The following is a 72,089-nucleotide window of genomic DNA, read 5'->3' on the forward strand; positions in this document are numbered from 1 at the left end:
TACACAGAGGAACTTATCCGGGACACTTTTGTAGCGGGCCACAGGTCCAATTACACCCGACAGCGACTGTTGGAGCAGAGTGACCTCGATCTCAACAAGGCCTCTGAACTCGCACTATCATTGGACGCAGCCTACCGGGGCATGGACGCCTACTCCTCTGCACCGTGGACGCCGCGGGGAATGTACATGCCTGTACATGCCTCGGCTGACTCCTCCCACGAGTCCAGGTATAAAGGTGACTGCTCCACAGTCCCTCTGTATTCTGGACCGGTCGACCACTCGAGGCACACCTTCATTCTCTTGTTAATAAAAGCCTGTTAATTATTCGCTTAATCTCAGTCTTTTGATGTAAGAAGTCACACAACACCAGGTTATAGTCCAACAGCTTTATTTGAAATCACAAGCTTTCGGAGTGCTGCTCCTTCTTCAGGTGAAGTGGAGAAATGCATAGAGACACAGCTTATATAGTCAGAGAATCATGTCAGATGTTTACAGGTAACCTTTCCAACTGCCATTTATCGCACCTCGGCAGAGAGATAATCACAGCAGTCAAAGGTGTGAATGGTGTCCAAACAGGTCAGTCAGGGAAACATTACATCAAAGAACAATGAGGTGGGGTCACAAGGGGTCAAATATTGCAGGTCTGTATGAAAAACAAAAAAACAGACAAAAAACATTTTTTTTGGCTGGAAATCACAGCAGGTCCGGCCGCATCTGTGTAGAGAGAACAAGCCAATGTCGACTGCTGTGATTATCTCTCTGCCGAGGTGCGATAAATGGCAGTTGGAAAGGTTACCTGTAAACATCTGACATGATTCTCTGACTATATAAGCTGTGTCTTTATGCATTTCTCCACTTCACCTGAAGAAGGAGCAGCGCTCCGAAAGCTTGTGATTTCAAATAAAGCTGTTGGACTATAACCTGGTGTTGTGTGACTTCTTACATTTGTCCACCCCAGTCCAACTCCGGCATCTCCACACTCAGTCTTTTGAGTTATTGATAGCGCATCAGACAGCTCTAGTATAAAAGCTGCAGCCACTTGGCCTGTTCATTCTGATCGTTGCTGGAGAGAGTTGCTGACCTTCTGTTGCACAGTAATTTTCTGATTTAGCCTTCGGAGACTTGGGACCTGCAGCTCTGTCCGGAGCAGCTGGAGCGCTAGACTTAACTATGTCTTGCCCGTCTGGCATAGCAATGGGAGCTGCTTTGGAGGGGAACGTCCTCATGGCCGGACATTTGGCAGGGGCACAGAGACGGCGGGAGAGAGGGCCGGGATTGGCCAGAAGGAGGAGGGGCAATGGAGGTCGCCCAATCCAACGATACGCTGAGAGGGTTTTCAGGCAGCAGGGCCTAGAAATTCAGTATAGCCACTTTTGGGGTGGTAAAGTCGGGCGGCCGCTAAAGTTTGCACCCGCCGGAAAGTGGAGGGCAGTTCGCCAAAATTCAGTAGCTTTGGCCAAGGAGTTTGCTCGAGCGCTAAAACTGGCGCTGCACGGCTATCCTTAGGCGCTAAGCCGGCGGTGCAGACTGATACCGCCGAGGCCGGGCGCAGCGCAGGTGCGGTCATGTTTTGATTGACAGCAGACACCCTGGCGCCGGCCAGCTCTTAAAGGGGGAAGGGTCGACTTGGTCTGCTGCCACGCCCTGGATACTGCAGCCCTCCAGCTAGGCCTAAACACTGCTGCTGGAGAGAAATAGCACCAGGAAGGATGCAGAGGGCCCGTGAGCGAGCGCAGCGCTTCTCTGGCCATGATTTAAAGGTGCTGGTTAGGGCTTTGGAGAAGTGAAGCCATATCTTGTTCCCGGACAGTGGCAAGAAGCCTCCCAACAGGGTGTACAGGAGAGCCTGGAGGGATATCGCCCAGAGGGTCACAGCCACCTGCGATGTCCCCCGGACTGTTGTCCAATGCCGGAAAAAGTTTAACGACCTCACTCGGATTGTTAGGGTGAGTACCCTTTCCAGTGTCCTCCTCATCCTTGCATGTGCACCTCACATTATGGGCAAAGGGACCTCAAAGGCCTAATGGCCAGCCCTCATCCAGCAGCTATGGCACTGGCATGAACATCAATTGCACTTTCTGCACTTTACACACTGGCCAAGCTATTCGACCATGGGAGGCAGTGCACACAGCAACAGGGCACCACACTGGCCAAGCTATTCGACCATGGGAGGCAGTGCACACAACAACAGGGCACCACACTGTACTTAGAGGCCGTCCTTTCTCTTGCAGGCCAAGCTGGCCCAGAATCTGAAGAGCCGGACTGTCACCGGGGGAGGCCGTCCCCAGTTCCAGCAGCTCAGTGACCTGGAGGAGCGCGTGGGTCGACTCATGGGTGCCCGGGTGATTGGCCCCGTTGCAATTGGAGATGCCGACCCTGTGCTGGGCCCCAATGGTAAGGACATGACCTTTTGGACCTCTCTCGTTCCCCTTGCGCTTCAGATCTACATCCTTTGCCACTGTCCGACCAATGCGCAGAATGCCACCACTCATGCCTCCCTCGCTGATGCCCTGTCCTCACTCTAAAGCTACTCTTGTGCCTTCCGCTGGTGAGGAGGAGGTCCCTGAAGCTGCGAGTGTCAGTCCCTCGGAAGAGGAGGAGCAAGAGGAAGGCGGCCCATCGGGGGAACCCTCATCCGCGCCAGGGGATGGCAATGGAGGGGACACGTCTTCCCTGGAGGAGAGCCAGGGGAAGTGTTGCAGGGGGGTGTAGCTCCTGTGCCCAGTGGCGTCCAGCCACGCGGGAAGGGTCGGGCAGCACGGCTGCCTTCTCCCCAGAGGGGGGAAGTGTTGCAGGGGAGTGTAGCTCCTGTGCCCAGTGGCGTCCAGCCACGTGGGAAGGGTCGGGCAGCTCGGCTGCCTTCTCCCCAGAGGGGGGAAGTGTTGCAGGGGAGTGTAGTTGCTGGGCCCAGTGGCGTGCAGCCACGCAGGAAGGGTCGGGCAGCTCGGCTGCCATCTCCCCAGAGGGAGAGTCCGGCCTCCAGTCCGGAGACGGTCCTCGCCCAGGAGGTGCACCTCCTTGATCAAATGTCCGCGGACTCGGATCGTCGGCACACCGAGTTCATGGGGGTTGTGGCACGGTTGCCTGAGGCCATTGAGTCCCTGGCTCATAGTGTGTCCGATTTCGGGGCATCACAGGCCAGGGGTTTCGAACAACTCGCGGCAGCACAGGCCAGGGGTCTCGAACAATTCGGGGCATCACAGGACGCGAGTCGGGCCGAATTGAGGGCAGCACAGGACGCGAGTCGGGCCGAATTCAGGGCAGCACAGGACGCGAGTCGGGACGAATTCAGGGCAGCACAGGCAGCAAGTGGACAGTTGATCAGTGGTGCCGTGCAGTCACTGGCTGGTCTGATGCAGGCACAGACCAGGGCAGTACGGGCACTCACTGCTGCCACACTCGCTGTGTCAGGCAGGCATCGCCAGGGCACCCGCCGCGCTGCAGCAGCACAGCGGTCTGGCCTTCACCAGATTGCTGCGCTTGCTGCAGTGCCAGCCCGGCCGAGTGCCAGTGTCTCAGGCGAGCAGCGAGCGCCTGGCATCAGCCAGCTTGCCCCCATTGCTGCAGCCGCCACTGCCACTCCCCCAGCGAAGCTGCGACGAGCTGCTGGAGGGACTGATGCTGCCCAGCCACAGCTGCAGCAGTCAGCAGCCGGCCCCTCGAGGGCCAGAGCTCGTCTAGGCCGACCCCCAAGGGCATCTGCCATCACGCAATGTGCCCCTCAGGAGCCTTCCCCCAGCCTTGCAGCACCCACAGGGCCCAGGTTGAGGCGGAGCAGCAGGTCGGCCAGGGGCCGGAAAAGCCTGGACAAGGACTCGCCCTCTCGGCACACAAAGTAGAGTGTGTTGGCAAATGTTTTTTTATATGGGGGTGGTTGTGTTGTCTATGGGGGGGGTTCTTTTGGTAAGGCCGAGGATGAAGGCCATTTGGATGGACAAGTTTTGTTATTCCTCCCCAGGTTGTGGGAGTGAGATATGTTTTTGACTGTTTTTTGGGGGTGTTGTCTGTTTTTGGGTTTCATGTGGGAAGGGCCCTGAGTTTGTTCAATAAAGCTTTTTCTTTATTCAGCTTGTCCATGTGTGATGTTTCAAGTGGTTGTTGCGTTAACCGGCTGAGGGCTTGCGGAGCGGCTGCATTCATGTGCCTTCATTGCCACAAGCCATTCCCTGACAGGGGGCCTAGAAGTGTCGTTCAATAAGCCGCCGACGGACGGCCCTTGGACCTTGTGGCTCCCTCCTGGGCTGGTACTCCTCCTCCTCCTCCTCCTCCTCCTCATGGTCCTCCTGCTCGTCCTCCTGAGGTGGTGGTCCAACGTGAGGTGGCAGTGCCTGAGTCCTGCGGATAGCCAGGTTGTGCAGCATGCAGCAAACGACAACGAACTGGGAGACTCTATCCGGCGAATACTGCAGAGATCCGCCGGAGCAATCCAGGCAGTGGAACCGTTGCTTGAGGACGCCAATCGTTTGCTCTATGATGTTCCTTGTGGCTTGATGGCTTTCGTTGTATGCCTCCTCAGCAGGGGTCCTGGGCGCGCGGAGCGGGGTCATGAGCCATGTACACAAAGGATAGCCTTTGTCCCCGATGAGCCATCCTCTTGGGGGAGGCTGTGCCTGGAACATGTCAGCCACAGTAGTCTGGCGCAGGATAAATGCATCATGGCTGCTGCCTGGAAAGCGGGCATTGACAGCTAGGATGCGCTGCCTGTGGTCACACACCAGCTGTACATTGAGGGAATGGTAGCCCTTCCGGTTGCGGTAATCCTCGGCATTGTCGATAGGTGCCCGCAAAGCCACATGCGTGCAGTCAATGGTGCCCTGCACCATGGGGAAGTCGGCGATCCTCGCAAATCCGACTGCACGCTGCTCCTGCCTCTCTAGGGTCATGGGGAAGGAGATGAATTGGTGTCTCCTTGTGAAAAGGGCATCGGTGACCTGCCGGATGCAGCGATGCACGGCGAACTGGGAGATGTTAGCTATGTCCCCAGCAGCGGCTTGGAAGGAGCCGCTTGCATAAAAGTTCAGAGCCACCGTGACCTTCACTTCCACCGACAGAGACGTCCTGCACATCAGCTGTGGACGCAGATCTCTGTGAAGCAGCTGGCAGATCTCTGCAACCACCTCCCTTCTGAAGCGCAGCCTCTTAACACACTGCGCGGCAGTCATGGTGAGATAGGACACCTGCTGGCGGTATTCCCTGAGTGGGTAAGGCCTACGTTGCCGACGCCTGATGCCCCCTCTGTGTCTAGGCATGGCTGCCCCTCTCACACAGCGTCTGCGAGCCCTTCGCACATAATGCTGGAACTGAGGGTTGGAACCCCATGCAGCCCCCATAATATACTTGCAAACAATGAAATCACAATGAGGCAAATTTCCAAGCTCTGGCCAGAAGCCAAAAATACCTCTCCTATGTTGGGCCAAATCAGTAAGGTCTCTTCCTTGGTCTCTGTCCAGAAATCCGTTGCAGAAAAGTCATTGCAGCAAAATGGCTGACCTTTATAGTTCAGTGTAAGTGCCCTTTAATTAGCGCTCCCCGAGGCCCGCAGGGCCTCTGCTGCGTTCCACTTCACAGTTCTTAACACCGCCATGCCCACATTGGGCGGGCGCGACTGAAGTTCCGGTTTGGGGCGCACAAAGGGCGTTGCACGACGAAATGACGTCATAAGTTGCGCGCGCAGCTGAGCGCGTGCAAACACTTTGCGCCGGCGCTAAATGTCTACTGAAGTTGGGCGTAGGCGCAGATCATCCTGCGCCCGGGCGCTAAGTGCCTAGCGCTCGAGATCTACCCCTCCTAAGGCACTAACGGCTGGCGAACGCAACTGAATTTCTAGGCCCAGGTGTCATACGTTACCATGTCGGAGGAGCAGTGTCTGCGAAGGCTCAGATTCGGTAAGGAGGTTGTGACTGAGCTGTGCCACCTGCTTGCTGAAGATCTGCAGCCGCGTCTACGGTGCAGGACCTCTCTGTCGGTGGCCGTCAAAGTGACTGTTGCCCTCAACTTTTACGCCAGCGGATCCTTTCAGTCAGCCACTGGGGACATCGCGCATATATCACAATTTGCAGTGCATTGTTGCATCCGGCAAGTGACAGCTGCCCTCTATAGAAGGAGGCGTGAATTCAGCACCTTCCCTGTGACCCTGGAGAAGCAGGGGGAGCGCGCGCAGGGCTTCGCTGCTACTGCGGACTTCCCCACGGTGCAGGGGGCCATTGATTGCACACACATGGCTTTGCGGGCGCCATTACAGAATCCTGAGGAGTTCCGCAACCGCAAGGGGTTCCACTCCCTCAATGTCCAGCTGGTCTGTGACCACCGGCAGATGATCATGGCAGTCAACGCACAATTCCCTGGGAGCAGCCACGATGCGTTCATCCTGCGGCAGACCTCAGTTTCTGACCTTTTTGCGGGCCTGGCTCACCCACGAGGCTGGCTTCTTGGCGACAAGGGCTATCCTCTCTGCCCATGGCTCATGACCCCACTCCGTTTGCCCGCCACCCCGGCAGAAGAGCTTTACAACAGCAGCCATCAGGCGACCAGGAACATTGTGGAGCACACTATTGGTGTGCTCAAACAGTGTTTCCGCTGTCTAGACCATTCAGGGGGAGCCCTGCAGTACTTGCTGGAGCAAGTGGGTCGCATCATCGTCGTCTGCTGCATGCTCCACAACTTGGCCATTCGACGAACCCAGCCAATGCCAGCCGACCCTCAAGGTCCAGCAGAGCAGGCGGACGAGGAGGAGGAGGAAGAGCAGGCGGACGAGGAGGAGGAGGAGGAGCATGCGGACGAGGAGGAGGAGGAGGAAGATGGGAGGGCTCCTGAAACTGGAAGGGCCGTCCGTCAGAGGCTCATAAGGACTCGGTTCTAGGCCCCTCTGACGGAATGATGGGTGTCATTCGTACCGCGCACTTCGGCTCGCACAAAGCCTATGAAGGCCACCATGATTGTAAATAGTTCGGAGACCATTGTAAATAAAAAAAATTCTTTATTGTCAAAAAAGTGCTTTCTTCCAGGATTACAATGTCATGTCAACAGAAACCATAACTAACAAAATAACAGATAACTCTCTGGCAAAGCCGCGAAACTAAACAAGCCATCACAAACAATCACAACAGGTGAGGGCGTCCTTGAATTCAGAGAAAGATATGTCTCAGCACCTCCCTCTACTGCTGGCCCCTTGATGGAGACCGACTTCTCTTTCGTGGTCAGCCCCTTCCCTCCCTGCAGCTCCTACGTAATTGAACCCCAGTGGCAGCGTCAAGGCTGGGGGACGCCCGCTGAGTGTCTGGAAGCGCAGAAGCCCCTGAGGGACGGCCTGGACGACCTCTGGGCTTGGAGGGCGCGGAAGCTGGCTGCTTCAAATGGGCATGGCTGGAAGCAGTGTGCACTGCAGGTGGTGGCAGCTGCACTGCAGACGTTCCAGCGGTGGCATGAGCAATGCTCACCTGCCGATAGAGGACACCTGCACCATAGTCGGACGACACACTGGCTCTCTGAGGGGACCGGTTCGAATCATCCGCCACAATCGACTGCTCCACTGATTCATGGCCTCCTGTGGTACTGGAAGGGCCCGGGGTGATCCTGACTGATGCAGATAAGGTGGCAGCAGTGAGAGTTCACGTTGCCTCAATCTGGGTGTGGACGAGGCCAGCAAGTGACTGCGTGGCAGCAGTGAGGACCTGTGTGGCAGGTGCCAGTGCTTCGGAGAAGCCCTGGACAGTTCTTTCCATTGCTTCGGACAAGGCTGGAGCAGTCCGTTCCACTGCCTCGGACAAGCCCTGGACAGCCCTTTCCAGGGATTGTCCGAAGCTCTGAACAGTCCTTTCCATAGCGGCCTCGAAGCCCTGGACAGTCCTCTCCATTGCTGCCCTGAAGCCCTAGACAGTCCTCTCCATTGCTGCCCCAAAGTCCAGCACACTCTTTGCCAGTGTGTCAATCGACTGAGGCATCCTCCCCACTGCAGCCATAAGCTCAGTGTGCCTGAGCCGGGCCTGGGTGCTCATTTCGGCAAGGCTACGCACCTCCTCTGCACTCTGTGCAGCAGTCATCGTGCCCTGCCTTGCCCTCCAGTGAGCCGGTCCCCGAACTTGCCTACCCCCCTCGCGTTGCTGCAGGCTGCTTGTTCCGGCAACTGGCTCCTCATCAGAGCCCCCCCCCCACTCCCCTCCAGGGAACTACTATCCCCAGTCTGCAGATGTGTAGGCTCCCCTGAGGCTGGAACGGATGGTCCGGCTTCCTCCTGATCCTCGCCTCCGGAGGCACTGGCACTGGCAGCTTCAGGGCCCGGCTCCCGAGCTGGCGATGCAGCATCTGAAAGCAGGGAGGTGGAAGAGTGGCTTTAGCAAAAGGACAGCTTGGCAGCAATGGATGCCAGATTGCGGCAAGGCTATGACATGGCTCCACAGTGAGAAAGCATGCTCGCGGGGGGAACAAGTGGAAGGAGACAGTTGTAAAAGGTGAGAACCTTACCATCGCTGTCGACAATGGGGTCGGCAGCTGCAGTGGTAACAGGACCACGCAGACATCCTCCAAGAATCTGGTGCACTCTCTCCTCGAGATCCGTGAGAGTGACCACTTGTGGAGGTCCTCCACCAGTTCGAAGCTGGTCTTTGCGAATCTTCGCCAGCTTGGACTGCAGGGGAAAGGAGGGGAAGTTATGTTACATGATGCTCTGACTGATCATCTCATGCCCCCCATATTGCAAGAGCCCTTACATGATGCCCTGAGTGAGCATCTCATGCCCCCCATGGTGCAAGAGCCCTTACATGATGCCCTGAGTCAAATGTGGATGTGTGTGCCCAGAAAGGGCCATCGGTGCTTGCTGGCAGATGGGCAATGGGGCACAGCCTACCCTGTAGCCATCAAGACAGGTGCAAATGAAGGGATGCAGAAGTTTGCAGAAACAACACTCACCCTGACGACCCGAGTGAGGTCGTTGAATTTATTTCTGCATTGGACAGGGCTCCTGGTCACCATATTGCTGGAGTTGACCCTCTGGCATACATCCCTCCAAGCTCATCGGTAGTCCTTATGATTCGGCCTCCTGCCATTGTCTGGGTATAGAACATCTCGACGGCGCTCCACTGCAGCCACCAATTGCTCCAGAGCCTCATTGCTGAAGCGCTCTGCTTTCTGTCTCACCTTCTCCATTTGGTCCAAGTTTTTAGCGCCAGAGAAGGGCCTGCGCCGATTCTGAGGCCTGCAAGACGCTGAGTGTGGAAGCTGAGGCTGACTGACCCACCCCTTTAAGAGCCGGCCGGCGCCTGGAAGTCTCGTGGTTATCGGTAATTGAGAGCACCTGCGCTGTGCCCGTCCATGCCGATATTGGGTTGCGCCGGAGGTTTAGCGCCTTAGGAGTCCCGTGCTGTTGTGTCTGTGTGTTGATAGAGACACTGAAGACAGGAGTTGGTTTCATAGGTGTTTACTAAACAAAGTCTGGAGGGGAACAAACTGATACAACACAATACACAGGCTTATATAGCCCGAGTGGCCATTACCGGCATTACAGTACACATGGAGCTCTTAAAGGCACATACACTACAATTCCTCCCCTTTTAGCCAACCAGTACATAATATTTTAAGTAATTATTAATTACATGTTACAAGAAAAATAATCTACACATTGCTGCAGTTAATTAATTATAAGCCAGTCTCTCTGGAGGCTTCCTGACTCGGTCCGGATAACGCCTCGGTGGTGTAGTAGTTTCTGGTGGTGTAGTAGGTTCTTTTGGCAAGGCTGATTCGGCTTGAATGCCAGTGTCGGGTTCATCGGGTTCCAGTATCACCGGATCGGAGGTAGATATGGGTATCTCTACTTCATCATTAGGCGTATAGAGTTGTGGTGTAGATTGTCCCTTTTCGGATGACTCTATGATTTGGTCAGCATGGCGCCTTATTATGCTTTCTCCGATGTCCACGGTATACATCAGCGGTCCTAGTCGTGTGCAGATAGTTCCAGGCTGCCATTTCTCGGTACGGTAGTCCCGGGCCAAAACTTGTTGATCTATCTGGAAGGTTCTAGTTGGCCTTTCATTCATGCCTTGAAATTGCCGGTTCTCCACGTCCCTTCTGATGTTGGGCGTGATCAAATCCAGCCGGCATCTTAGGCTTCTATTGAAGAACATCATGGCGGGAGTTTGGTTTGTAACCATATGTGTTGCATTCCTGTATGCGAACAAGAAGTTATCCACGTTGTGCTGAAGTTTTATGTCTTCATTACCCATGGCCTTTATGGCCTTCTTGAAGGTCTGGACAAACCTTTCAGCCAATCCATTGGTGGCGGGATGGTATGGGGCGGACGTGTAGTGCTTAACCCCATTGTTTTTTAAGAACTTCCTGAATTCTTCGGACACAAATTGTGGTCCATTATCAGAACATATCTGTTCCGGCAGCCCATTCCTGGCAAATATGGTCCTTAATACTGTGATGGCTTTTTCCGTGGTGGTGGAGGACATCTTTATTACCTCTGGCCACTTGGAGTGTGCATCAACCGCGATTAAGAACATTGAGTCCATAAATGGACCAGCAAAGTCGATGTGTACCCTTTGCCAGGGAGATGAGGGCCACTCCCATGGATGTAGAGGGGCTTGGGGTGGAGCGTTTTGGACCTTCTGGCATCCTAGGCAGCTCTTGGTCATTTCTTCGATGTCTCCATCGATACCTGGCCACCATACAAATGCCCTGGCTAGGTTCTTCATTTTCACTCCACCCAGATGCCCCTCGTGAAGCTCCTTTAGAACTTTATCCTGGAGTTTGGGTGGAATCACCACTCTGGATCCACACATCAAGGTTCCTCGGCACACTGACAGCTGTTCTCTTCTTTGCGAGAATGCTGGCAACAGTGGTTCGCCATGTGCTGGCCATCCCTTCATTGTTAAATCGTAGACTCGTGAGAGAGTCGGGTCATTTCTAGTTTCCCTTTCAATGGCAGAATTTGTTACTGGTAGACATTCGGCTATGGTAGAGTGGAAAATCTCCACTGGGTCTACAGTAGGTGCTTCTTCTACCGTTGGCAACGGTAGGCGCGATAACCCGTCAGCATTCCCATGCTGTTTTGATCCTTTGTATTCTATGTTGTATTGGTGTGCCCCTAGAAAAAGGGATCACCTCTGTAGCCTTTGCGCTGTCATAATGGGAACACCCTTTTTAGGGTTGAATATGGAGATGAGGGGTTGATGGTCAGTCAACAAGGTAAATTTTTGTCCGTGTAGGTAATGGTTGAAATTCTTCACTCCCCATACCAGGCTGAGTGCTTCCCTGTCGATTTGGGCATAGTTACGCTCAGCTGAGTTCAATGAGCGTGACGCAAAAGCTATCGGCCGTTCCGAGCCATCAGGGAATTTATGCGATAATACTGCTCCTACGCCGTAAGGGGATGCATCGCACGCCAGTCTGATTGGCAGTGATGAGTTGTAATGAGCCAAAACTTCTTTGGACGTGATTAAGTCTTTGCATTTATGGAAGGCACGTTTACAGTCTTCGCTCCATTTCCAAATTACTCCTGTTTGTAACAGTTCATTAAGAGGGTGTAGAAGAGTTGATAAGTTCGGTAAAAATTTATGATAGTAATTTATTAATCCCAGGAACGACCTTAATTGTGAAACATTTTCAGGTGCTGGGGCTTTTATGACCGCTTCAATTTTTTCAGGTGACTTATGCAACCCTTCCTTATTAATTATGTGGCCACAGTATGATATTTGATTTTGGAAAAATTCGCACTTGGGGCGATTTCCTCGTTGGCCCCGTTCTCTCAGCCTAGTGAGCACCTGCTCCAAATTGGCAAGGTGCTCGTTGTCGTTTTCTCCTGTTACAAGGATGTCCTCTAGGTAGCATTGAGTCCCCGGAATCCCTTGGAGGACTTGCTCCATAGCTCTTTGCCAGATAGCTGGAGTGGATGCTACTCCGAAAACCAGTCGATTGTACTGGTACAGACCTTTGTGTGTATTTATCGTGAGATATTTTTTAGAGGCCTCTTCAACCTCCATCTGTAGATATGCCTGTGCCAAGTCAATTTTGGTGAAACCTTTCCCTCCGGATAGTGAGGCGAAAATATCTTCTATCCTCGGAAGAGGATACTGTACCGTGTGAAGGACCGGGTTTACAGTCACCTTGAAGTCTCCACAGATGCGAATTTTTCTCTGTTCTTCAGATTTATCATTATTCAATGCTTTCTTCATGACTGGAACGATGGGTGTTGCCCACTCGCTCCAATCTATTTTGGATAATACGCCTGCCTTTTCCAAATTCTCCAGCTCTGCCTCGACTGCTGGACGAATTGCGTATGGCACCGGCCTTGCCTTAAAAAACTTGGGAATTGCTGCATCTTCCACTTTTATTGAGGCGGTGATGCCTTTCAAGGTTCCTAGTTTCTCTTGAAACACTTCTTTGGCGTTGGCCAAGATGTCTTTTAATCGTTCAGGTATGACGTCATCATCGTTTTTTTTCTTACTGGTCACCGTCAGTGCCTGAATGAAGTGCCAGTCTAAACGTATTTTCCTGATCCATTCACGTCCCAACAGCGGTGGACCACCACCTTGTAGAATGTATAAATACAACTTTTGTATTTCCTTGCCGTTGTATACAACAGGCACCCTTATTTTTCCTTTGGGGTATACTTTCTGCCCCGTATATGTTTTCAAGATAATGGATGTGTCTTTTAAAGGTATATGCGGAAATAGCCGCTCGTAATCCCGTCGATTTATGACGGTCAGAGCTGATCCTGTATCTAGCTCCATTTTAGCTGGGGACCCTGCTATCGTGAGGGTAACCCAAATGGTCTGGTAATCATCTTTGGCAATTACATTATGTAATTTGAGACAGCTTAGTCTCTTGTTTTTGGAGTCGCTATCGCTCTTCTGGTCTTCGGAGCTACTGTCCATCATCATTTGTACCTTTCTGTACTTTTCTTTATTGATTTTGTTTTTCCTGTCTGTGGATTTTTTTGTCCAGATCGGCATACCCGTGCAATGTGTCCAATCTTTCCGCATTGCCTGCACGCTTTGTCCTTGAACCAGCAGTCCCTCTGGTCATGGGTGGATCTGCCACAGCGATAACATCTCTCGAAACCCTGTGTCATTTCATGGGTGCCAAAGTCCTGTGTCTTTTGTTGTATTTCTGCAGCTCCTCTTGCGGCTGCTTCGTATGATACAGCCATACTGAAAGTCTTGTCCAGTGTTAAATCTTTTTCAGAAAGCAGCCTTTTCTGTGTTCCTTCACTTAAGAGACCGCAGACGAATTTGTCTCGAAGATAATCTGCTAGTCCTGCCCCGAATTGGCAGTGTTTTGATAGCTTTCTTAATTCGGTGAGGTAATCAGCGTTACTTTCATTCTTGTGTTGATTTCTCTTGAAGAATTTGAATCGTTCCGCTATCAGCAGCGGTGTTGGGTTTAAGTGCTCCTGTAGGGTATCAACAATTTCTTTAAAATTCTTGTCCTTTGGTTTGGCTGGAGTGATTACATTTCGTAACAGCCCGTATGTCTTTGCGCCAATTAGATTTAGTAGTACTGAAGCTTTTTTTTCATCTTCTATTCCATTTGCGGTGCAATATACCTCCACTCTTTCCATATATGTGGTCCAATCCTCTATCTCATTATCAAAAGCATCAATATTGCCAGACTTAGGCATCCTAGAAAAAAAATGGCGCTTCCCGCGCTTTTCTTTCTTTTTTGCAGAATAGATATGGTGATTCCTGCGCTTCCCCGCCGCTGCTGCCGATGACAACGCTGTTCTCCGCGGGTTTCCCTTCTCTTTATTTATTTATTTACAGGTGGAGACTCATTCCCGCTGGACTCTCTCTCTAGGTCTGAACGCCGACCTGCTCGCAGCGCCAGCTGTCTCCCGAGTGCTCCCTCCCCGTCTCTTACTGCTTGCCTCCGCTTTCGCTGCTTGGCCCAGCTGTAGAGCCAGCCGCTGGAGCCCCAGCCCGACGCCCAGGAAGGATTATTGCAGTACCTGCCACCAGCTTGGCTAGCTGGTGAAACTACAGCTTTTTCTTTTTCTTGATTTTTCTTCAACTTTGGACGCCAGGGGAATCGATGTCCTTGAGGTGCTGCCGAATTGCAGGTAAGGCCGTTTCCAATTCGTCGCCACTGTTGTGTCTGTGTGTTGATAGAGACACTGAAGACAGGAGTTGGTTTCATAGGTGTTTACTAAACAAAGTCTGGAGGGGAACTAACTGATACAACACAATACACAGGCTTATATAGCCCGAGTGGCCATTACCGGCATTACAGTACACATGGGGCTCTTAAAGGCACATACACTACACGTGCAACGCCTGAATTCGCACCTCAATCACCTTTGGGGGCAATGCAACCCAATATCGCGCCAGGCGGCGATAAGTTGCGTCTGGCTATAAACTTTGCGCAGCACCAGTTCTAATGCCTCAAGCGGGGCTATACCCAATTTCTAGGCCACGGTATTATAAACTGCAGCAACCATAAGGGTCAGTTGCAACAGAATAGAATACTAAAATGGAAGATGGCTGCCTATACGTGTCCTTCCAATGGGTGAAACCCCTTCCCAGGAGCACACATTTGGAGAACCGGCCCTAATGCACCATTTTGAGCCACTCGTAAGCACTCTTGGAATCCAATGGCAGTGGTAGTGAGATGGTTAAAACAAGACTGAATCTCATTCAAAAGCAGAAGCTACTGCTTGTGCTGTACCGGAATGTCGGTCACTTAGGTTCCAACCATATTGAAAGTGCAAAAGTTCAAAGCTTTTTGATTTGATAGTTGTACTGCCACCAACACTGAAAACGAGACAGCCTTCAGGAGGCTTGCAAGCCAGTTTTATTTTTTAACTAACAATGGTCAACATTGATCAGTAAATCACATTGAAGGCAGCAATAGAATAAAACATTAATTTGAGTCTTGAAGACTTTTCTTCCTTTTTAACAATAAAATCCTCATGGAACTGAACTGAATTTAAAGAGACTTTTTAAGTAGTCAGTCTGGCTTTCTAAGTATAGCACAACCTCTACATTAGATCATCTGTGGGAGACGTGCAAAAAACATATTGTAGTAAAAAGGTGGGTTGCAGTGAATTTTTTCTATAGCTTTTCTGTTACAGGGAGTGTCACAATCAGAAGATTTAAATTAGAGGTCACAATCTATCAGAACACATGTTTAGTGAGGGGTGTGTTATTCAGAGGGTATCTTATACAGTTTCTCTGCTGATCAGAAAACACTCCTTAAACTTGCAACATCTCAAGAGAACTGCTCTGCTTCCAGGAACACATGGCTTTATAACTTTCATTTCAAGCCCTCGACTGTCTTTGAAGAGGTCACACTGCCCGTTTGGTGGATTGGAGGAGGGTGACGCCAAAGGTCTCCCTCAAGCACAGGTCTAGCGCCATCCTGCTTTAGTTACATCTTTTTCACTCCCTCACGCACTTAGTCATGCATTCACTCACTCACAGGCATGCATTCACCACAAAAGCACCGCAAGCAATATATTGCAAGTCTAGTATACTTAGTAAGCACTGTTTGAAAGTGTGTTTTGCAGACAGCATTACAACATTGTTCTCTCTCCTGTTTTCATAGGCCTGGCAGAACAGCTTCCAGCAATGCGAGTGGCCCCGGTAAGCCATTACCTCATAGCTTGCTTCTTTCTTCAGTTGCAGTGCCTAGGGATTCAGACCTCACAGAGTCTGCGTATAAATGAAGATTGTTATCTGAGCAGCATTGTGCATGGGAGTCACTTGAGTTTATCCAAAATGCTCTACAAGGTCTGGATATAGCTACGGAGGAGTCCATGAGCCATGCTGTGCGGGAAGGCTTTTCAGTACTGCAATCTACCATGGAGTATTTAGCAACTCCAGGGTCACCTGCAGTGGAATAGCCATTGACAGCCCTAAGCCCTATTGGGATATCTCTCATTAATGTTCTAACTGCTGTTGTAGCGGCCATGAGCCCAAAATACAAGGGTCTCCCTTGTCCAGGTTGAATATGTTGGGGATCAGATGGAAAGATCCCCGAGGCAGCACCTCACAGTTTTCACAGTCGCCCTCAGGTGTGCTGTTGCAATCTGTGGTCATATTCAAAGAGTGCTCAGTAGCAGGGACACGGCTAGAGACAGCATGCGTGAGGCAGCTATTTCTGCCGGCAGTGCCACATCTGGCCCCTCCGGTCCCCCTGCCCAAGTGACAGCTTATGTTCCAGAAGGCAGGAAGGACTGGTGAGCCACAGCAGTGGCAGATATGGCTGGACCAGTTGCGGACCAGCCACCACACTTAATTCTTCCACTGGGGAATTACTTCAAAAAAGTCACATGTTAAGAAATCGACATCACACACAATGCAACAGCACGAAGGGAAGCACCATAAGAAAAATACATGGAACGGTAGTCTCACACGATACATGGTAAGAACATAAGAAATAGGAGCAGGAGTAGGCCATACGCCGTCTTGAGCCTGCTCCTCCATTCAATAAGATCATGGCTGATCATCGACCTCAACTCCACTTTCCCACCCGATCCCTTATCCCTTGATTCCTTTAGTTTCCAAAAATCTTTTGATATCATTCTAGAATATACTCATCGACTGAGCATCCACAGCTCTCTAGGGTAGGCAATTCCAAAGATTCAGAACCCTCTGAGAGGATATTTCTCCTCATATCAGACCTAATTGGCCGACCCCTTATCCCAAAACTATGCCCCCTAGTTCTAGACTCTCCAGCCAGGGGAAATAACCTTTCAGCATCTACCCTATCAAGCCCTCTAAGAATTTTATACGTTTCAATGAGATCACCTCTCATTCTTCTACACTCCAGAGAATATAGGCCCATGCTACTCAATCTCTCCTTATACAACAATCCCCTCATCCCAGGAATCAATCGAGTAAACCTTCATTGCACTGCCTCCAAGGCAAGTATATCCTTCCTTAGGTAAGACACAGTAAATACATTGATTTAACTTTGTTCAGACTTTCTTTCTGATTGTGTCGAGGAAGGTACTAGTACAGCAAAGGACAGGTATTGCTGTTAGTTAAGGAATTACAAAGAACAATTGAAGAAAATTCTTGGAAGCACTCTCTGAGTGCAGTGTGGACAGCAGGATTCCTTAAAAGATTAGCTGAGATGCTAAGCTTGGTATTTCTTGGATGAGTGCCCACCACACCTATCTGCAGCAACATCACCTTTTGGTTAGTGTCTGCTTCCTGCTTTGGCCTCTTCTGTGGGTGGGCCTCCTCTTCTCCATGCTCAGATGCCTGTATTCTGTGGGTGGGCCTCCTCTTCTCCATGCTCAGATGCCTGTATTCTGTGGGTGGGCCTCCTCTTCTCCATGCTCAGATGCCTGTACTCTGTGGGTGGGCCTCCTCTTCTCCGTGCTCAGATGCCTGTATTGCAAAGTGGTGGAACATACAGCAGAAGGTAATATTTTTTTCTTGCTGTGTTGGGGCTATACTGTAGGCCACAAACTGTCTGAAGCATTGCTTCAATATGCCAATGGTGTGTTCTCTAATGACCCCGATAGCTGCATGGGCCGTGTTGTGTATGTAACCTGTTCCACCTTAAGAGAGCTTAAGCCTGTTCCACCTTAAGAGATGTACTACTTTCTCAGGCTGCTGTAGACGTAATACCGGGGGTGAACACACCGGTATATAAGCACTGTGCAGTAATCTTGTATTCAGTGTAGTCCCTACCTCCAACCAGTAAAGACCTGTTTTTATTGTTACTCATTAGTCTGTTTTAATTAACTAAATAATTCACAGACTTAACACTGGCGACGAGTCAGGTTCTTACCCTGCGGCAGTTATTCCACGGCGGTTGAAGAGAGGTTTCAAACCTCACCACTCACCACCCCACTGGAAGTGACAGGCATTAGGACCCTGAAGCCTCCATCAGCTTGTGAACCGGAGTAGAAGACAGGACTGGGGAAGAGAGAGGTATAGGGCGATAGCGATCGGCAGATAAGGGCCGGGCCGCTTTCAAGTGCGAGGCGCAGCCGGGCCATCGATCGCATCCGCTGATAAGGGCCGCACTCGGGGGCTGAAGGGAGACGGCGTCGGGGGACGGGTGAAGACCGCCAAGCGCGGGAAAACCACCATTTTGTGGGCGGAGGACGACGGCAAGAGCGGGAAGCCGCCATCTTTGATAACAAGTAAAGAAAATAAAATGTGAGAAATTGCAAATCTACAATGCCTAAACACGGGAATATTAGCACCTTTGATAGTGACCTCGAAGATTGGGCCATATATGTTGAAAGAGTAAAAAATTATTGTAAGGCCAATAAAATTCGTGACCAAGATAAAGCTCTAACATTATTAAATTTAATGGGTGCGAAGACATACGGGCAATTGAAACACCTGTTATCACCAGATGAACTGGCGGATAAGACGTTCGATGAGATTGTTACTGTCCTGAAAGATCATCTAAACCCCACGCCGCTGATGCTAGCGGAACGATTTAAATTTTATGAAAGAAGGCAGCTACAGCATGAAAGCAATGCTGAATATTTGCTGGAATTGCGTAAATTAGCGAAATATTGCCAGTTTGGAACGGGACTGACAGAGGCACTTCGAGACAAATTTGTGTGTGGTTTATTTAAACAAGATACACAAAAGCGACTGCTCGAGGAGAATGAGCTGACGCTTGAGAAGGCGGTCACTATGGCAGCAGCACACGAAGCCGCAGCGAGAGGCACGGCAGTAATGCAGCTACGGTCACCGGAGCTCAGTGCACACAAATTGGGTGTGAGTTCTGGCAAATGTTATCGTTGTGAAAAGACAACGCATGATCAGAACCAGTGTTGGTTTAAAAACCAAGAATGTAGAACTTGTGGTAGGCTTGGACATATAGCTAGAGTATGCAGGTCAGCGAAGAAGACCAGCAACAAGAAGTCACCGCAAGGAAAATACGCAAAGGTACACAAGGTGACCGAACAGGAGTCCGATTCAGACGCTAGCAGTAATGAACTGGCTAGCTTAAGAGTACTCAACGCTGGTAAGGGTGCAGACCTCCAGACAATTTGGGTCACTCTTCAGATAGAAGGAGTCCAAGTAAAACTGGAATTGGACACTGGATCGGCATTGACGGTCATAAATAAGAAAGATTACGGAAAGTTATTCCAACATATTCCCCTACAGGATACGGGGATTATATTGGAAACATACACGGGGCAAAGAGTGTACCCCATCGGGAAAATAGAGGTTGCAGTGGTCCACAAGGGCGAAGACAGTCAAATAATGGACTTATATGTGATATCTGAAGGAGGTCCTCCACTACTAGGACGGGAGTGGATTAGGAAAATGAATATGGACTGGCATTTCCTACAAACAATAACGAGTGAGAACTCGGTGAAGATAGTCGGCCCAGACTCTGGAACGGATGATGGTAAGCCCAACTCAGGTGCAAAAGACAAAGTTTCAGCACAGAATTCCACTGAGCAACAACAACATAGTTTAACTGTGGATTCTGAGTCTGGCAAGTCTACTGATGTGCCCATTTCTGAGGGACACCGGGCTCGAACTCAACTCCATTTCAAACTACAACAGCAATTAGAACAAATGCTTCGCCGTTTTGAGCAAGAGTTGAATGCAACGAAAGGGTTCTTTGATATAGAGTTGGAGAATCTGGAAAGACAACAGAAGCAGCTGATGGAGAAAATGGAGCAGGAACACACAAAACGTCTGATGTCAGAGGAGTTAACGGTCAGCCAACTCCTGCATATGCTGAAGGACAGGACTCTGAAATGGGAAAAACTTGAACATGAACTTCAATATTCAAACGAAAGGGGTTCGGAGCTCTCAAAGGTTATTGGAAGAGCTGAGGTGGCAACACAGACTGAGATGACTGCAACAGAGCAGCCCTTGGATGCCAAAAGTACGCTGACTCACGTCAATGTAGAACAACAGACCGCTGAAACAACTGCTCCGGTAGAGGGATTGCATAGTCCGATCAATCAATCTCCAAAGGAAGTTGAAGTATTAAAATCACAAATGAGGTCACTAGTAAACGACTTGCTGAAAGCCCAGAAAAAGCTGGATGCAGAGGTACACATGAAGAAGTCTCTTCAGGAAAGATGTCTGGATTTGGAACAAGAGCTGGCTAACGTCCAGCTGGGTATGGAGGAAATAGACGACCCTCTCACTGGTCTAGCTCAGGACGACACCGAATATTACTATGACCTGGTGGACGACACCGAATATTACGATGTCCTGTCCTGCCCAGCTTGTAACTTCGACTCCCAAAGTGCAGAAATCATGGAGGAGCACCAAAAGTCTACGGAACATCGGGAGAAGCTGGCTCTACGACGGAAACAGGAGGAAGAGAAGGAGGAACTGCGCATGCAGCTGGCAGCTGTGGCAGCTGACAATGGAGCCCAGAGAGTCTCCAAGAAGCAGAAAAGGAAAAGTAAAAACAGAAGATGACCCATCTGAACCATTATCACCTCTACCAGATCACACACGTGGTCCCTCCGAACGGAGCCAAATCAGTTCGGAAGTTCAAGCTGTTAAATCCATGAAAGGACTATTGAATGAGTAACGTGAACCGACTACACCACAGAGATTGAATCTGTGAACTGTTTTCCGCAGAGACTGAATCTGTGATATGTTACGTTAAACATGAAGTTATATATGTATATATGTTATTACGTTATGTTAAATGGGGGGATGACTATAAAGCTAAGAAGGGAGGAGTGTTGTGTATGTAACCTGTTCCACCTTAAGAGAGCTTAAGCCTGTTCCACCTTAAGAGATGTACTACTTTCTCAGGCTGCTGTAGACGTAATACCGGGGGTGAACACACCGGTATATAAGCACTGTGCAGTAATCTTGTATTCAGTGTAGTCCCTACCTCCAACCAGTAAAGACCTGTTTTTATTGTTACTCATTAGTCTGTTTTAATTAACTAAATAATTCACAGACTTAACAGGCCGCGTTGTATTTGCCCTCAGCTTCTGTCCATGGCTGTTATAAGGACGTTATTAACTGAAGCTGAAGAAGGTAGCTTTGGACTCCAGCTTTCTAGTGCGACTTCACTTTCATATAGGTCAGTCACAGCATTGCGACTGCTGCCTGGGAAGCAGGCAATGACTTGCGTGATACTGTGTTAGTGTGGTTACTGACCAGCTGCACATTGTTGGATATGGCTGATCCTGCTGGTGTCCTCTGCACTTGCCTGAAAAGAGCTGGAGCCATTAAAGTTAAGGGCCACACTCACCTTGACTATCACCAGCAGAGGTGCCTCGATGGTACAGGTTGGCACAACTCTGTAATTACCTCCCTTCACAACTGGAAGCCGTGTTGCAGTGTCATTGCCAGCTAGTTTTACTGTCAGTACGGTTGATGATAGAAGGCCAGTGCGTCAGTCTGCTTCTGGTGCCATCTGATATCCTTGGCATACCTTCATAGTTCATCCTCTTTCATTAAATCCAGTGAGTGGAGAGGACTGAAAACAAGCGCTATAGTTTGCAATTGAATGGCAACTAAAATAAAGGATCAGTGTGGTTTTGAGGGATCTCCTCCCAATAGGAGGGAACCTGGTTGGTCTTTAATGCCCATGCTAAATGGACACACTGCTTACATGGTTCAAGGGAACAGGAATCTCACCAGCTCCTCTATTAACAGCTGATTGGCATTGCATTCCGTGTGAGAAGGTGCACACCGGGAAACAATTGGGTAAGGAAACTAAGGCGATTCCAGCGCCCTCTCGCACACCTTTGCCCACAGCAATCTCCAGGCTCATTTAGTCCAACTCTACTTCAATTGATTGCAACACAAAACGATGGAAGATTGAAGAAAAGGGCTAATAGAAAGCATTCACACAAACGACATGAGGTGAGGTGAGAGTGACTGCCCTTGACATCAAGGCAGCATTTGACCGAGTGTGGCATCAAGGAGCCCGAGTAAAACTGAAGTCAATGGGAATCAGGGGGAAAACGCTCCACTGGCTGGAGTCATACCTAGCACAAAGGAAGGTGGTTGGAGGTCAATCATCACAGCCCCAGGATATCACTGCAGGAGTTTCTCAGGGCAGTGTCCTCGGCCCAACCATCTTCAGCTGCTTCACAAATGACATTCCCTACAACATAAGGTCAGAAATAGGGATGTTTGCTGAAGACTGCACAGTGTTCAATGCTAGTCACCACTCCTCAGATAATGAAGCAGCCCATGCTCACATGCAACACGACTTGGATGACGTTCAGGCTTGGGCTGATAAGTGGCAGGTAACAATCGCGCCACAGAAGTGCCAGGCAATGACTATCACCAACAAGCGATAGTCCAACCATCTCCCCATGACATTCAACGGCATTACCATCACCGAATCCCCCACCATCAACATCCTGGGGGTTACCATTGACCAGAAACTTAACTGGACCAGCCACATAAATACTGTGGCTACAAGAGCAGGCCAGAGGCTGGGTATTCTGCAGCGAGTGTCTCACAACCTGACTCCCCAAAGCCTTTCCACCATCTATAAAGCCCAAGTCAGGAGTGTGATGGAATACTCTCCACTTACCTGGATGAGTGCAGCTCCAACAACACTCAAGAAGCTCGACATCATCCAGGACAAAGCAGACCGTTTGATTGGCACCCCATCCACCACCTTAAACATTCACTCCCTCCACCACTGGCGCACCGTGGCTGCAGTGTGTACCATCTACAAGATGCAATGCAGCAACTCGCCAAGGCTTCTTCGACAGCACCTCCCAAACCCGCGACCTCTTCCACCTAGTAGGACAAGGGCAGCAGGCGCATTGGAACACCACCTCCTCCAAGTTCCCCTCCAAGTCACACACCATCCTGACTTGGAAGTATATCGCCGTTCCTTCATCGTCGCTGGGTCAAAATCCTGGAACTCCCTCCCTAACAGCACTGTGGGAGTACCTTCACCACACGGACTGCAGCGGTTCAAGAAGGCGGCTCACCACCACCTTCTCAAGGGCAATTAGGGATGGGCAATGAACGCTGGCCTTGCCGGGATGGGCAATGAATGCTGGCCTTGCCAGGATGGGCAATAAATGCTGGCCTTGTCGGGATGGGCAATAAATGCTGGCCTTGCCGGGATGGGCAATAAATGCTGGCCTTGTCGGGATGGGCAATGAATGCTGGCCTTGCCGGGATGGGCAATAAATGCTGGCCTTGTCGGGATGGGCAATAAATGCTGGCCTTGCCGGGATGGGTAATAAATGCTGGCCTTGTCGGGATGGGCAATAAATGCTGGCCTTGCCGGGATGGGCAATAAATGCTGGCCTTGCCGGGATGGGCAATAAATGCTGGCCTTGTCGGGATGGGCAATAAATGCTGGCCTTGTCGGGATGGGCAATAAATGCTGGCCTTGTCGGGATGGGCAATAAATGCTGGCCTTGCCGGGATGGGCAATAAATGCTGGCCTTGCCGGTGACGCCCACATCCCATGAACGAATTTTTTAAAATGACAAACGTGTATGTTCCAATGTATGAAGTACTCACAGTTGCTCTCTTCATTGTAACGTCTTACTGTCAGAGTATCACAGGGATCGCTGATGTGTTTTTTTCCCCCTTTACACTAATTGTTCATAAGTCAGAAGATGCCACTTTTATTAGCCCTACACTGCTGGGTCAGTTCACCTCAGAGAGTATTTACGAAGCATTTAGCATCTGCGGTCTCACCAGTGGCACGCGAGTAGATGGCTTTTTTTGTAGGTTAGCTGTTCAGGAAGGTTATGAATGATCAATAACTCCTATGTTTAATGCAGTATCACTATCTGGTCTCATCTAACTTACTCTGAATGTAGAATCGCACACTGGATAGCTCCACAGTCACATTTTAACCCAATGCTTATCAATGGAATATAGGTCCAATTTTAATAATTGCACCTTTTTGGAACTTTGGAGGCATCTCTTAACCTCAGAGAAATAGAAAGAAGAATTAATTGGCTGCAAACATAACAGGAAATGTGAAAACTGAAGAGTGAGATCATTAGCTCTATTTACCTAGCCGCTCAGTGGTGTTAATTCTAGTGGGATGGATAGAATTTCACTGAGTTTTTGCTTTTCGCTGCGTATAATGAAATCACCGTGAAGTGCTTTCACCCCTCTTCTGCACTTTTGTCCTTTGTGCTGGTTTCAGTATCAAGCCCATCTTTCTACTTCAGTTCCCGTTTTAAGAATACGCAACCATGAAACCGCCACTTTTTAAAAAAAAATTGAGTTTTATTTTAATGTTCTCTGGCCTGTGATGAGATGACTTTCTGTTTCTGCAACATTTGCATTCTGTTTGCAGAGAGAGAAACAAAAAATCATTATTCATTTTCTCTTGATTTGCATCAGCCCGAGATAGGCAAGTACAAACGACTGAAACAAATGCAAATGTTTTATCAGTAATGCAAAAAATATATCGACGTCAACCAGCTCTCCTAGCTTATGTTATTTTTTAATACATTTTTTAAGGGAATTTTCCTTGTAGAATTGCACAGTATGTTTGTCACCAATTTTCTCACAACTTGGATCATATAAAATGGTTTTCCATTTATTTATTTTTTCATGTCGTTATGCAAATGGTAGAAAAGGCTATTATTTGTACTGGTACTGGTACAAATAATATACCGGCTGCCATATCTTCAGCCAATGCCACTTTTCATTTGCTTACCGGGAGATGTGTGAGAGCGAGACAGGGAGCTCCCCCTCTTTGGGTTCGCCCAGATTTCTAGTGGGTATCCAGTCCCCATTTCACTACAGCTATCGTGTTGCAATTGTTGACATCGGAACTTCCCATACAACAACAGCTTGCATTTACAGGAAACTTTTTTTTATCCGGCACGGACGGGGCCGACATGGTGCCGGCTCATCAAAAATTCCAGATAACTGAAAGCTATAGTAAAATATACGGAGCTGAGAGCGCCGTATAAAGCAACAGACCCTGTTGCTTAGCTTGAGAACAATGGCCACAAGTTGCAAGCGTCTTTGTAGCTTAGCAACAGCTGCAGCCACACCCTTGCACAGCAACAAATGGAGGAAGGCAAGTAATAAAAGTTACCTGAACCTACTCCTGAATTTTGCCGGTTAACCGAGATTTCCGGTAATTTAGGTTCCGGTAAATCGAAAGTTTCCTGTATATTGCATTTAAAAAAATTCATTTCTGGGATGTGGGCATCGCTGGCAAGGCCAGCATTTATTGCCCATCCCTAATTGCCCTCGAGAAGGTGGTGGTGAGCCATCTTCTTGAACCGCTGCAGTCCGTGTGGTGAAGGTACTCCCACAGTGCTGTAAGGGAGGGAGTTCCAGGATATTGACCCAGCGATACATTTCCAAGTGTGACTTGGAGAGGAACTTGCAGGTGGTGGTGTTCCCATGCACCAGCTGCCCTTGTCCTTCTAAGTGGTAGAGGTCGCAGGTTTGTGAGGTGCTGTCGAAGAAGCCTTGGCGATTTGCTGCAGTGCATCTTTAACATAGTAAAACATCCCAAGGTGCTTCACAGGAGCGATTATCAAACAAAATTTGACACCGAGCCACATAAGGAGATATTAGGACAGATGACCAAAAGCTCAGTCAAAGAGGTAGGTTTTAAGGAGTGTTTTAAAAGGAGGAGATAGAGGTGGAGAGGTTTAGGGAGGGAATTTCAGAGCTTAGGGCCTAGACAGCTGAAGGCATGGCCACCAGTGGTGGAGAGATTAAAATCGGAGATGCGCAAGAGGCCAGAATTGGAAGAGTGCAGCGATATAGTGAATCAGGGCCACACATCTTAGCACTCTGTACCACAGTTCATTGGCACACCAAATTACTAAACCACTGAAGTCTGATAATTAAGATCAGTTACAATCACTTTATACTGTGGTATGGTTCAGTAGATGCTGGCAACCATTCCACTACCTTGTCCAAATGGTAATTCTTCATGTGTGACACTTGACGTTGAATGCAATGAGGGACATCGCAGTCAAACCTGAGCTTGCCTTCACTTGACACTCACAAACATGTACTTTCCAGCATGATTTATTGAATAGTAATGGTTGACTTTGTGGCTTCTAAGTCCAAGGCATGAAGATCAATTGTTAGTTCCCGATTGCTGCCCGGCTGAGTGCGGCTAATTCATTGCAGTCCGGGAATCAAACCCTGGAGCCTCCTGGTCTGCATGGCTCATTACCAAACAGGGAAACTCACTGACTGATCTAGACATTGTGAAACCTTTATTGGAGTTTTATTTAGCTAATGTTTGGAATTGTCAAAATTGAGCACATCGTAGAGGTTAGATTTTTGGTCACATCTCCAACTTGAGGCATCACCTTGTGCCAAAAGCATAAACAAGTAATAACTTGTGCTCATAAATAGGTGGCAGGGGATGGTCTCTGATTTAATCGGAGCTTGGAGCCCTGATACAACTGACGCAACAATTTCCTTCAATTGGCGGTAGGAGTGGCCAAGTTACGTCTCCTGGTAACTAAAGGAACAAATGTCTTCATCTGTCAGGAATCACCTGGAAAGGTGATCGCACGAAGGAAAGGACCATTGATGGGAGTCAAAAAGCAGCTGCCGCAAAGGCCAGTGGCCTGTTTAACCATCATATGTTGTCAGCTGTTTTCAATCATTATATTGTGTTAGCTGTGGGAGTGGTGCACTGTCGGAGGTGCTGTTTTATGGACTAGATTTTAAACCGAGGTCCGATTGACTTAAAAGATCCCACTATTTTGAAGAAGAACAGGGGAGTTCACCCTGTGTCCTTGCCAATATTTCTTCTTCTCTTCTTGGGCAGTCCCTCAGAACCGAGGATGACTTGCTTCCACATTAAAAATGAGTTCTCAGTCCAATGCAGGACCTACAGTCTCTCACAGGTGGGGCAGACAGTGGTTGAAGGGACGGGTGGGTGGGGTTCTTGGGTTGACGTGCGCTCCTTCTGCTGTTTGTGCTTGGTTTCCGCTTGCTCCCGGCGAAGAGACTCGAGGTGTTCGGCGCATTCCCGGATGCTACTCCTCCACTTTGTGCGGTCTTGGGCCAGGGATTCCCAGGTGTTGGTGGGGATGCTGCACTTTTTCAAGGAGGCTTTGGGGGTGTCCTTGAAGCGTTTCCTCTGCCCACCAGGGGCTCTCTTGCCATGTCGGAGCTCCGAGTAGAGCACTTGTTTTGGGAGTCTCGTATCGGGCATGCGGACAATGTGACCTGTCCATCGGAGTTGATCGAGCATGGTCAAAGCTTCAATGCTGGGGATGTTGGCCTGAGCGAGAACACTGACGTTGGTGCGCCTATCCTGCCAATGGATTTGCAGGATCTTGCGAAGGCAGCATTGGTGGTACCTCTCCAGTGCTTTGAGGTGACTGCTGTACATGGTCCATGTCTCTGAGGCATACAGCGGGGCAGGTATCACTGCTGCACTGTAGACCATGAGCTTGGTGCCGGGTTTGAGGTCCTGGTCTTCAAACACTCTCTTCCTCAGGCGACCGAAGGCTGCACTGGCACACTGAAGGCGGTGTTGGACTTCGTCATCGACGTCTGCCCTTGTTGATAGTAGGCTCCCGAGGTATGGAAAGTGGTCCACGTTGTCCAAGGCCTTGTCATGGATTTTGATAATCGGGGGGCAGTACTGTGTGGCGGAGACAGGTTGGTAGAGAACCTTTGTCTTATGGATGTTTAGTGTAAGGCCCATGCTCTCGTACGCTTCAGTGAAGGTGTTAACGATGGTTTGGAGTTTGACCTCCAAGTGTGCGCAGACGCAAGCGTCATCTGCATACTGTAATTCAATGACAGAGGATGGGACGACTTTGGATCTGGACTGGAGGCGATGGAGGTTGAACAGTTTCCCGTTTGTTCTGTAAATTAGCTCCACTCCAACAGGGTGCCAATATTTATCCCTCAACCAACATCACTAAAACAGATCATCAGGTCATTATCTAATTGCTGTTTGTGGTATCTAGCTGTGCGCTAAATTGGCTGCTGCGTTTCCTACTTTACAACAGTGACTTCACTTCAAAAGTGCTTCATTGACTGTAAAGCGCTTAGGAATATCCTGAGGTTGTGAAGAAAGGCGCTGTATAAATGCAAGTCTTTCTTTTTTTTAAATTGCACCGTCAGTCGGATGCTGGTGAACAGTGCTCTCTGCATGTCTCCGAGTACATCATATGCAGCTCTGCTTATCCCAGCTTCAAAATGTAGTATGTGTAGAGCAAAAATATGGCTCCCCAATGCGAGGCTGTGAAGACAGAGGTCATGGTGCGTCCTTCAATGAAGTATAAAGGGAAGGTGCTGGTTGTCAGTTGTGAGGAGGGAGCAACCAATGCTAAAGTAATGAGAAGTGTCTTGCATACTGCAACAGGAAGCGAGGATGGCAATGGGCAAGACAGACGCACCACTTGGCTGAAGACCAATACCTACTGGAGCTGATGGGATGGGGCCTCGCCAGAAGAAGATCATGCAGCAGGCAAAAGCTGAGATGGTGAGATGGTGCACAGGAAGAACTGAATGGAAGAGTAAGATGGGCAGACAGCTGCGGGAGCTGCCAGAGGGGGAAGATGCGATTGTCAAGGCTCCAGCTGCTTAGAACAAATGGCTAACTAACTTTGTGTTAAAGCAAGAGAGTCTGTAAACTAGAATGGGATTGTATGGGACAGAGAGTTTCACAATGACAGGAGGAGTAATGGTGACGAGCAGGGCTTTGTCTGATTGTCACTCAGAGTCTGTAAACTAGAATGGGATTGTATGGGACAGAGAGTTTCACAATGATAAGAGGAGTAATGGTGACGAGCAGGGCTTTGTCTGATTGTCACTCATAATATGAGTCGCTGGGTAAACTCAGAGAGTGTATCTTGAGACCAAGTAACACAGGAAAGGTTTATCATGTACTTATCAGTGTACTCCGCAGTGTACTGTAAGGCTATTAGCCACATATGAGATCAGTACATTAACCAGAAGAAGCTAGCTGCGGTGCTGTTAATCATATAACCATGCTGTGCCTATGCTTGAAAAAAATAAGATTTAAAACGAATGAAAGAAATGGCAACCTCAAGTTATGGCCAGAGGTGACGGCTGGTGACAGTTTTTAGTGCATTAATCTACTGGAGCCAAATGTTTTATCTCGTAATGCAAAACTCCAAGGGAAATACTTATGCAATGCATCAGGAAACATGCTACACATTCAGTTAATCAATGAGCATTTTGTAGATTCAACTGCTAAACCGAACTCCTGGCACAGCTGAAAAGTGAGCATTTGAAAAGAGAATACATGTTGCTTTGTGCCGATATTTGCATAGCATTCATTTCAGAACAAGTCTAAGCTAAATACCATTGTACCACCTGTAACTCTTCCAAGAAATCTGCATTCAGACTTCCCTTTTATTTTCGTGGAAGAGATAAATATAGAGACTGAGTATCTCATCATAATTTAGAATGAGGTGAGGCAAGGGATGCCTTTGACTGTTCATTAGACTAACAGAAAAAATACACTAATTACGATAGGTTCATTAGTCAGACTTGCATTGTTCATAGACATTTCATTGCAGTCTTTTTCCTTTCAGGATAATTATTTTCCAATTCAGAGGTAGTATTGATTTCCAATTGACCTTGCAGCAATTGAGTGGTGCAGCAAACATCCTGGCCTAGAGGTTGGTTCGTGCCGGCCTGCCGGGGAGAATTGGGCACAGTGAGCAGCCCCTGCAGTGGAATGGGTAGGCCCAAGGCCCGCCTGATTTTGGGTCTCAGGCCGGTGAGCTGTGGACACCTGCTGGTCATCGCCAGACAGCTCCCTGGTGAAGAGAGGATTGCTATTTCGTCCTGCAGTGCCGTCGGCAGCGGCCATCAGGTAAGGTCTTAGGAGAGGGAGAAGGAAGCGATCGGGAGGGAGTGGGTTAACTGGGAGAGGTGGAGTGTGACCGGGAGAGGGTGAGCGAGAGATGGAGGAGGTCAGTGACTGGGATAGGGGAGGTGGGCAGCGGTCGGGAGAGAGAGGGAACCGGCAATGGTCTTCAGAGCTGCAGTGGAGCCGGGAGCAGATCTCCTGCTCCTCCCGACTCCACACTCATATTTTACAAAATGGTGGCGGCCAGCAGAAGTCCCTTTAAGGACCACTGGTCCTCTTTTGACGCTGATACTGATATGTTGGGTGGCGCTCTTCCGGCACAGAATGTGTGCTCACACTGCCCGCAATATTGGAGGCTTTTGTGTCCGTTTACACCTGTAAATCAGGGGCAGTCATCGAATTGCTAGATCCCTATCACTTCCAGTGGTGGTGTAGAAACCGGGGGTTATCAATGATGGTGCTGATGTAATTCTGGCATGTTATAGGGGACAGAATTGGACAATAGGCATCCAAAAAATTCTGTAAATATTACATAAAATAAATGTTAGCTTCATAAAGTAACTGTGTTTGTTTTCTGTTGCCATAACATTGTGTGAAAATAAATCTTGAATTATTCTAATTGTTTTGCAGTGTCAGTATCTATTACATATAAGAATGTGTGTGGTAACAACATAATCTTGCTGGAATGGGGCATCTCACAGTTACGTGACAGGACAACCTAAAGCAAAATTCTTTTTTAAATTAAGTAAATCTGCATGATGTTGACCTCAGAAAGTAATTAAAAAGTCTGTTCCAGAACAGGCTGAAAGGCACCAGCACCTGACCATGGCCAAATGCGTCTTGCCAAATGACTTCTCAATTCACAACAGAACTGGCAAGCACACGAACAGAAAAGTTTATGTTGAAAGCAAATTAAGATTCTCCAAACCTGGAAGAATCACAAATGTTCGGCCCACTCAGAAACACATTGATGAAGACAAAACAACTACCTGATTCCAGCAACATCCACAGAATGAACCCCCCCTTCCCCCCCACCCAACCCCACTTCAACTGGGATACAGAATTACTCCCCTTCCCCACTCTGCTGAGGTAAAATCTACACACTCGCCATTCCAGGTAAACATGGCACTCCCAACCCCTCATCCTAACCATGGTGAAAATGAGATATAAGTCAAATTCCATTGAAGGCAGACCAGAACAAAAGACACGTGTCTTTTGAACCCTGTTTACCATCATTTAATGATTCAAATTAACCATTTCTGGATTGGCAGGAGGTCAACAAAACAACAAGAAGAGAGGGCCTCAGATCCTGGGCAACTCTTGTCGAGCTCAGCTTTGATAAAAAATATAGCTGCTCCAGCTCCACCTACTCCTGCCCTCCCATACATGTTAAGTCTGTGTGTTATAATGAGAATTACTACACAGACCACAAGAGTAACTTTTAACAGGTCTTTACTAGTCGAAGGTCAGGGCGGAACTGCCCAATAAATCATTACACAGCACTTATATACCGGTGTGGTCACCACCGGTATTACAGTATACAGCAGCCAAGATAAAGTAGTGCAACTCTTAAAATAGTTCTCTTAAAGGTGGAACGGTTACATACACCACAATACACGTGGGCACTTAAGCAGCACTTGTTTTCCTTTTAACACTTTCAGTTTGAATTTAGCAAGCCAGGAGCAGAAGCAGCAGCCTGGGAAAACAATGCTGAGAAGAATGTTGGGAGCAGTTGATCGCAGTGCGTATGTTCTTTCCCCCCCCTGTGGTTGGTGGAAGTGTCCTGCAGTGATGTTATGAACCAGCAGGTGGTTTACATGAACCTTGGGCCTTGATCATGGCTCCTGCTCTCACTTTAAATGCAGTATTGCTTTTGAAAGTCAATATTAATTGACTAATTAAGGCCAAATAGCCAAAACATAACACAAAGGGTTACCTAGACTCATTTCAGAGAAACCTATCTCACTGCCACTGCATGAGGCAGTGCTGACTTTCATTTCTGAAAACAGCTACTATGGCAGTGCAGTGAGAACTGCACCGTCCCACGAGTTTGCTGCTCTATACCCACACACTCACATACAAAACTTAGGGCAGGATTTTCATTCAGGAGTCGGGTTGGAGGCGGGACTACAACTTTCGGGGTTGTAGTCCCACCTCCATTGAGATGCAGCCAATCCACGCGATTTTAACTTGATTGACCTTGTTGCGGGCTCAGCAGGCCAATTAAGGGCCACCCGGCAACAGGTGACATCACAGGCTGAAATTTCATCTGTCAAGAGGTTTTGACAGATGAAATATCAGCATTTCACAGCTGTTTGAAGCTGTCAAACACTGACAGTCTTACTTCTAACCTAAGCCCTTCTCCACAGACTCAGTTAGAAATCTCTCCTGCACAGTAAGCTGAAGGCTGTCACTTTTGACATTTCGCAGCCATTCTGCTTTCTGTGCCGGTGAGATGAGGGACTCCCGAGACCTACAGGAAGGAAGGCTGTTAAGGTAAAAAAAGGCATGTAAAACTTATTTAATCACTTTAGACACACCAAACACACTTACCTTTGCACTCATGCACACATCACTCACCTGAACACCGATATTTCGACCCCTCCAAGTCCTTCAACCCGACGGCCCGCCTCCTCTAAATTGGCGTGGTTTGGAGCCGTCGAGAATCCCACACTTCAACCTTAAAAATAGGGCAAAAATACATAAGATGTCTAACAGTAGCTCAGACGAGTCACAGGAAGGCACAAAAGCAGAGCCTAAAGGTCTGGGATGTCTCAAGTTATATGGTGTAGACAAAACGGAGGACCACAGCACAATGTGGGTTAAAATGAAGGTAGCAGGCGTCGAAGTTAATATGGAGCTGGACACGGGTTCAGCCCTATCAGTAATTAATGAACAAGATTATAACAGGCTGTTCAAACGCATTCCCTTAAAGGATACGGAAATTAAATTAAAAACATATACGGGACAAAAAGTTTACCCGAAGGGAAAAATGCAAGTAACAGTTAAATACAATGGCAGAAAAGTGCCAGGACTTTATTTATACGTCCTACCAAACGGTGGACCACCACTTTTGGGTAGGGAATGGATAAGAAAAATCCATTTCGACTGGAAGTCGATACACGAGTTAAAAGTAGAGACCACCAAGGATGATACAACCATTACAAGCAGGCTGTCGAAAATATTGGCAAAAACGCCAGAGGTGTTCCAACAAGGGCTGGGGACCTTAAAGGACATTAGAGCAAAAATAACTATTGCTCAAGACGCAAACCCCAAGTTTTGTAAGGCCAGACCGGTGCCTTACGCCATTCAGCCAGCTGTGGAAGCAGAACTGGATGCCTTAGAGAGTGCAGGTGTCCTTACAAAGATTGAGTGGAGTGAGTGGGCCACGCCCATCGTCCCAGTTATAAAGAAATCTGCAAATAACACACCGGGGGAACCAAAGAAGGTTCGCATTTGCGGGGATTTTAAGATAACTATTAACCCAGTCCTGCACACGGTACAGTATCCGCTGCCGCGGATAGAGGACATATTCGCATCGTTAGCTGGGGGTAGACACTTTACGAAGATTGACCTTTGTCAAGCTTATTTACAGATGGAGGTGGAACCGGACTCGAAAAAGCTCCTAACGATTAACACACACAAGGGATTGTACCAGTACAATCGCCTGGTATTTGGTGTGGCGTCCGCCCCGGCAATATGGCAGAGGACCATGGAACAGGTCTTACAGGGCATTCCAGGAACGCAATGCTACCTGGATGACATCCTGGTGACAGGACAAACGGATAACGACCACCTCGCTAACCTGGAGCGAGTACTTCTGCAGTTACAACAATACGGACTCAGGGCGAACAAGCAGAAATGTGAGTTTTTCCAGGAACGTATCTCATACTGTGGTCACATTATAGACAAGGAAGGCCTGCATAGGTCCCCGGAAAAGATCGAGGCAGTAGTGAAGGCCCCGCCCCCTGAGAATGTATCTCAGTTACGATCATTCTTAGGCCTTATAAACTATTACCATAAGTTCCTCCCGAACTTATCGTCCATTTTACATCCACTAAATTCATTGCTGCAAAGGGGAGTCTCCTGGAATTGGGACGAAGCGTGTGAAGCTGCTTTTAAAAAGGGTAAACAACTCATTACATCAAAGGAAGTGCTCGCACACTTTGACCCAAAAATGCCAATGAGGTTGGCATGTGACGCCTCCCCGTATGGTATAGGGGCAGTGTTGTCACACAAATTTCCCAATGGGACGGAGAGGCCAATAGCATTTGCCTCAAGGTCGTTAACTACAGCCGAAAGAAACTATGCGCAAATCGACAGGGAGGCCCTCAGTCTGGTGTGGGGTTTAAAAAAATTCCACCACTACCTACATGGGCAACGTTTCACACTACTGACGGATCATCAACCGTTGGTGTCGATATTTAATCCAACAAAAGGGGTGCCCCTGATGACGGCCCAAAGGCTACAGAGATGGTCACTGTTCTTAGGCGCACACCAGTACCTTATCGAATATAAGGGTACCAAACAGCATGGCAATGCGGATGGCCTGTCGCGGCTACCATTGCCTGCCGAGATCGAAGAGATAGTACAGGACCCCGTGGAAATATATCATACGGCTGTTATGGAACACTTGCCCATCACCAGCCAATGTATCGAGCGGGAAACACAGAACGACCCGACACTGGCAAGGGTTTACGAATTGACCGTGAAAGGCTGGCCGGTGCAGGGTGACGCATCATTGCCGGCGTTTTCGGCAAGGAAGGACCAGTTGTCCGTCTGCCGGGGCACATTGATGTGCGGAGCCAGGGTGGTGGTCCCTCAAAAATTACAACATAAAGTGTTGCGGGACTTACACGAAGGTCATCTGGGGGGTGTCAAAATGAAAAGCCTCGCCAGAGCCTACGTCTGGTGGCCCGGCATTGACAGGGACATCGAGGAAGTAGCAAAAGTGTGCCAAGGGTGCCAGATGGTACAGAACGTACCACCCCAAGCCCCACTACATCCGTGGGAGTGGCCCTCAACGCCGTGGCAAAGGATCCACGTGGACTTCGCTGGGCCCTTCCTGGATGCGATGTTCCTTATTGTAGTGGACGCCCACTCAAAATGGCCGGAGGTCATAAAGATGTCATCAACGACAGCCGAAAAGACGGTCGCAGTCTTAAGGACCATTTTTGCCCGAAACGGGGTGCCCGAGCAAGTCTGTTCGGACAATGGGCCACAATTTGTGGCAGAAGAATTTCAAGCATTCCTAAAAAGGAATGGAGTGCGACATTATACGTCCGCACCATATCATCCGTCTACAAATGGGCTGGCAGAGCGCTTTGTACAGACTTTTAAAAAGGCCATCAAGGCGATGGGGGAGGAAAGGTTGCCACTACAACACAAGGTGGACAATTTCCTATTCGCGTACCGTAATGCTGCACATATGGTGACCAACCAGGCCCCCGCCGTCATGTTCTTTAATAGAAGGTTAAGGTCTCGCCTTGAATTGCTCAGACCAAACATCCGGAGAGATGTGGAAAACCGAGTATTTCGTAGGGCTCCTGACAGACAGACATGGAGCTTCGAGGTGGGGCAGCAAGTGTTGGCCCGTGATTATAGAAATGAAAAGTGGCGGTCTGGTACGATAAAGGCCCACCAGGGACCTTTGATGTACACAGTGGATACAGGGGACGGCATAATCAGACGACATGCTGATCAACTTGTGGAGTCCAGAAACCCAACTGATTCACTACCTCAAACATCTCAGCACATTGCTACAGCGGAATCACGGCCCAGCTCGTCGTTACAGAGGTCTCAGGGTTGCGAGGAGTTCAGCACTCCAGTGATCTCCACGGCACAGGATGTGCCATCAGACACCGACGACTCCAGCGATGAAGTGGTGACGGAAGTACCGCCGCCTACACCGAGACCGACTAGAGAAAGACGTTATCCTAGTCGAGACAGGAGGCCTCCTCAGAGACTGAATCTATAACATGTTTCTTTTTATATATATATATAGGTAGACAACTCTGATGTAAATATGTTATGTATATTGTGTTACCAAATGTTATTAGCCCTAGTTATGGTGCATCTGTTGACTTAATTGCACGGGTACATTTTAATTAAAAGGGGAGGAATGTTGTGTATGTAATATGTATGTTACTTTAAACCTATGGCCAGGGCGGCACTACTTTGTAGGGCGTAGTGATACCATAGTACCACTCCTGGCCATAGGGGTATAAATAGTACTGTGGGTACTGATCTCCCCTCAGTTCCCGCCTGTTGGTATTAAGTAAAGACCTACGTTGAATCTTCCAAGCTGTCTCTTCATTATTGGATTAAGTATAGACACATACTTTACATTAACTACCTGTTAACAGGTAGTTAATTGGCACTAATCCCCTTCCTACCTTGGGTAGGTAGGTCCCAGTGCGGGTCGGGTAGGCGGGTCCCAGTGCGGGGCGGGTACCCGCCTCCTTTGAAACTGGCATGGAGGCGGGTTTGGGTGCAGGATGGGGTCGGGACCCCTGATTTTGGGATTTTAACTCCCCACACGCCTCCAATTCCAACTCCACGGCCCAATGAAAATCCTGCCCTTAGTTTCTCTACCTCAGAAGGAAGCATGGTCTGAGTGAAACCCACTAGGATTCTGTAATGTATACAACATTGAAGGGACTACTTTGTTTTGCGGATGTACATCCTTAGTTGCGAGCGTATATAACAGACGCGTATCGATTTGTATAGTCAGTGCCGAAGTTCCAGTTAACCAGTAAAGATCACTTGAAGTTACTCTCAGTCTCTGCTGCTTTATTATTTTATGTAGTTGTGTATAGCGGTACAAACACAACAAATTGGCGACGAGAATTATGAACCTACGCCTTCCTATTCTGGCATCGCATCCAGAGGACACCGAAACTTGGAAGAAAGGAGCGAGAAGGCAGAGAAAACGGAGTACGCTTGCTAAGCTAGGCAGGGGATATGTAAGTCAAGTGAAAAGTGCACAGTGACTTGCATGACGCTAGCTAACTAGTAAAGAAAGAAAAACGGGTTTGGAAAAAAAAATGGTGATGATTGGCACTATTGCAGCATTTGATAGCAGCATTGAAGACTGGGCAACTTACATTGAAAGAGTGGAGTTGTACTGTGAGGCTAACGGAGTGGAGGTAGAAAAGAAAGCCACTGTTTTGCTGAGTGTTATGGGCGCAAAGACATATGGGCTGCTACGTAGTTTATTATCCCTTGAAAAGCCAGCAAACAAAACATTTAAACAAATAGTGGACACACTCCAAGACCATTTAAGCCCCAAACCACTGCTCATAGCTGAAAGATTTAAATTCCATAAATGGAACCAGAGCAAAAATGAAAGCCTTTCTGAATATTTGGCAAAGTTGCGCAAATTATCAGAACTTTGCCAATTTGGCGTGGGCTTATCAGACGCATTGAGGGACAGGCTTGTGTGTGGCATGCAAAATGAAAGCACACAAAAGAAGCTCCTGTCTGAAAAAGACCTCACATTGGAGAAGGCTCTGAGTATCGCAATATCAATGGAAGCAGCAGCAATGTGGTGCTTTAGAAATTCAACAAAAATCCCTGGAATATTCAACTAATAAAATGTCACTGAAACAAGAAAAGAAGTGTTATCGCTGTGGCAAAATGTCACATGACTACAATGACTGTTGGTTTAAAGACAAAGACTGCAGACAATGTGGCAGACAAGGGCGCATTGAAAGAGTCTGCAAAGCAAATAAGAAGCAGAAAACTGATACAATACAGAGTAACAAGAAGGTACATCAAGTGACTGAAAACAAGAAACCTTTCAAAGACAGATACAAGAAGGTACACCACGTGACTGGAAACAGTTCAGATAAAAAAAGTGACACAGACTCAGAGGAAGAGGATTTGGCTTGTCTGAAACTGCACAGTGTGAAAGAGACAGAGGATCACAGAATAATATGGATTACTCTAGAAGTGGCAGGAGTTAGGCTGAAAATGGAGTTGGACACAGGCTCCGCTTTAACAGTGATCTCTGTACATGACTACAAACGACTGTTTTCACACATACCGCTAAGGCCAACTAAAGTACTGTTAAAGACATACGCAGGACAAAGAGTGTGCCCCAAAGGTAAAATAAAAGTGACAGTGACATACAAAGAAAAAAAAATACCGCAATTGAACCTCTATGTACTGAAAAATGGAGGACCACCATTGCTGGGACGCGAATGGCTCAGGAAAATACAGTTGGATTGGCACACCATCCAAGCACTGTTTGTGTCAGCAAAGGAGGACAGCAATGCCATTTCTGAGAGACTGTCACAAATACTCTCTGACTCTCAGGAAGTGTTCAAGAAGGGAATAGGAACACTTAAGGGCATGAAAGCAAAAAGTAAGATTGAGGAGAACGCAAATCCAAAGTTCCACAAGGCCAGACCAGTGCCTTATGCAATTTGCCCTTCAGTAGAAGCAGAGCTGGAGAATTTGGAGCAGTTAGGGGTCCTGTCCAAGGTGGATTGGAGTGAATGGGCCACACCTATAGTTCCAGTGATGAAGAAAACCTCCAGCACAAAACCAGGAAAGCCAAGAAAAGTGCGCATCTGCGGAGACTTTAAAGTGACTGTTAACCCAGTCCTCCACACAGTACAGTACCCATTGCCTTGCATTGAGGACATCTTTGCTTCCCTGTCAAGAGGGGAACGCTTCACAAAGATTGACTTGGCCCAGGCCTATCTCCAAATGGAAATTGATGATGCATCAAAGAAGTACCTGACAATAAATACACACAAAGGCCTTTACCAGTACAATCGGCTGGTATTCGGAATAGCATCAGCTCCTGCAATCTGGCAAAGGGCAATGGACCAAGTCCTGCAGGGGATCCCAGGTATTCAGTGTTATCTTGATGACATCATCATTACTGGCAAGAATGACAACGACCACCTTTCCAACCTCGAACAGGTGCTCATCAGGTTACGGGAGTATGGGCTCCGAGCGAGCCGAGACAAGTGTGAGTTTTTCAAAAAGGAAATCTCATACTGTGGACATGTGATTGACAAGGATGGTTTACACAAGTCTCCAGACAAGATTGAAGCTGTGATTAATGCACCAACACCTGAAAATGTGTCTCAGTTGAGATCATATCTTGGACTGGTGAACTACTATCACAAGTTCTTGCCCAACCTATCCACAGTGTTACATCCACTAAATGCACTGCTACAGACAGGGTCACAATGGAAGTGGAGTGACAGCTGTGAACAAGCTTTTCAAGAGAGTAAAAGACTCATTACTTCAGAAGAGGTGCTAGCTCACTTTGACCCATCCTTACCTATTCGACTGGCATGTGATGCTTCACCCCATGGCATTGGTGCCGTGTTGTCACATAAGTTCCCAGACGGCTCAGAAAGACCAATAGCCTTTGCCTCAAGATCATTGACTACAGCTGAACGCAATTATGCACAGATTGACCGAGAGGCCCTCAGCCTTGTGTGGGGAGTCAAGAAATTAAACCACTACTTGTATGGTCAACAGTTTACACTGTTAACTGACCACCAGCCTCTCATTTCAATCTTCAACCCAAGGAAGGGCGTTCCAGTGATGACGGCACAACGGCTGCAGCGATGGTCACTCTTCCTAGGGGCTCACCTGTATGACATTGAATACAAGGGGACCAAGCAACATGGCAAAGCCGATGGTTTGTCACGTTTACCACTGCCGACCTCAGAGAGAACTACAACAGTTGACTCAGCAGAGGTATTTCACACAACAGTAGTTGAGCAGCTACCAGTGACAAACTCCCTCATTGAAAGAGAAACACGCAATGACCCTACATTGTCAAAAGTTTATGACATCACTGTGAAGGGATGGCCAGCGCATGGTGACTCATTGTTTCCAGCATTCTCAGCTAGGAGGGAGCAGTTATCAGTGTGTCGGGGAACACTGATGTGCGGCTCACGAGTTGTGATTCCTCCCAAGCTTCATAACCGAGTGCTAGATGAACTGCATGAAGGCCACTTAGGTACGGTAAAGATGAAAAGCCTTGCCCGTGGATACGTGTGGTGGCCGGGAATTGACAAACAGATCGAGGACCTGACAAAGAGCTGCTCAGGATGTCAAAAGGTCCAGAACGCACCACCACAAGCCCCTCTCCATCCATGGGAATGGCCCTCATCACCATGGCAACGTGTGCACATCGACTTTGCTGGACTGTTCATGGACTCCATGTTCTTGATTGCAGTCGATGCACATTCCAAATGGCCCGAGGTCATTAAAATGAAATTAACCACATCTGAAAAGACCATTTCAGTTCTGAGGACCATGTTCACTAGAAATGGCCTACCAGAACAAATCTGCACAGACAATGGACAACAATTTGTCTCTGACGAATTCCAAGGTTTCATGAGGAAAAATGGAATCAAGCACTACACATCTGCCCCGTACCATCCAGCTACAAATGGCTTGGCAGAAAGATTCGTACAGACTTTCAAGAAGGCCATCAAAGCAATGTACAGCGAGAATCTACCACTGCAACACAAGATAGACAATTTCCTCTTTGCTTATCGGAACGCAGTACACGCAGCCACTAATCAGACTCCAGCAATGATGTTTCTGAACAGGAACCTGAGATCTTGCATGGACCTTCTTAAACCGAATATACGTCGTGATGTAGAGAACAAACAGTTCAAACATTTGAATGCTAAGCCAACAAGAAGCTTCAGTGTGGGACAGTCAGTCCTTGCTCGTGATTTCCGGACGGAGAAGTGGCAACCAGGGACAATATCCACAAGAGAGGGACCACTGATGTATACTGTAGATGTGGGAGAGAACGTTTTGAGACGTCATGTGGACCAAATTCTGGATGTTCAGGTGGAAAACACCCCTATACCTCGCCCAGACTCACCTGACATGGAAACAGACACTCCTGATTCATCAGCATCAGCACCAGCCTCATCCACAGCTGAGAGCTCTACCTGTGCTGATAGCTCACCTGATGCACCTGTACCTGTACAGTCTCATTCCCCAAAGCAAAAGAGTCTGGAGAGATGTTACCCAGAGAGGCAGAGGAGGCCTCCCCAGAGACTTGACTTGTAAAAGGGCTGTTGACAAAATAAAATGTTATGTTGGAATTTGAATTTTGTTACTTTTAAGAAAACAATAAGGTTACTTTAAAGACAGGCTCTGTATGTTAATTATAGAAATTTTGCGTTAATATACTATTAAACTAAAGGGGGAGGAAGTGTAATGTATACAACATTGAAGGGACTACTTTGTTTTACGGATGTACATCCTTAGTTGCGAGCGTATATAACAGACGTGTATCGATTTGTATAGTCAGTGCCGAAGTCCCAGTTAACCAGTAAAGATCACTTGAAGTTACTCTCAGTCTCTGCTGCTTTATTATTTTATGTAGTTGCATATAGCGGTACAAACACAACATATTCGAACACAGGAATTGCTCTCCAGCACTCAACCCGTTGAACTCTCAGATATCTGACAAGCTTGGCATTTTTTTTAAACATAAATTTTGTTTGACTTCTTTATCAGAATTTAGATACTCATACAGAGCTGTCAAATCATACTACTGAATCAAAATTCTTACCTTATGCACTAATTATTTACTGTCTTGTCAGCTTGCTTTCCAAGAAAAATGAAGAACAAAATGAGGAAAGGCATGCCACATGGCAGGCACATACAGAGCAGTCAAGGTTTAAGCACTGACTGTAAATTAACTGGGTTAATCTGTTACAATACAAACTTGGGCCATTATCTAGGAGCATTACATCATTTTAGCAACATACCACCCAGACCTTCGTGTTTGGCGTCCAGTTCAGCTAATGGAATTTTCTCTTTTACTTTACAGGGGTCTCACATACACCTCATACATGTCTCCCTCAAAGCTTTAACAAAATTTCAGGCGATCACAGCCAAGGCAAATAAGAAAGATTTATATAGCGCCTTTCATGACCTCAGGATGTCCCAAAGCGCTTTACAACCAATGAAGTACTTTTCAAGTGTAGGGGGGTGATATTAACCCCACCACGACGGATGAGAGAGGGTCAGGGGTTGGGGGGGTTAAAAATTTGAAATCATGGAACGCGACACCAAATCGCTGGGTACGTGCTGCTGCCATTTTGTGGCGACGGGTTACGTGGCCTGCGTATGTCCCGTCTTGGACACACAGATGCCAGGCGGGTACTCAGGGAAACTCAGCAGCGAAATGGAGATGGGAGTAGCTGGCTGCAGAAGGCATGAGCTTTTTACAGCATTCCTTGTGAACCAGGAAACAGGAGTGCTCCACCCGGCCCCTCAAGCAAACCTTCTGCCCATCCCGGCCTCTCCCTGCTGTTGCGTTCTGCCAATCCTACCCCCCAGCCCGTGATCCCAAGCCTCCTGTCCCACATCTGCCGACCTCTCCCTTCAACCCGCGATCTTTCCCTCCCGATTGCAAGTCCGACCACCTCCTCCCCTTCAACCCGTGATCTGTCCCCAATGGCCTCCGGCTGCAGACTTCTGCCACTGGCTTTTGTAGTGTATGTACCCGTCTACCTTTAAGGGAACTATTGAATGTAACCGTTCACCTTTAAGAGGACTACTTTCGGGTGGCACTATTTGTTTGGCTTCTGTATACTGTAATACCGATAGTGACCACACCAGTATATAAGTGTTGTGGCATGATTGCTGGGGCAGATTCGCCCGGACCTTCGAATAGTAAAGACCTGTTTGTTTGTTACTTCTGAAGTCTGTGTATTTATTAACTGCACAACCCACAGACTTTACAGTGGCGACGAGTCCGATCGTACCCTGCGGCAAGATTACCAAAAGCAACGAAGAGCGTCGAAGAGAGACAACCGCCCTCGTCGTGCTACCAAAAGAAAACACGAGGCTGCAACAACAGAAAGCAGGAAGACTAACAACAAAAGCTGTATCAGCAACAGGCACTGACTACCCTTCTGCCACGGTGCGGAGTGAGCCGACCAGCAAGAAACAAGGCGGCCGAAGAGACTGTGAGTAGGGGAAGGGGTAGAAGTATCCGGAGGATAAGGGCAGAGCACTCGACCTCGGTCGAGGGGGAGCTGTGCCGGCCAAAAGTCGGGTCCAACGGCGTCGGGTGACAGCCGGACCGCGATCGGCGGGAACAATCTGGGCAGCGACCGCAGCCACGAAGCGCTGAGCCTGCGGGTAGGCGCGGGAAGAGAAACCCAGCCGCAGCCGGGGAGGGAAACACCGGTCTGCGAGAGGGCTGGGGAGGCGAACGGGAACCGTGCGGGTGAGAGCCGGGTGTGGAGAGAGAGACTGCGAGGAGCCAGTCCAGCGGCTGAGCTGTTCTCCACCAACGGGGTACTCAGAGCCGGCAAATCCGAACGGGCGGGAGTGAGAGAGAGACACAGCCGAAAACGGGGTGAGAGACTGCGCGAGAGCCAGTCCAGCGGCTGAACTGTCCTCCATTAACGGGGTGTACCCAGTGCCGGGAGAGCCGTGCGGGCGGGAGGAAAAGACAGAGCCGAGTAAGGGGAGCTGTGCGGAAGCCAGCCCAGCGGCTGAACCTGTCCGCTGTGGGGAAAGCGTTCCCCTTCCACCAGGGAAGAAACGCGGGAAGCCGCCATTAGGCGGGGAAGACGATTGAAGTGGGCGGGGCGAGAAGGAAAGAGCGGGAAACCGCCATTTTCGCGGGAAAACCGCCATCTTAGAAATAAACAAATAAATAAGAATACTTGAAGAAATACTTGTGTTGTACCCAAGGAAAGAAAGATGCCTAAGCGGGCGGACATCAACGAGTTCAATTCGGAGATAGAAGACTGGGCCACGTACGTAGAACGTATTGAGATACATTGTAAGGCTAACAAAATAGCTAAGGAGGAAAAAGCTTTAACCTTACTTAACATGATGGGTGCGAAAACATTCGGGGTGTTGAAGAATCTTCTCTCACCAGCTAAACCGGCAGATCAGACTTTCGATGATATTGTAGCAGTGCTGAAGGATCACTTGAACCCCACACCGTTGATGCTGGCTGAACGATTCAAATTCTACGCAAGAACGCAGAGGAAAGACGAAAGCAATGCGGAATACTTGGTCGAACTGCGTAGGATAGCGAAACACTGCCAGTTTGGAGGGAATCTGACAGAGGCACTGCGGGACAAGTTCGTATGCGGATTGTCCAAAGAAGGAACGCAGAAGCGACTACTGGAAGAAAATGACCTCACACTGGACAGGGCTGTCCTCATAGCTGCATCGCATGAAGCCGCAGCGAAAGGAACGGCGGAAATGCAGCTAAAGGCGGCGGCACTAGGGGTGGACCAAATTACTTCGAGCACAACAAAATGCTACCGTTGTGGGAAGACAACACACGACCAGAATCAATGCTGGGGTAAAAACCAAGAATGCAGGAAATGTGGCAAGATCGGGCACATAGCTAAGGTATGCCGGTCAGGAGCAACGTACAACAATAAGAAGTCACCACAAAAATGGTACGGGAAGGTACAAGAGGTGACTAAGAAGAGTCTGAGGGAACAGAAGTCGGTCTCACACTCCAAATGCAAAGGACTGGACAGTCTGAGAATTCACAACGTGAGCAATGAAGCTGACCGACAAACTATCTGGATAACGCTACAGATTGCAAAGGTCCAAGTAAAAATGGAAGTGGACACCGGATCGGCGTTGACGGTCATGAATAAGCATGACTATAAGAAATTTTTCAAGCATATTCCACTACGGGATACGGAACTAGTACTACAGACATACACGGGGCACAAGGTATTCCCCATCGGCATGATAGAAGTCAAGGTGAGATACAAGGATAAAGATCATCACCGGTTGGACCTGTATGTATTGCCTGAGGGAGGACCACCACTTCTGGGACGGGAGTGGATCCGAAAAATAAAATTGGACTGGCAGTCACTAAACACCATGACGGTGGATTCCGAAAAAGAGGATGTCAAACCTGAACGGTTGTCCAGAATATTGGACGAAGCTAAGGAGGTATTCCAGCAGGGACTGGGAACACTGCGAGGGATTAAAGCAAAGGTTAAGATTGCAGAAAATGCAAGCCCAAAGTTTTTTAAGGCCAGATCAGTACCTTACGCAATACGACCAGCTGTGGAGGCAGAACTGGAAGAACTTGAACGATCAGGGGTTCTGTCAAAAGTGGACTGGAGTGAGTGGGCCACGCCCATTGTTCCCGTCATGAAGTCCTCACCGAGTAATAAGCCAGGGGGACCGGGGAAGGTCCGTATCTGCGGAGATTTCAAGATTACTGTGAATCCGGTGCTTCACACGGTACAATACCCGCTTCCGCGGATTGAAGATATCTTTGCTTCGTTGGCTGGAGGGAAACATTTCACGAAAATAGATCTGGCTCAAGCATATCTACAGATGGAGGTCGAGGAAGAGTCACGCCAGTACCTCACCATCAACACTCACAGAGGCTTGTATCGCTACAATAGACTGGTCTTTGAGGTAGCTTCGGCGCCAGCAATTTGGCAGAGGGCCATGGAACAGGTGTTACAAGGAATTCCAAGCACGCAGTGCTACTTAGATGACATTTTAATCACGGGAAAAGATGAGGAAGAACACCTCACGAATTTGAAACTGGTACTCACCAGGTTGAAGGAGTATGGCCTTCGGGTTAATCGCAAGAAGTGTGAGTTCTTCCAAAAACGGATATCATACTGTGGTCATGTCATTGACCGAGAGGGACTGCATAAGTCACCCGAAAAGATTGAAGCGGTTGTGAAGGCCCCCGCTCCAGGAAACGTATCTCAATTAAGATCATTCTTGGGGTTGATTAATTACTATCACAAGTTTCTGCCGAATTTATCCACGGTACTGCATCCGCTGAATGACCTGTTGCGGAAAGAAACACCATGGAAGTGGAGTGAAGAATGCAAAAAGGCTTTTCGCAGGAGCAAGGAGTTGATCACCTCTGAAGAAGTGTTGGCTCATTTCAACCCAGCATTACCCCTTCGTCTAGCTTGCGATGCTTCCCCGTACGGAATTGGGGCAGTACTCTCGCACAGGCTACCAAATGGCTCGGAAAGGCCAGTGGCTTTCGCGTCCCGATCATTGACACCCGCGGAGCGAAATTACGCCCAAATCGATAGGGAGGCCCTCAGTCTTGTGTGGGGCGTGAAGAAATTCAACCATTACCTACAATGTAAAAAGTTCACATTGTTGACAGACCACCAGCCGTTGGTGTCCATATTCAACCCAAATAAGGCCGTTTCCACCATGACAGCACAAAGGTTACAAAGGTGGTCCGTGTTACTTGGGGCACACCAATACGAAATTGAGTACAAAAGGTCTAAACAGCATGGAAATGCTGATGGGTTGTCACGCTTGCCATTGCCGATGGTAGAAGAAGCGAGTATCGTGGACCCAGTAGAGTTGTTCCACTCATCCATAGTGGAGTGTCTACCGATAACAAACTCAATGATTGAGAATGAGACAAGGAATGACCCGACTCTTTCACGAGTCTATGATGTAACGGTGGAGGGATGGCCAGCACAGAGCGACCCAACACTGCAAGCATTTGCACAGAGGAAAGAACAACTGTCTGTGTGTCGAGGAACCCTGATGTGTGGATCTAGAGTGGTGATTCCACCCAAACTCCAAAAGAAGGTGCTAAAGGAGCTGTACAAAGGACATCTGGGGGGAGTAAAGATGAAAAATCTAGCAAGAGCGTTTGTGTGGTGGCCAGGCATTGATGGAGACATAGAGGAGATCACGAAGAACTGCCTAGGATGTCAGAGGGTTCAGAACGCGCCACCCCAGGCTCCTCTGCATCCATGGGAGTGGCCCTCATCGCCTTGGCAAAGAGTACACATCGACTTTGCTGGTCCATTTATGGACTCGATGTTTCTAATAGCGGTGGATGCCCACTCCAAGTGGCCGGAAGTAATTAAGATGACCACCACCACGACGGAAAAAACCATCGCAGTGTTAAGGACTATGTTTGCTCGGAATGGCCTGCCGGAACAGATCTGTTCTGATAATGGACCACAATTTGTGTCCGAAGAATTCAAGAAATTCTTAAAGAGCAATGGGGTTAAACATTACACGTCAGCCCCATACCATCCCGCCTCCAATGGATTGGCTGAAAGGTTTGTCCAGACCTTCAAGAAGGCCGTAAAGGCCATGAGTAATGAAAATATAGGTCTGCAACATAAGGTGGATAGCTTTTTGTTGGCATACCGAAATGCGACACATGCGGTCACAAATCAAACTCCCGCAATGATGTTCTGTAATAGACGCCTGAGATGCCGGCTGGATTTACTAAAACCAAACGTCAGAAGAGACGTAGAGAACCGGCAATTCCAGGGCATGAACGACAGGGTCACTAGATCTTTCCAGATCGGTCAACGAGTTTTGGCCCGGGACTACCGTACTGAGAAATGGCAGCCTGGAACTATTGGGAAAAGGCTGGGGCCATTGATGTACACCGTGGACATTGGAGACAATATAATAAGGCGCCATGTTGACCAAATCATAGGGTCCACCACAAATGGGCCACCGACTTCACCACCTTATACGGGTAATGTTGAAACTGAGGTACCCAGAACACCTACTTCCGATCTAGTGATACTGGAGTCAGCTGAACCTGACACGGCTTTTCAAGCCAAATCGACCTTGCCAGAAGCACCTCCTAGCCCGCCTGAAATGACGACACCACTGCGGCGTTATCCTGACAGAATCCGGAAACCCCCGGAAAGACTGAATCTATGAACTGTCTTACATAAACCTGTATATATGTTAGAATGTATGTTCACTATGGACTTAGTAAGTAATAAGCTAAAAAGGGAGGATTGCAGTGTATGTACCCGTCTACCTTTAAGGGAACTATTGAATGTAACCGTTCACCTTTAAGAGGACTACTTTCGGGTGGCACTATTTGTTTGGCTTCTGTATACTGTAATACCGATAGTGACCACACCAGTATATAAGTGTTGTGGCATGATTGCTGGGGCAGATTCGCCCAGACCTTCGAATAGTAAAGACCTGTTTGTTTGTTACTTCTGAAGTCTGTGTATTTATTAACTGCACAACCCACAGACTTTACAGCTTTCCCACCCGGCAGCCGGCTAGACTGTCAATCTGGCTGGCTGCCAGGCCTGAAACGGAGTAAAAAGATGATAACGAGGTCCTGCCGTTAAATTTTGCAGGACCTCCGCATCCCTGGGATTTCTGTGTTTCCCCCCTCTCCCCTCCACCCCCCCCACCCCCCCCCCCCACCACTATTGCGCTCCCCCATTCCCTCTCCATAAATATCGGGCCATAGTCACTGTTATAATGTAGGAACTGGGGCTGTACTGCCCAGACCATTCATTGCAAAACCAGGAACACAATAATATGGTTGTCTAAGGTTTTGGTAACACCTCATTTGAGGTACTGCATCCAGTTTTGGTTCCTCTACCTCAGAAAGTGCATTGTGACTCTGCAGAAGGTGCAGTGAACAATGGAGGTTCATCCATGACCCGAAGTCATTGAGCTATGAAGATGGATTTGATGACTTGGGTTTGTATTTGCTGGAGAGAAAGATGGAGACTCAGAGGGGATCACCTCCTGGTATTTAAGATTATTAAAGGCAAGGACAACATGAAAGTAGATACAGTAGCAGGGGTGAAATTGGTCCTCGGTGGTAGTGGAAAATGGACAATAGCAAATCAGCAGCCCTTTTTACAACCTGTCCGATCTTCTTTTCCAATTACTTCAATTGCACGACTGCTGAAGAGCAATTTCACCCCCAGTGCGTTTGAGGTGACGGGTGTAGTGTATGTACCCGTTTACCTTTAAGGGAACTATTGAATGTAACCGTTCGCCTTTAAGAGCACTATTTTAGGTGTGGCACTATTTGTTGGCTCATGTATACTGTAATACCGATAGTGACCACACCAGTATATAAGGGTTGTGATACGTTAACTAGGGCAGATTCGCCCGAACCTCTGAATAGTAAAGACCTGTTTTATTTGTTAATCTTGGAGTCTGTGTATTATTTGCAATACAACCCACAGACTTAACAATGGCGACGAGGACGATCGTACCCTGCGGCAACAGTACTTCCTAAGCTACTAAGGAGCGTCGAAGTGAGGCAACCGCCTTCGTCGTGCTGCTGGAAGAACACACGAGGCTGCAGCAACAGACAGGAAGCAGACTAGCAACGAAAGTTCATCAGCAACAGGCACAACTACCCTTTTACCACGGTGCGGAGTGCGTCGATCAACTAACAAAAGAAAGCAACCGGCGACCGCAACGACTGTGAGTAGGGGAAAGTGTGGAAAATATCCGGAGGATAAGGGCAGTGACCACCACGGTCGAGGGGGTGAAAAAGGCCGGACAGCGACCGGGAGCACAAGGCGCGGTGGCGATAAATAAATAAATAACTAAATAACCCGCGAAGAATCAGCCGCAGCCGGGGAGGAAAGGGCTGGACTGCGGGAGGTCGGGGAGAGGCGTTTGAATCCGCTGAGCGAGAGCCCGAGAGGGAGCAAGCAAGAGCCGTGCGAGCGGGTGAGCCAGAGCCCGAGAGGGAGCGAGCAAGAGCCGCTTCGAGCGGGAGGCGCTTCGCGAGCCAGCGATCGCACCAGCGATAAGGGCCGGGCCGCTTTGAAGTGAGGGGCGCAGCCGGGCCATCGATCGCAATCCCTGATAAGGGCCGCACTCGGGCTGGTAGGGCAGAGTCGGCAGACACTGAAGGCGCGAGAGCCGCGGTGAACAGCGCGGGCCATCGATCGCGGCGGAGATAAGGGCCGCACTCGGGCTGAAAGACAGTGTCGGGGGTCGGGTGAAGACCGCCAAGCGTGGGAAAACCGCCATTGAAGTGGGCGGGGAGAGCGAGAAGCGCGGGAAAGCCGCCATTTTTCATGGGGAAACCGCTGGGGAAGAAGACAGAAGCGGGAAACCGCCATCTTAGAAAATTAATAAGAATTTTCAGAAATGCTGGTGTGTTCTCAAGAAGAGAGGAAAAATAAGAATAAGTAAAGCAATACTTGTGTTGTTCTCAAGAAGAGAAGAAAATTAATAATAAGTAAAGAAATATTTGTGCTGTTCTCGAAAAGAGAAGAAGATGCCTAAGCGAGGAAATATTAATGATTTTAATGCTGAAATAGAAGACTGGGCCACGTATGTGGAACGCATAGAAATATATTGCGTAGCCAACGAAATTGAGGATGACGACAAGGCAATAACTTTGTTAAATTCGATGGGAGCAAAAACATACGGGCTTTTGAAACATCTAATAGCACCAGTTAAACCAGTGGACCAGACCTTCGAAGAGATCGTAACAGTGTTGAAGGATCACTTGAACCCCACACCGTTGATGCTGGCTGAACGATTTAAATTTTACGCCAGAACCCAGAGGCAAGATGAAAGCAATGCGGAATACTTAGTCGAACTGCGTAAGCTAGCGAAATACTGCCAGTTTGGAGGGAATTTGACAGAGGCGCTGCGGGACAAGTTCGTATGCGGCTTGGCCAAAGAAAGAACGCAGAAGCGACTTCTGGAAGAAAATGACCTCACACTGGACAGGGCTGTCCTCATAGCTTCATCGCACGAAGCCGCAGCGAAAGGAACGGCGGAAATGCAGCTAAAGGCGGCGGCACTCTGGGTGGACCAAATTACTGCAAGCACTTCCAAATGCTACCGTTGTGGAAAGACAATGCACGACCAGAATCAGTGCTGGTTTAAGAACCAAGAGTGCAGGAAATGTGGCAAACTGGGTCACATCGCGAAGGTATGCAGGTCCGGAAAGAAGACCAACAAGCAAAGGAAGCCACCACCACAAGAAAAGTACAACAAGGTACATCAGGTGGCTGAAAAGAGTTCAGACGAACAAAATTCGGACTCAGACCCAAACAGCCAGGAGCTGGATAGTCTGAGAATCCACAATGTGGGTAAAGTGACTGATCTACAGACGATCTGGGTCACACTAAAAATAGCTGGAGTCCAAGTACGAATGGAGCTGGACACGGGATCAGCTGTATCAGTCATCAACCAAAAGGACTACCACCGGCTATTCTCTCACATACCCTTAAGAAATACCAAGTTCGTATTACAGACATACACGGGGCATAACGTATACCCCATGGGGAAAATAAGAGTCAAAGTGAGAGATAGGGGTAAAGTACACCCAAGAATGAATTTGTACGTACTACCTGAGGGAGGACCACCACTTCTAGGACGGGAGTGGATCAGGAAAATAGACATGGAATGGCACTACCTACAAGCAATGACGAGTGAGGACTCGGTGGAGACAAGCAGCTCAGACTCCGAGCCGGAAGACGATAAGTCCAGCTTACGTATGAAAAACAAGGTTAACATGAACTCACGGACTAAGGTTGGAAAATCGATGGCGGGCATAAAGACAGAGAATTCTGAGTCTGTTCAAGTTACAGACATATGCATTACGGAGGAACACCGGGCTCGAACTCAACGTTATTTCAAAGTACGACAACAATTAGAACAATTAAGTTACCGCCTCGTACAAGAGATGAAAACAATGAAAAAGTTCTATGACACCGAATGGGAGAGTCTGGAAAGACAACAGAACCTACTGGCTCAAGCAGAGAGCGACCATAGAGCCATCGTGACCAATTACCGATCACATCTCCCTTATGATGTTCAGGAGTTAGAATATTTGCATGATCTAGAGATACAGCAGAAGGGCAAACCACGCTACACTGAGGATTTTGTTCTGCAATTGGAGACGGAGCTAGTGCAGGCAAGGTTAAGAGAAGTTGAATCGCAGTGTGCTCTTAAGGAGATGCAGAAACAAATCTTGGACATGGAAAAGAGAAACGCTTCTTTACCTGATGTGAATAATGTGGACATGTTGCGAGAGGGGATTATTGAGGCGAAACTGAAAGAAGCTAAGCAAAGGATGTTGGAACTTGAAACACAGAACCAAATCAGCAGAAATCAGCTATGTCGAGCAGAGAAGGAGTGCTATGGTCTACATGAGAAGGTGCAATATCTCTCAGCCCAGAATAAGGGGCTACTCACTCAGTTAAATGAGAGTAAACGGGAAATGGCTGAGATAGACTGCAAGAATAAAGAAGAATTGATGGCAGTGAGACTTCGAGAGGCAGATAGCATAGCAGCCTTGGCTGAACTCCAACAGGAAATTGCAAAAAAAACAATTGCAGAGGAATCTTCAGGAAGCCAGGATTTTATTCCAGTCCTTCTCTACGACTCCTTACAAGCAGAGTGTGAGAAGTTGAAAGAACAGTATGGACAGGCCCAGGCTACAATTCTGGAGGGGATTAACTCGGCAACCCCCGAAAAGCTAGTTTCAGTAGAAGCATATGAACAACTAAAGGTTGAACATGAGCAAGAAGTCCAAAGGCTGCAGGAAATGTTTGATGAGCTCCAGGCCAAGGCTGCCTCATCGGTAAAGATTCCATCCATAGATGAAACATTAGTGGTGGAAGAGGAGAGGGGTTTGGAGCTCTCAAAAGTTATTGAAATAGCTGAGGTTGCAACACAGACTGAGAAGATGGCAGCAGAGCAACCCTTGGATACCAAAAGTACGCTGACTCACGTCAATGTAGAACAACAGACCGCTGAAACAGCTGCTCCGGTAGAGGGATTGAATAGTCCGATCAATCAATCGCCAAAGGAAGTTGAAGTATTAAAATCACAAATGAGGTCATTAGTAAACGACTTGCTGAAAGCCCAGAAAAAGCTGGATGAAGAGGTACACATGAAGAAGTCTCTTCAGGAAAGATGTCTGGATTTGGAACAAGAGCTGGCTAACGTCCAGCTGGGTATGGAGGAAATAGACGACCCTCTCGCTGGCCTAGCTCAGGACGACACCGAATATCACCATGACCTGGTGGACTACACCGAATATTACGATGTCCTGTCCTGCCCAGCTTGTAACTTCGACTCCCAAAGTGCAGAAATCATGGAGGAGCACCAAAAGTCTACGGAACATCGGGAGAAGGTGGCTCTACGACGGAAAAAGGAGGAAGAGAAGGAGGAACTGCGCATGCAGCTGGCAGCTGACAGTGGAGCCCAGAGAGTCTCCAAGAAGCAGAAAAGGAAAAGTCGAAACAGAAGATGACCCATCTGAACCATTATCACCTCTACCAGATCACACACATGGTCCCTCCGAACGGAGCCAAATCAGTTCGGAAGTTCAAACTGTTAAATCCATGGAAGGACTATTGAATGAGTCACTCCAGCAATGTGAACCGACTACACCCAGAGACTGAATCTGTGAACTGTTTTCCGCAGAGACTGAATCTGTGATCTGTTTTGACATGAAGTTATATATGTTATTATGTTATGTTAAACATGAAGTTATATGACGTTGACTCCATCGAGAGTATATCTGTAAATTGTTATATGACGTTGACTCCATCGAGAGTATATCTGCAAACTGTTTATATAAAGTTGAAGATTGTATGTTTAACGGGATTCTGTAAGTAAAAAGCTAAAAAGGGAGGATTGTAGTGTATGTACCCGTTTACCTTTAAGGGAACTATTGAATGTAACCGTTCGCCTTTAAGAGCACTATTTTAGGTGTGGCACTATTTGTTGGCTCATGTATACTGTAATACCGATAGTGACCACACCAGTATATAAGGGTTGTGATACGTTAACTAGGGCAGATTCGCCCGAACCTCTGAATAGTAAAGACCTGTTTTATTTGTTAATCTTGGAGTCTGTGTATTATTTGCAATACAACCCACAGACTTAACAACGGGGATAGGTAGAACGAGGCGGCCTCCATATAAACTGAGGAAGCAGGGAATTAGATTGGATGTCTGGAAATGTTACTTTTCCAAGAGGGCGATCGACCTATGGAACAGGGTTCTAAAGGACATTGTGAAGTAGTCAGTGGATGAATTTCTAGAAAAAGAGGTGATCACAGTATATGGAAGGCACACGTAAATCATTCCATTAAATAGCCAATGGGTTTGGGACCTCCTGGGGCTTGCCTGGTTGCCTACAAGAGGTCAGAGAGGAACTTTTCACAGATGACTTCTGAACTGGAGACAGGTTTCCGTTTTTGGAGAGCTGGTATATGGAAGTTAAATCTGCCAACATAAGAACATAAGAAATAGGAGCAGGAGTAGGCCAATCGGCCCCTCGAGCCTGCTCCGCCATTCAATAAGATCATGGCTGATCTGATCCTAACCGCCAATCCACTATCACAGAACCATCTCCTGAATCTAACAGAATTAGACACACGAAATAGGAGCAGGATCAGGCTACACGGCCCCTGGGCCCGCTCCGCTACCCACAGGGCCATGACCGATCCGAACCTAGACTCATGTCCAAATTCCTGCCCACTCCCCGTAACCTTTAATTCCCTTTACTTCTAGGAAACTGTCTATTTCTGTTTTAAATTTATGTAATGATGTAGCTTCTACAGCTTTTTGGGGCAGCATATTCCATGGACCTACCACCCTCTGAGTGAAGTAGTTCCTCCTCATCTCAGTTTTGAAAGAGCAGCCCCTTATTCTAAGACTATGCACCCTAGTTCTAGTTTCACCCATCATCGGGAACATCCTCCCCGCATCCACCCGATCCAACCCCTTCACAATCTTATATGTTTCAATAAGATCGCCTCTCATTCTTCTGAACTCCAATGAGTAGAGTCCCAATCTACTCAACCTCTCCTCATATGCCCATCCCCTCATCCCCGGGATTAACCGAGTGAACCTTCTTTGTACTGACTCGAGAGCAAGTATGTCCTTTCTTAAGTATGGACACCAAAACTGTACGCAGTATTCCAGGTGCGGTCTCACCAATACCTTGTACAACTGAAGCAATACCTCCCTATTTTTATATTCTATCCCCCTAGCAATGAAAGCCAACATTCCATTGGCCTTCTTAATCACTTGCTGCACCTGCATACTAACCTTTTGAGTTTCGTGCACCAGGACCCCCAGATCCCTTTGTACTTCAGTACTTTCCAGTTTCTTGCCATTAAGATAATAACTTGCTCTACGATTTTTCCTGCCAAAGTGCATAACCTCACACTTTCCAGTATTGTATTCCATCTGCCAAATCTCTGCCCACTTACTTAGCCTGTCGATGTCCCCTTGCAGGTTTTTTATGTGCTCCTCACTCACTACTTTCCCTCCCATCTTAGTATCACCTGCAAACTTTGATATGTTACACTCGGTCCCCTCCTCCAAATTGTTAATATAGATTGTAAAGAGTTGGGGACCCAGCACTGATCCCTGCGGAACACCACTAGTTACTGATTGCCAGTCTGAGAATGAACCATTTATCCCAACTCTCTGCCTTCTGTTAGATAGCCAATCCTCTATCCATGCCAGGATATTACCCCCAATCCCGTGATTTTTTATCTTAAGCAATAATCTTTTGTGTGGCACCTTGTCAAATGCCTTTTGGAAGTCTAAATACACTACGTCCACTGGTTCCCCTTTATCCACCCTATATGATACTTCCTCAAAGAACCCCAGCAAATTTGTCAAACATGACTTCCCCTTCATAAAACCATGCTGACTTTGTCCTATTAAATTATGATTATCCAAATGTCCTGTTACTGTCTCCTTAATAATGGACTCCTAAATTTTACCTACCACAGATGTTAGGGTAACCGGTCGATAGTTTCCAGCCTTCTATCTACTGCCCTTTTTAAATAAGGGTGTTACATTAGCAGTTTTCCAGTCTGCCGGGACCTTTGCCGAGTCCAGCGAGTTTTGGAAAATTATTACCAATGCATCCACAATCCCTACTGCCACTTCCCTCAAGACCCTAGGATGTAAGCCATCAGGTCCAGGTGATTTATCCGCCTTGAGTCCCATTATTTTGCCGAGTACCACTTCCTTAGTGATTTTGATCGTGTTTAGCTCCTCCCCCCCTTTAGCCCCCTGTTTGTCCAGTGTTGGGATATTCTTAGTGTCTTCTACTGTAAAGACTGATGTAAAATATTCATTCAGTGTTTTTGCCATCTCCATATTTCCCACCATTAATTTCCCGGTCTCATCCTCTAAGGGACCAACATTTACTTAAGCCACCCTTTTTCTTTTTATATAACTATAAAAACTCTTACTCTGTTTTTATATTTTTTGCTAATTTATTTTCATAATCTATCTTCCCTTTCTTAATCAATCTTTTCATTATTTTTTGCTGTCTTTTAAAGTTTTCCCAATCCTCTATCCTCCCACTAGATTTGGCTACCATATATGCCCTTGTTTTTAGTCGAATACTATCCTTAATTTCTTTACTTAGCCATGGATGGCTGTCTTTTCTTTTACACCCTTTTCTTCTCAGTGGAATATATTTTTTTTGGAAGTTGTAAAGTAACTCCTTAAATGTACACCACTGATCATGTATCGTCTTACCCTTTAATCTATTTTCCCAATCCACTCTACTCAATTCCGCTCTCATACCTTCATAGTCTCCTTTATTCAAGCTTAGCACGCTTGTTTGAGATCCAACCTTCTCACCCTCTAATTGAATATGGAATTCAACCATGTTATGGTCACTCATTCCAAGGGGATCCTTTACTAGGACATTTTTAATTAATCCCATCTCGTTACACAGGAGCAGATCTAAGGTTGCTTGCCCCCTGGTCAGTTCAGTTACATACTGCTCAAGAAACCCATCCCTAATACACTCAATGAACTCATCCTCAAGGCAGCCCTGCCCAATTTGATTTGTCCAATTAATATGATAGTTAAAATCCCCCATAATTATAGATGTTCCCTTATTACAAGCCTCAACTATTTCCTGATTGATACTCCGTCCAACAGAGTTGCCACTGTTCGGAGGCCTATAGACTACACCCACTAGTGTTTTTTTCCCCTTATTATTCCTTACCTCCACCCAAACTGTTTCATTATCCTGATCTTTTGACCCAATATCATTTCTCTGTATTACAGTGATTCCTTCCTTTATTAACATAGCCACCCCACCTCCCCTTCCTTCCTGCCTGTCCTTCCTGATCGTTAAATAACCTGGTATGTTTAATTCCCAGGCATTGTCACCCTGCAGCCATGTTTCTGTAATGGCCACAAGATCACACCCATATGTAGTTATTTGTGCCATTAACTCGTCTATTTTGTTACGAATGCTACGTGCATTCAGATAGAGAACTTTCAAAGTAATTTTGTGACACTTAGTTCCTGCTTTTGCCCTTTTTATTACTTTACCTTTTACTCCATACCTTCTGCCCCTTCCTGACACGCTCTGGTTTTTAATTTCCCCACTGCTACCTAAGTCTATGACCTTCTCTGTTGTCATTTTTATTATTTGCTCTCTGGGAACCTCCCCCCCACTAGTTAGTTTAAAGCCCTCTCTACAGCCCTAGTTATATGATCCACCAGGACTCTAGTCCCAGCACTGGCCAAGTGAAGCCCGTCCCAACAGAACAGCTCCCTCCTGCCCCAGTACTGGTGCCAGTGTCCCAGGAAGCAAAACCCATTTCTCCCACACCAGTCTTTGAGCCACGCATTTAACTCTCTAATTTTATTTGTCCTAGCCAAATTCGCTCGTGGCTCAGGTAATAATCCAGAGATTATTAACCTTGTGGTTTTGCTTTTTAATTTGGCCCCTAGCTGCTCAAACTCCCTCAGCAGAACCTCCTTCCTTGTCCTATCTATGTCATTGGTACCAACATGGACCACGACAACTGGATCCTCCCCCTCCCACTCCAAGTTTCTCTCCAGTCCAGAGGAGATGTCCTTAACCCTGGCACCGGGCAGGCAACACAGCCTTCGGGACTCTCGCTCTCGGCTGCAAAGAACTCTATCTATCCCCCTAACGATACTATCCCCTACCACTACAACATTTCTTTTAACTCCCCCCACTTGAATGGCCCCCTGCTCCACGGTGCTGTGGCCAGGTTTGCTCATCCTCTCCGCAGTCCCTGTTCCCATCCTCACAGGGAGTAAGAGCCTCAAACCTGTTGGACAAGAGCAAGGGCTGCGGCTCCTCCAACACTACCTCCTGGATCCCCGTACCTGCCTCACTTCTAGTCACACCATCCTGACCCTGGCCACGGACTACATCTGAATTAATTAATCTAATTGGTGTGACTACCTCGTGATACACAGAGTCCAGGTAACTCTCCCCCTCCCTGATGTGTCTCAGTGTTTGAAGCTCGGACTCCAGCTCTTCAACACGGAGCCGGAGGTCCTTGAGCAGCCAACACTTACTGCAAATGTGATCACTGTGAGCATCAATGGTGTTCACCAGCTCCCACATATTGCAGCAGCAACACATCGCCTGATCTCCCATTCTATGTAATTAATTAAATTTATTAATATTATTCTTAAATATCCTCTGCCCTGATTCTAGATGGTGAATATCACACCTTAGAAACTATAAACCAAAGAGATTTAAGCTTAAAAGGGAGAAATACTTACCAACCAATCACTTACCCACTTTCTGGTGACGTCACACTTGGATTACTTTTTACCTCTCTCCTTCCAGACTGGAGACTGGTAAACCTTACCTGGTCTCTGGGGCCTTTTACAGCACCGCTCTGCTGCTCGAGATTCCCGCCGACGCTGTGAGAGTCTTACCTGGTCTCTGGGACTTTTATAGCCCCGCTCTGCCGCTCAGGATTCCTGCCGACGCTGTGAGGCCTTACCTGGTCTCTGGGACTTTTATAGCCCCGCTCTGCCACTCAGGATTCCTGCCAAGGATAGGGTGAGCATGTATAATCCTGATGGGCCTTTTGTAGAGCTTGACATATAAGCATAACCATAAACATGCCCGTCACTGATCATATACTGCTTACTAATTTTAACCTGACGTCTGGTTAGGGGATGTGCAGCACAAAGATGTATTTTATCTGTAGGCCGCGTGTCAGTCAATATCACAGGGCAGCACGGTGGCATAGTGGTTGGCACTGTTGCCTCACAGCGCCAGGGACCCGGGTTCGAATCCGGCCTCGGGCGACTGTCTGTGTGGAGTTTGCACATTCTCCCCGTGTTTGCGTGGGTTTCCTCCGGGTGCTCCGGTTTCCTCCCACAGTCCAAAGATGTGCGGGTTAGGTTGATTGGCTATGATAAATTGACCCTTAGTGTTAGGGGGATTAAATACGTGGGGTTACGGGGATAGGGTGGGAATATGTGTTGGTGTAGGGGTTACGGGGATCGGGTGGGATATGTATCGGTGCAGGCTCGATGGGCCGAAATGGCCTCTATCTGCACTGTGGGGTTTCTGTGATGATAAATCACAGAAACCCCACAGTGCAGATAGAGGCCATTTTGGCCCATCAAGCCTGCACCGACACATATCCCACCCGATCCCCGTAACCCCTACACCAACACATATTCCCACCCTATCCCCGTAACCCCACGTATTTAATCCCCCTAACACTAAGGGTCAATTTATCATAACCAATCAACCTAACCCGCACATCTTTGGACAGTGGGAGGAAACCGGAGCACCCGGAGGAAACCCACGCAAACACGGGGAGAATGTGCAAACTCCACACAGACAGTCAACCGAGGCCGGACTCGAACCCAGGTCCCTGGCGCTGTGAGGAAACAGTGCTAACCACTATGCCACCGTGCTGCCCTAGTGAGGCGTTTTGCTACACTCTTGACAACCGGGAACGTTACCCTGTTGCCATTTGCCAAATGAGGTGGTAATAAGGGCCCGTTCCATTTGTCAGTTGGCGACAGCAAAATGTATGTGAACGTGAGCAGAGGCCCATTTCCTGCTTTTAAGATAAATATGACACACAGACTTTCATGCCGGATTTGGTATGAATGTCAGACAGGGGCGAGGGTTTGCGTTTCTTCTCAGACACTCATACATTCACAAAGCTTTAGACAAATCCCTACGATCATTCCATTCCTCAGTGTATGCGGGCCACCATTTACTGAGGAGGGACAAGGGCTGCCAATGTCAGAGTGGCCTGAATGAGGGCTAACTTCAAGGCTTCAGAACTAAAGCCAAAGCAGAAAATTCAGACCACTTCTTTAAAAAAAAAACTTAGCCCGTCCTTCATCCTTTTTTTAAACCCCCTCCAGCTTTCTCCTCTCCATCTTCTAAAGGCATTGACTCCAGCTTGGGTACATTTCTACCGAAGCCGTTAGCCCTCCAGCAACTCATCCAAGGGATCATTCTTCAGCTGTGGGCCTAGATCGTGAGTGTCAGCAGGATATTCGAATGCGGAGACTAGCATCATTGCCAAGTGCCATCCTGTTCTCACCCAATATCCATGCATTTTTTTTCAGCAGTGGCCACTGGATAGCAATCAAGAGCAGGAACTCTGGCTGATTTTCCCTTCCTTTCCCCAGGGGCATGGAAGCCACCTACAGCACAGAGGGGCTGAGATCAATTAACTCAGCACAGACCAGGGATCAGTCATGGGAATTTCCTTATCAATTCCCTTACTGTTAATCAGCAGGAAAGCAGCACGAGTAAGATGTTAAAAAAAAAAGTATAATTTTAAGTTTAATTATTTTTCAAATCAGAGGATGCAGATTTAAGATATTGGCAAACGAACCAGAGGGGACATGAGGAAAATTCTTTTATGCAGCGAGTTATTAAGAGCAGGAATGTGCTGCCCGAAAGGGTGGTGGACGCAGATTTAATAGTAACTCTCAAAAGGCAATTATATATGAAAAGGAGAAATGTGCAGGGCTATGGGGGAAGAGCAGGGGAGTGGGGCTAATTGGATAGCTCTTTCAAAGAGCCGGCATAGGCACGATGGGCCGAATGGCCTCCTTCTGTGTTACATGATTGTATGGCCCCGATGTTTACAGGGAGGTGGGGAGGGAACGAGGGAGCGTGGTTGCAGGGGTGGGGGGAGTCCCAGAAATGCCAGGATCGTGGAGGTTTGGCAGGACCTCGTTATCATTTTTTGTACTCCGTTTCCTGCATGGCAGCCGGCAGCCGGCCAGAGTGAGGAGGACCAACATAGTCCGCAAGTTGGCGGTGGGGAGGGGGGAAGGTTTGACCAGCAATCGGGAGGGAAGGGATGACTGAGATAGATCACAGGTTGGCGGGGCTTGGGCGGGGGGATTGGTGGGTGAGAAGGTTGGACCTGCAATCGGATGGGGGGGGGACCGGGAGAGATCGCAGGTTTGGAGGAGAGGGAGGAGCCGGCTGATCATGGCAGAAGGCTTGCTCAAAAGGCCGGGGGAAGAACCCTTGCGCCTCCTGGCCCACAAGCAGAGCCATAAAAAGCACTTACCTGCTGGATCCAGCTGCTCCCATCTCCCTTTCGTTGCCGGGTTTCCCGAGTCCTGGGAAACCCGTGCATGAAACGTTAAATTCAAATTGCTGCCAAAATATCAGGAACGGGGGCTCATTTACACATTCCAATTACGGACCTGCCTCTCCAGAGTGGATTACTCAAGTGCCCCAAAATCTGCCGCGGTTAAAACAGAAGCAGGCACGTTCATGGCGGGTTGGAGTCCTGTTTTCTCAAATTTGCTGATTTACCCCCTCCCGTGCCACTGACCCTCACCCGCCTGTCATTGGGGTGGGGGTTAAAAGTCCCCCTATGATTCTTGAATTTAGATCATACTTCACTGCTCGGTGAGAGTTTAAGTAAACTGGAACTTCAGCCTTTAGATTGGATCCATCCTCCTTTCATATTTTTAAACCTGGTCCTCCTGAGGTCCCCACCACCACAGAAGCCAATCTTCAGCCAGTTCGATTCACTCCACGTGATATCAAGAAACGGCTGACCGCACTGGATACAGCAAAGGCTATGGGCCCCAACAACATCCCGGCTGTCGTGCTAAAGGCTTGTGCTCCAGAACTGGCCGCGCCTCTAGCCAAGCTGTTCCAGTACAGCTACAACACTGGCATCTATCCGACAATGTGGAAAACTGCCCAGGTATGTCCTGTCCACAAAAAGCAGGACAAATCCAACCCGGCCAATTACCGTTGTGAAAGGAGGATGGATACAATCTAAAGGCTGAAGTTCCAGTTTACTTAAACTCTCACTGAGCAGTGAAGTATGACCTAAATTCAAGAATCATAGGGGGACTTTTAACGCCCACCCCCAGTTGCCGCCCCATCAGTCTACTCTCAATCATCAGCAAAGTGATGGAAGGTGTCATCGATAGTGCTATCAAGCGGCACTTACTCACCAAAAACCTACTCACTGATGCCCAGTTTTGGTTCTGTAGTGTATGTAACCGTTCCACCTTTAAGAGAACCATTCTACCTTTAAGGGAACTGTTTTAAGAGTTGCACTACTTTATCTTGGCTGCTGTATACTGTAATACCGGTGGTGACCACACCAGTATATAAGTGCTGTGTAATGATTTATTGGGCAGTTCCGCCCTGACCTTCGACTAGTAAAGACCTGTTAATTTTTACTCTTGTGGTCTGTGTAGTCATTCTCAATATAACACACAGACTTAACAGTGGCGACGAGTACGATCTTACCCTGCGGCAGAGATACATCCAAGGCAGTTTAACGGGCGTCGAGAGGAGGCATACGCCCTCATCATTCTGCTGAGAAAAGACTCGGGTCTGCAGAGCAACGGAAGAATTCTAACACGAAGCCTTCCATCAGCAACAGGCAGGATCATCCCTTCTGTCACGGTGGTGGGTAAGCCGATCAGCGACGAACAGCGAGTCGGCCACGTTGACTGTGAAGTAGGGGAGGGAAAAATGGAGGATATAAGGGCGGAGAACTCGACCACGGCCGGGGAAAAGAGCTGGATAGAAGTCGGGGCCAGAGGCGCTGAAACTGGGGCAGCGTAAGGCACGGAAGCCGCGGTGAATGCAAACGCAGCCGGTGTGAGAGACCGCAGCAAATGCAGACGCAGCCGGTGTGAGAGACCGGGCTGCAAGCGGGCTGGGAGACGCAACAGCGTCGAGAGCAAGCTCGACCGCGACCGGTGAAAAAGGCCGGGCAGCTACCGAGGCCGCGAGGCGCAGCGACCGGGACAGCGAAAGGCGCGGGAGAAAATTAAAAAAAAAAAAATTTAAAAAAAAAACTGCGGAGAACTCAGCCGCAGCCGGGGGGGAAAGGACCGGACTGCAAGAGGGGCTGGGAGGCACGATTGAAAACCGCTGGGGAGGGTGAACGCAGCAATACGGCAATCGCCATTACAGCCAGCTGGAGAGACAGAGCCCGAGCGAGCGGGAGAGACAGAGCCCGAGCGAGCGGGAGAGAGAAGAGACCGAGCGAGCGAGGGAGACCAAGCGAGCGAGGGAGAACGAGACCAAGCGAGCGAGGGGGAACGAGACCAAGCGAGCGAGGGAGACCGTGCGAGCGAGGGAGACCGAGCGAGCGAGGGAGAACGAGACCGAGCGAGGGAGACCGAGCGAGGGAGACCGAGACCGAGCGAGCGGGAGTGACAAGAGACAGCCAGCGGGGGAGAAAGGCAAACGCGGGAAGCCGCCATTTTCGGAGGCGGGGAAGAAGACAAGCACGGGAAACCGCCATTTTGAAAGTAGGCGGGGAAGAAGACAAGCGCGGGAAACCGCCATTTTGAAAAAAAAAAGTTAAAGAAAAATTTCTTTTTGTTCTCAAGAAGATTGCGAGGATGCCTAAGCGTGGTAACATCAACGATTTCGATCCCGATGTGGAAGATTGGGCCACGTATGTAGAACGCATAGAGATATATTGTAAGGCAAATAAAATATCAAATGAAGATAAAGCACTAACCTTACTAAACTCAATGGGTGCAAAGACATACGGGCTATTGAAGCATCTTCTATCACCAGCTAAACCGGCGGATCAGACTTTCGCTAATATTGTTGCTGTCCTGAAGGATCATTTGAACCCCACACCGCTGATGTTAGCGGAACGATTTAAATTTTATGCGAGAACGCAACTGAAAGAGGAAAGCAACGCGGAGTACTTAATTGAACTGCGTAAGCTAGCGAAATACTGTCAGTTTGGGGAAAATCTGACAGAGGCACTGAGAGACAAATTCGTGTGTGGGTTGTCGAAAGAAGGAACACAAAAGCGGCTACTTGAAGAGAATGATCTTACACTTGATAAGGCTGTCACTATTGCAGCATCGCACGAAACCGCAGCGAGAGGCACTGCGGAAATGCAGCTGAAGGCAGCGGTACTCAACGTAGATCAAATGGCTTCGGGTACAACGAAATGCTATCGTTGTGGGAAGACAACACATGATCAGAACCAATGCTGGTTTAAAAACCAGGAATGTAGAAAATGTGGCAAGCTTGGTCACATAGCTAAAGTATGCCGGTCAGGAAAGAAGACCAGCAACAAAAAGTCACCGCAGGAAAAGTGCAGAAAGGTACGTAAGGTGGCTGAGAAGAGTTCGGATGAACAGAATTCGGATTCAGACTCCAACAGCAAGGAACTGGGTAGTCTGAGAATTCACAATGTGAGTAAGGAAGCTGACCGACAAACTATCTGGGTCACACTGCAGATAGCAGGAGTCCACGTGAAGATGGATTTGGACACCGGATCGGCGTTGACGGTCATGAATAAGCAAGATTACAAAAAGTTATTCACACATATTCCCCTACGGGATACGGAGATAGTATTGCAGACATACACAGGGCAAAGAGTATACCCCATCGGAAAGATAAAAGTCAAGGTGAGACACAAGGGCAAAGAACACCAAGGAATGGACTTATATGTACTACCTGAGGGAGGTCCACCACTTCTGGGACGGGAGTGGATCAGGAAAATAAATATGGACTGGCTCTCCCTAAAAGCAATGACGGTAGATTCCGGAAAAAGAAAAGATGTCAAACCTGAACGATTGTCCAGAATATTGGATGAGGGCATATGCAGCAGTGACAGTGACAAAGCAGAGAGTGAGAACTCGGTGAAGACATATCAGCTCAGACTCTAGAACTGATGATGGTAAGACCAGCCCATGTGCAAAAGACAAGTCTAAAAGGGACTTGCAGACTAATGATGGAAAAACGAAGGAGAACAAAGTATCAGAACAGAATTCCACTGAACAACAACAACATAGTTTGACAGAGAATTCTGAGTCTGTCCAGTCTACAGACATGCACATTTCTGAGGAACACCGGGCTCGAACTCAACTCAATCTCAAACTACAACAGCAATTAGAACAAATGATTCGCCGTTTTGAGCAAGAGATGAAGGCAAAGAAAAAGTTCTTTGACACAGAGTTGGAGAATCTGGGAAGACAGCAGAAGCAGCTGATGGAGAAAATGGATCAGGAACACACAAACCGTCTGCGCGAGGAGGCCAAACGAATCAAAGCTGATTCAGTTTCTGAAGGTGCGTGCTCTAATCTGGTGGAGCAAGATGTTCAGCAACTGAAGGCGCTTGTTAGCAGGTTGCAGGCAGAAAAGGCTGATTTGGTTGCCATGAATTCCGAGCTCCTACTGAAGTTGGGTGCAGCATCACCGGACGATTCATTTGTTGAAATTCGAATGGTGGAGGCTGCGGATGATGGCGAATTAAAAGCAACAAAGGAGCCCCAGTGCAAGGTTACAAACAGCCCTGCAGCCTATACGTCAAAAACACATGACGACGATACTGGGAAACGTCTGATGTCAGAAGAGTTAACGGTCAGCCAACTCCTTCATATGCTGAGGGACAAGACTCTGAAATTGGAAAAACTTGAACACAAGCTTCAATCTTCAAAGGAAAGGGTTTCAGAGCTCTCAAAAGTTATTGAAACAGCTGAGGTTGCAACACAGACTGAGAAGATTGCAGCAGAGCAGCCCTTGGATGCCAAGAGTACGCTGACTCACGTCAATGTAGAACAACAGAACGCTGAAACAGCTGCTCCAGTAGAGGGATTGAATAGTCCGAACAATCAATCTCTGAATGAAGTTGAAGTATTGAAATCACAAGTGATGTCATTAGTAAAAGACTTACAGGAAGCCCAGAAAAAGCAGGATGAAGCTGAACACATGAAGAAGTCTCTTCAGGAGAGATGTCTGGATTTGGAACAAAAGCTGGCTAACGTCCAGCTGGGCATGGAGGAGATGAGGCAACTTAAGTTTTACAATGAAAAGCTGAAGCTGCAAGTGGAAAGCTTACAGTCAGAACAAAAAATTGAGCAGATGAAATTAGCAGATGAAAAATTGAACTTAGCAGATGAAAAATTGAAATTGGCAGAGGCAAAAGCTGAAGTGATGGAGGAAATAGAAGACAATAGAAAAGAAGCAGAAGATGATGACTCATCTGAACCATTATCACCCCTACCAGGTCACGCACGTGGTTCCTCCGAACTGAGCCAAATCAGTCTGGAAGTAGAAAAACTTCCCAAGGTACTCGAGCCTTTAGAAGTCAGCAATGCTGGTTCTGAAGTTACGAAAGTTCAAGCTGTTAAGTCCAGTGAAGGGCTATTACATGAGTCACCCCAGCAACGAGAATCTACTACACCACTGAGAACTACTACACCACCGAGGCGTTATCCGGACCGAGTCAGGAAGCGCAGGAGGCGCCACCGCAGAGACTGAATCTGTGAACTGTTTTTACATGAAGTTGTGTATATATGTTATGATGTTATGTTTAATGGGAAACATATACTGTTAAGCTAAAAAGGGAGGATTGTAGTGTATGTAACCGTTCCACCTTTAAGAGAGCCGTTCTACCTTTAAGGGAACTATTTTAAGAGTTGCACTACTTTATCTTGGCTGCTGTATACTGTAATACCGGTGGTGACCACACCAGTATATAAGTGCTGTGTAATGATTTATTGGGCAGTTCTGCCCTGACCTTCGACTAGTAAAGACCTGTTCATTTTTACTCTTGTGGTCTGTGTAGTAATTCTCAATATAACACACAGACTTAACAGGTTCCGCCAAGACCACTTGGCTCCCAACCTCATTACAGCCTTGGTCCAAACATGGACAAAGGAGCTGAATTCCAGAGGTGAGGTGAGAGTGACTGCCCTTGACATCAAGGCAGCATTTGACTGAGTGTGGCATCAAGGAGCCCTAGTAAAACTGACAGTACACTCCCGAGGTACGGAAAGTGGTCCACGTTGTCCAGGGCCTCGTCATGGATTTTGATAATCAGGGAACAGTACTGTGTGGCGGGGGCAGGTTGGTAGAGGACCTTTGTCTTATGGCTGTTTAGTGTAAGGCCCATGCTCTCGTTCACTTCGGTGAAGGTATTGACGATGGTTTGGAGTTCGACCTGAGTGTGCACAGACGCAAGCGTTGTCTGCATACTATAATTCGATGACAGAGGATGGGACTGGAGGCAATGGAGTTTGAGCAGTTACCCATTTGTTCTGTAGATTAGCTTCACTCCCACAGGGAGCTTACCGAGGGCTAAATCATCGGCATGCCCGATACGAGACTCCCAAAACAAGCACTCTACTTGAAACTCTGACAAGGCAAGAGAGCCCCAGGTGGGCAGAGGAAATGCTTCAAGGACACCCCCAAAGCCTCCTTGAAAAAGTGCAACATCCCCACCGACACCTGGGAATCTCTGGCCCAAGACTGCACAAAGTGGAGGAGAAGCATCCGGGAAGGCGCCGAACACCTCGAGTCCCTTCGCCGGGAGCAAGTGGAAGCCAAGCGCAAACAGTGGAAGGAGCGCACGTCAACCCAAGCATCCCACCCACCCACCCCTTCAACCACTGTCTGCCCCACCTGTGACAGAGACTGTAGGTCCCGCATTGGACTCATCAGTCACCTGAGAACTAATTTTTAGTGCGGAAGCAAGTCATCCTCGGTTCCGAGGGACTGACTAAGAAGAAGAAGAGTAAAACTGAAGTCATTGGGAATCAGGGGGAAAACGCTCCACTAGCTGGAGTCATACCTAGCACAAAGGAAGATGGTTGTGGTGGTTGAAGGTCAATCATCACAGCCCCAGGACATCGCTGCAGGAGTTCCTCAGGGCAGTGTCCTAGGCCCAACCATCTTCAGCTGCTTCATCAATGACCTTCCCTCCAACATAAGGTCAGAAATGGGGATGTTCGCTGATGACTGCACAGTGTTCAGCGCAATTCACAACTCCTCAGATAATGTACCAGTCCATGCCCGCATGCAACAAGACCTGGACGACATTCAGGCTTGGGCTGATAAGTGGCAGGTAACATTCATGCCACAGAAGTGCCAGGCAATGACTATCTCCAGCAAGCGAGAGTCTAACCACCTCCCCTTGACATTCAACGGTATTACCATCGCCAAATCCCCCACCATTGACCAGAAACTTACCTAGACAAGCCACATAAATACTGCGGCAAAAAGAGCAGGCCAGAGAGACTAGGTATTCTGCGGCGAGTGTCTCACCTCCTGACTCCCCAAAGCCTCTCCACCATCTAGAATGCACAAGTAAGGAGTGTGATGGAATACTCTCCACTTGCCTGGATGAGTGCAGCTCCAACAACACTCAAGAAGCTCGACATCATCTAGGACAAAGCAGCCCGCTTGATTGGCACCCCATCCACCACCTTATACATTCAATCCCTCCACCACCGGCATACCGTGGCTGCAGTGTGTTCCATCTACAAGATGCACTGCAGCAACTCGCCAAGGCTTCTTCAGCAGCACCTCCCAAACCCGCGACCTCTTCCACCTAGAAGGACAAGGGCAGCAGGTGCATAGGAACACCACCACCTCCAAGTTTCCCTCCAAGTCACACACAATCCTGACTTAAAAGTACATCACCTGCCTGCCCAGTTTCTCTGTCATCGTCGCTGGGTCAAAATCCTGGAACTCCCTCCCTAACAGCACTGTGGGAGTACCTTCACCACACAGACTGCAGCGGTTCAAGAAGGTGGCTCACCACCACCTTCTCAAGGGCAATTAGGGATGTGCAATAAACGCTGGCCTTGCCAGCGATGCCCACATCCCATAAACAAATAAAATAAAACTAGCAGGGAACGTTGATGGCACATCGCCACCAGACAGGGAACACAGACACTTTGGGATCTGTTAGTCAGTAGAGAACATAGACAGAAGCATAACCGCAAAATTTCAGCCCCTCAGTGCTGTAGTTGCCTTCCATGCCCCTGGGATAAGGAAAATTAGCAGATTGATATATAACCACTCGACAGCCAAGACAATCAAATGCAATGGACCCATTTTACTGCCAAGAAACTTGGATGTATCACTAGTTTACTATAGAAACCAGATGGAGGCCTCCCTAGACAGAGAAACTGGGCAGACAGATACCTATCCAGAGAAATTGGACATCGACACAGAATCGGGTACATTCTAGAGATAGGCAGATATAGCCATGGAAATGGATTGATGGACAACATTGAGGAATTTGGGTACAGAAAATCAGATGGGCAATATGGGAAAATGAAACAAACACTTTTCAGGAACCACTTACTCTCATTTAACCACAACACTGCCAGCTAGTAACATATGGTGCCATGCACACATTCGGTGCATTATCAGCCAAACCACATATTTATACACAGTGCTGTGAAACATCTGTCATCAATGCATATATTGCAAATTGCAAAAGCATCAAATCAGGTATATACATAAACAATTTAAAGGGGCATCATCACACTTTCAAGGCACTTTCACGCAGGCTCAGTTCCCTGAAATGCCAGAAACAGCCTGTTTAAAACTCCAATCTTAAAGCTGCCATATTGGTGGCAAGGAAAGTTGGTGCATTCAAATTATTACCATAAGAGTTTTTCCAGAGATTTCTTAACGTTTTAAGTAACGTGTCCATCATTTAACCAGAATGAGAATACCCCTTTAATTTTCCAAATTACTTTCTCCTCTTCACCTCTTTGGTCTCGTGCAGCACATCATGCCTGGATATGAGGGCAGGCAGACCTCTGCTATCAGATCTGGCGATATTTTACAACCAGTAAAGTGACCACAGGCTCTTCTGCCAATGATGATTAGCATTTTTGGTCTGTCGGCGGAATTTTTTTTTTAGCTGAATTCAGTGACATTGTAGTAAAATTTTTAATATTGTATATCCCTATAGCCTCCCATAAGTTCATTCATTTGAGTGAGTGTGTGGACATATTTTACTTGGTTCATTCAAATCTTTAAAAAAGCAAACCCTGTACAATTTTGGTCTCCTTACCTAAGGAAAGATATACTTGCCATAGAGGGAGTGCAATGAAGGTTCGCGAGACTGATTCCTGGGATGGCGGGACTGTCGTATGAGAAGAGATTGAGTAAACTAGGCCTGTATTCTCTTGAATTCAGAAGAATGAGAGGGGATCTCATTGAAGCACACAACATTATTACAGGGCTTGATAGGATGGATGCTGGGAGAATGTTTCCCTTGGCTGGGGAGTCTAGAACCAGGGGCCACAGCCTCAGGATAAAGGGTAGGCCATTCAGGACTGAGATGAGAAGAAATTTCTTCACACAGAGGGTGGTGAATCTTTGGAATTCTCTACCCCAGAGGGCTGTGGAGGCTCAGTCATTGGGTATATTCAAAACAGAAGTCGACAGATTTCTGACTAGTAAAGGCATCAAGGGATGTGGCGATAGGGCCGGTGAATGGAGTTGAGGCAGAAGATCAGCCATGATCTCATTGAATGGCGGAGCAGGCTCAAAGGGCCGAATGGCCTACTCCTGCTCCTATTTCTTATGTTCTTAATCAATGTTCCCTTTAATTTTTTTTTAGTGCGTGGTCCCTTTAACTGGCCCAATCAAATTTTCGTGCCTGCGCGGTTTCTTCCCTGTGGAAGCCGGTGAGCGGCCTACGCGGGATCTCCAGACCGCTGTGCGGCCGTGCAACTTAGCGGGAACGTTGCTTAGAATTTAATTGAAATATAAGCCCCACTTTTAACTGCGAGTGGGAATCAGGCAGGTTGGGGGGCGAGGCAGGTGCCTAACAGCCCTGACCTCGGCAGTGTGAGGACCGGGCAGTTTTAACTCCTAGGCCTCGTCTGCATGTCATCTGTCAGATGCCTGCTGGAAATGGGCAAGAAGCGGGAGCTGGCCGGTGGGTGGGTGGGAATGGAATTTCAGGGCGGCAGGAGTCTGCCAACCAGCACCAAAGGAACAATCACTGGCAACAAGGTAAGTCATGGGGTGGGTGGGTGTGGGGGGGAAGGCGGGGGGCGGGGGGGGGGGGAGGAAAGCAGTTTTGAGTGGGTCTCATGGAAGGGAAGGAGAGGAGCCCCGAGGCAGGAGAGGCCTAAAGTTTCCTTGTGGTGCCTGGAGGAGCACTCTTCCTCCTCCTGGCCCAGCAAGGAAATAAAAAAAAAGCCTTACCTGTTTAAGTCTCTACTGGCACCAGATCCTCTGCCCGCTGTCTTCACCTGGTGGGAAAACCACAATGGCTTCTTCGCTCAGGCCACAGTTAAAATTGCAGTTGGGGCCCGATGATGTCATCAGACTCCAACCTGCGTATTTAAAGAAGGACCTCGCCGGCTTCAGGTGGGTGTCCTTGCCGCCTGTTCAGACGGGCAGGTTAACATCAAAGACAGCAGGATCAGTATGGGATGTTGGCAGTTGGTCGCCCAGCCGATTTTTAACTACACGCTCAACCGGTTTCTAACATCTGGGTAGGGCTAAAATCATCTCTAGATGTCCATATTAGGCAAGACACTTATTGGCTGTAAGCCCATTCATTTCAGTGTGGGAACTGACAATGGGAGTTGGGCTGGATTGGGCTGCCAGTGGGAGTCAAGTTCCAACAGCCAGTGCGAGTTGTGCCAGGGTTATCAACAGTAGCCAGGATAATAAAGGCGATGCCTGTGCACTCTCCCAACTCTGCCATGTTTGCTGCCACATGGTGGTCCAAAGTGTTTAGCATGCATTTCAGTGCTAAATCTAATGGAACTTCTATGTTATGGTCTGTAAAATTAGATTTGTTAAATCTTCATTGGATCATTTTGAAACAGCTTTGTGCACTTCACTATTGGACTAACACTAGATTTAGTGCTTATGCTTGTTACATACATTACAACATTAATGTTTTTTTAATTCATTCCTGGAATGTGGGCGTCGCTGGCGAGACCAGCATTTATTGCCCATCCCTAATTGCCCTTGAGAAAGTGGTGGTGAGCCGCCTTCTTGAACCGCTGCAGTCCGTGTGGTGAAGGTACTCCCACAGTGCTGTTAGGGAGGGAGTTCCAGGACTTTGACCCAGCGACGATGAAGGATCGGCAATATACTTCTAAGTCAGGATGGTGTGTGACTTGGAGGGTAACTTGGAGGTGGTGGCGCTCCCATGCACCTGCTGCCCTTGTCCTTCTAGGTGGTTGAGGTCACGGGGTTGGGAAGTGCTACCGAAGAAGCCTTGGCGAGTTGCTGCAGTGCATCTTGTAGATGGTACACACTGCAGCCACGGTACGCCAGTGGTGGAGGGAGTGAATGTTTAAGGTGGTGGATGGGGTGCCAATCAAGCAGGCTGCTTTGTCCTGGATGATGTCGAGCTTCTTGAGTGTTGTTGGAGCTGCACTCATCCAGGCAAGTGGAGAGTATTCCATCACACTCCTGACTTGGGCTTTATAGATGGTGGAAATGCTTTGGCGAGTCAGGAGGTGAGACACTCGCTGCAGAATACCCAGCCTTTGACCTGCTCTTTTTGCCACAGTATTTATGTGGCCGGTCCAGTTAAGTTTCTGGTCAATGGTGACCCCCCAGGATGCTGATGA

Source organism: Somniosus microcephalus, chromosome 14 (assembly GCF_052327205.1).
Source record: "Somniosus microcephalus isolate GS21.2 chromosome 14, FLI_Smic_1.0, whole genome shotgun sequence".
NCBI classification, from domain to species: domain Eukaryota; kingdom Metazoa; phylum Chordata; class Chondrichthyes; order Squaliformes; family Somniosidae; genus Somniosus; species Somniosus microcephalus.